At 40.6% G+C, this 72089-nt stretch overlaps 1 protein-coding gene across 1 annotated transcript; it reads right to left on the bottom strand.

The window, feature by feature from the left end:
* Positions 1–20670: 20670 nt before the first annotated feature.
* Positions 20671–26961, bottom strand: LOC147614562 (beta-glucosidase 25-like). The gene is made up of 13 exons (XM_086781113.1): positions 26597–26961; positions 25445–25511; positions 24991–25049; positions 24783–24858; positions 24150–24221; positions 23619–23712; positions 23064–23331; positions 22461–22579; positions 22105–22325; positions 21839–21876; positions 21589–21694; positions 21393–21489; positions 20671–21142 (listed from the first exon to the last, which is right to left on the bottom strand). The coding sequence occupies exons 1-13, from the start codon at positions 26867–26869 to the stop codon at positions 20887–20889; spliced, it is 1746 nt and encodes a 581-aa protein (XP_086637239.1). The 5' UTR covers positions 26870–26961; the 3' UTR covers positions 20671–20886.
* Positions 26962–72089: the final 45128 nt, after the last annotated feature.

Below are 72089 nucleotides of genomic sequence, written 5' to 3' on the forward strand. Positions count from 1 at the left end.
GAAGGATGATCGTCAGCGAGTAGCGACGCAAAGGCAGGCGACTGGAGACGTCGACGCCAGAAATGGCTAGAGTGGTGCTGCAAGTTGCAGAGAAGGCCGCCAGGGCGTCGCAGGTAGCCGCTTGTGGAGCGCAGCTGGTAGTTAGGCTGACGGGCTGCAGAGATGGTGGGGCCTCCCGTGTGAAGAGAAGAGTGCCGACGTGTGGGTTGACGGGCTGAAGCGCAAGGAAGGAAGGTGACTGGAGCCTTGGGTTTAGCAGGCTGGCAGGTGATGCTGCGGAGACAAGTGAAGAGGAGCCGCCTTGTGCGAGAATACCCTGGGGGGGGCACAGGTGAGGCTGGTTTTGTTTTGAAAACCCAGGCGTAAGAAGCGAGCCGCCTTGTGTGTGTGAAGTGCCGGGTAGAGAAAAGACACGCCAGTTGAGGCGCTCGAGAGACAGCAGTGTGCTGAGGCGCAGGCCTTGTGAGAAGGTGGCCTTGTTTGTAACCGTGGACTGGTGTAACCAGCGTGGTGAAGCTTTGGTGTGAAGGGCTGCAAGGGCTAGCGTTACAGGTAGCAGGCGTGGCTGGTGGGGCGACTGGAGTTGCCGACATGAAGACTGGCTGGAGTGGGTAGCTACTGCAGGCTTACAGGCTGGGGTAAGCGAGGTCGGGAGATGGCCACCTTGAGATGAAATGGATGGCGCTCTTGTGAGCAGGCAGAGCTGTGAAGGCTGGAGCGTGGACGGACTGAGGTGGTGTGGCCTTGGTTCGGTCAGTCAGAGTGGACACTGAAGACAGGTGGACAGCGTGTGGCTGCGGATATGGTAGAAGGCTGGTGGCTGGTGTGGGCCTCCTAGGAGACAGGGCTGTGGACAAGCAAAGTGCAACTGGTGGTGGGGCCGGTAGCATTGCAAAGGAAGTGTTCGAGTGTGAAGCTGGCAGAGGATCAGCACAGAGAGACAGAGAGAGAGAGATGTGTTTGGGTAGCTGCTGCTGGTGAGACGACACATGCAGAAGTGATGGGCTGCAGAGGAGTGGAGGGTTAGCTGGTGGGGCGCCCTCTAAAGAGAGAGTGGCCGGGTTCTTTCTGGTGTGATTGGCACAGCAGGCAGGCGAGAGGTTCATGGTGATGAGTATGTGGTGTATCCTCGGCAGCGATAGGTCTGAATGTTTGTGAGTTGTGTGAGTAAGGCTTCTGTGTCGGGAGAAGCTTGTATGAAGTGTTGTGGTGACTGGGAATATATTGTTGGGTGTTTGCTTGGTCTACGGTGCCCCTGTTTTATGCTGTCTGTCTGGCGTGGGTTGGGTGGTGGTGTGGAAAGCGTTCCAGCCGGTGGCTAGTGGTGCCTCCGTTATGATTGTTATTCCAAGTTTGGGGGGGTGAAGGGCTATAGAGGCAGTGTTCTTTCTTCTTTTTTTCACCTCACATCCTTCTGGGGCACCAGAAGAATGTGAGGTAAAAAAAAGAAGAAAGAACCACTGCCTCTATAGCTCTCCACCTCGCAAACTTGGAAACAACACACGAACGGAGGCACCACCAGCCACCGGCTGGAACACTCTCTCATGCTTCACCACCCACCCACACCATAAAGATAACTCAAAACCCCGATAAACAGTTGATTATCCAGCAAAAACATACAGAGCACCAAACACCATGTACAAACTCAGCAATTACACTAAACCAGGATTCTGGCCAGGATTTACTGCCAAGGGAATACACTCTTGCGTCTGACAACCAAGCCTGTGTCTCCCGGTCTCTGCACTCTCCAAAGGGTGCCCACACCAGCTAACCCTCCTTCACTTTCTGTAGCCCGGCTACTCTCTGTCCAGCTGCTACCTGCCAAGTGTCATAGGCGAGCCCCACTGTCTCCAGCCCACACATCAGCACCTCTGCAGCCAATGCACACAAAAAACCAAGGCTCTCTCTCTGGTCAGCATCCACTCTCTGCCTGCCAGTCGTCGCCCACACAAAACCAGCTACTCTCTTCAGAAGGCGCCCACACCAGCTAACCTTCAACTCAGCAGCTCCCACTCTCTGTGTGTCGTGACCAGCAGCTTCGGCAACCACCAGAACCTTGCAGCTTCCCAGCACCAACCAACACCAGCCCAAGCCACATCACCCAAGGCCTACACCAGCCTTCGCTTTGCCTGCATCCAGCTTTCTTCAGAATCACCAGAGCCGCCCTAGCACCTCTACTGCAAGGCAGCAACTCTCTTTATTTCTGTCTGCAGCTCACGAGAGCTCCTTCACCATGACGAGATGATCACTCTCTCACAAGGCCTCCACTCTGCCTGTCCCCGCAGCATCTCCTCTGTTGTGCCTCTGCAAGGCCGTTTTTCTATGGTGCGGCCCTGGCTCTGGCGACCTCCTTTACACTCCCGCGTCTGTTTTCACAAGCGCCCAGCCAGGCCTCTACTACCAGGTGGCCACTCCAGCGCTTCACACCTCTCCTCTGGTCTCACAATCACCGCCCGTCCTCTCACAGTTGCGCATCTCTCTTTGGCGCCTTCTGCCACCTTGTGCCCACAGAGGCCGTAACAAAACCGCCTCCCTCTCTTCTATCACCAGCTCTCTACCAGCTGTCAGCCACACCTCGACGCTCACCTGCCCAAACGAAGGTAACCTCCTTCGCATCCAACGGGCGGCCCTCTCTCTTCGTGCTCTCCCACCTTGGCTATATCACACCAGCCCATAATCAGCAAGGCGACCACTCCATCGCTTCTTCGTCTCTGTCTGCTCGTTGCCTAGTCACCGCTAAGGCCTCTTCAGTCGCCGTCAGCAGCCCGCTTCACACCACGGCCACTTCATCGTTGGCTCTCCTCACCTTTTGCTATCTGCAGCTACGCTCTCTCAGCACTCCAGAGCCGCCTTCTCGCTGCTCTTCACAAGGGAGGCTCCCAGTCTCTACACCAGCAGCTACACTATGCGCCCCAACTCTTCCCCTTGGCTCTGTCTTATAGCTGCGCCAGAGAGCCCGGAAGATCAACAGGGCGACACACCTTTTCTTCCTCTCCTCGCCAGCTTCCAGAATTCGCACGGTGGCAGCTCGTAAAGCTTCCACATGGCCATTCTTTTTAGTGGCCACGTTTATCATTAATTTTATTTTGTTCTAAGGCCTGCCACCTCAACATTCCTTTTCACACCATTGCTCAAGCTACATTGGCCACATCATCTTTAATTACTCCCCATGCTCCACATACTTCTCAATTGCAATCTTTAATTGCCCAGTTATATATTGAACACGCACACAATTCCAGAGCCAAACAGCTGATACTACCTCCAGCAGCTACGTTTCGGATAGGCCTGTAACAAACCCAACACAAAACCGTCCATGCTGAACACCTGCTGCCAATGCATTCTAGGACAAGGCCTTTATTCACACCATGCATCCATATGTACACGAGCCCAGAATACCTCTCAGAAAAACGCTTGACATACTTTGCCAACCCCCCCACCTGCTAGAGCATTCATGCTCAGCAGCAAAAGACAATATCCAGTAGCTATCCACCAGGATCAAAAGGAAACAGCAACTCACCATCCCATTCCCCAACATCTGTGAAAAACCATGGCTGCATCACTACATACCAAACATCAACCATAGCCACAAAATCTTTTCTGTCCACTTCACCCACAGCAAACCTCCTCGTCTTCAAAACCTATGGCATTGCAGCATTTAGCATCCCATTCATCCACACCAATGAAGGCCAGGTTCCAACATTTTGACCTTTATCCACACAAAAATCCACATCCTTTCTAACAGCAGTGTCCACAAGCACTTCCAGCTCTTGTAATTCAGGCATCTCTTCACAACCATACAGCTCAACTGGTTCAGAACCCTTGTCATCCAGGGACTTTGCTTTTAGCATCTCAGCAACCCACAAAGAAGCCTTTGTCACACTCTCAACCATATCTGCATCCATATCCATCTCTGGCTCCTGCTCATCAAGGCTAGCAACTTCCCACATATCATCCTCAAGCACAATACTCTCATCACAACACTCTTCATCAGCCAAATCTACATGCATACCTTCTTGAGTGTTGCCAACCCCCCTGGTATCATCGTCCAAAGACTTCCCAGCACACACAATGCATCCAATGGAACAACATCCACATCATCCATCATAGGTACCAAACCACCATCAAGCTATCCAAGAAAATCCATAATAATAGGATCTTCCTCCATGCTCTCCACATCTGCATCACAAACCCTCTTCACTTCATCAGAAGTCTCTACCCCATCCTCTTCCCTTGTAGAATCTGTCAAAGAATCGTCCTTTAAGCATCCTGTATCCAGCTCCTCTTCCTTCTTATCATCAGCCAATCCCAAGGCATTATCCTCTTTACTTCCCTGTGCATGCATATCATCCAGATCCAAATGCAAATGATCTTCAATAGAACCTTTCAAATCACTGTCCTGTACCGCTATGACATCCAAATCCAAAGAAGAATCCACTGACAACTCCTCACCTGCACTTTGCTGCTTCACCTGCTTCTCATCCACCTTCACCTGCTTCAAAGACTTTGGAAAAAAATCAGAAGGCATATAGAACATCCTCCTTTGCACCTGTATAGGCCTTTGAGGCTCCTGTTTAATCAAACTTTGCATAGAACTCTTATCCACCTCAACCAAATTTACCTGCATATCCCTTGCAGACACAACACCTTCATACGGATAAATACCCATCTCCATCTGCTTCAAAATATTGCCTTCCTTTTCCCTAGCAACCCTAACTGCATCATCAAATGACTTGGGACTCTTCAACTCAACCCTGACCTTCAAATGGGGTAGCAAACCATCAATAAACAAGCTCTTCTTCAAAAACATTGGAGGAACTTCCTGCTTCAATGTCATACACCACTTACTCCACAAACATATAAATACCTTCACAAAATACCAGTGATTGCCCATGGACCTGCTTCAAGATGCTCAGCTCGTGCCAAAGTACACTAGAATCCTCCGCTTGCTGAAAACGCTCCAAAAGGCCTTCCTTCAACCTGTCTAAGGTCAAAACACTAGCATCCTGTGCTTCAAAACCTTTAAGCCAGCTTCGGGCATCTTCCTTCAAGAAAATCTTTATCAGCTTCAGAACCTGCTCTTCATCTGTGACATGATTGCTAATGCATGCCAACTCCATTTGCTCCAAAAAGTCACACACATCTTCACCCTTCCTGCCATGAAACTCCGGATAAGACCACATCATGACAACCTGTACAATCCCTGAGCTCTCCTCAGTGAAACACACGCCCTTCTAGGCAAAGAACAACGCCAGAGCTATCCTCTGTGGAGGCACCAGAAGGATGTGAGGTGGAAAAAAGAAGAAAGAACACTGCCTCTATAGCCCTTCACCCCCCCAAACTTGGAATAACAATCACAACGGCACCACCAGCCACCACCGGCTGGAACGCTTTCCACACTTCACCACCCAACCCACGCCAGACAGACAGCATAAAACAGGGGCACCGTAGACCAAGCAAACACCCAGCAATATATTCCCAGTCACAACACTTCATACAAGCTTCTCCCGACACAGAAGCCTTACTCACACAACTCACAAACACTCAGACCTGTGGCTGCCGAGGATACACCACATCCTCATCACCATGAACCTCTCGCCTGCCTACTGTGCCAATCACACCAGAAAGAACCCAGCCACTCTCTCTTCAGAGGGCGCCCCACCAGCTAACCCTCCACTCCTCTGCAGCCCATCACTTCTACATGTGTCGTCACCAGCACCAGCTACCCAAACACATCTCTCTCTCTCTCTCTTTGTGTGTGCCGATCCTCTGCCAGCTTCACACTCGAACACTTCCTCTGCAATGCTACCGGCCCCACCACCAGTTGCACTTTGCTTGTCCACAGCCCTGTCTCCTAGGCGGCCCACACCAGCCACCAGCCTTCTACCATATCCACAGCCACACGCTGCCCACCTGTCTTCAGTGTCCACTCTGACTGACCGAACCAAGGCCACACCACCTCAGTCCGTCCACGCTCTAGCCTTCACAGCTCTGCCTGCTCACAAGAGCGCCATCCATTTCATCTCAAGGTGGCCATCTCCCGGCCTCGCTTACCCCAGCCTGTAAGCCTGCAGCAGCTACCCACTCCAGCCAGTCTTCATGTCGGCAACTCCAATCGCCCCACCAGCCACGCGTGCTACCTGTAACGCCAGCCCTTGCAGCCCTTCACACCAAGGCTTCACCACGCTGGTTACACCAGCCCACGGTTACAAACAAGGCCACCTTCTCACAAGGCCTGCGCCTCAGCACCTGCTGTCTCTCGAGCGCCTCAACTGGCGTGTCTTTTCTCTACCCGGCACTTCACACACACAAGGCGGCTCGCTTCTTACGCCTGGGTTTTCAAAACAAAACCAGCCTCACCTGTGCCCCCCCAGGGTATTCTCGCACAAGGCGGCTCCTCTTCACTTGTCTCCGTAGCATCACCCGCCAGCCTGCTAAACCCAGGGCTCCAGTCACCTTCCTTCCTTGCGCTTCAGCTCGTCAACCCACACGTCGACACTCTTCTCTTCACACGGGAGGCCCCACCACGTCTGCAGCCCGTCAGCCCGACTACGAGCTGCGCTCCATAAGCGACTACCTGCGACGCCCTGGCGGCCTTCTCTGCAACTTGCAAAAATAGCTACCCACTCCAGCCAGTCCTGGCGTCGACGTCTCTAGTCGCCTGTCTTTGCGTCTCTACTCGCTGACGATCATCCTTCGCCATAGCGCCTTGCGCCTACACGCTCAATGAGACCCCAAGAAACAACACAGCGGCCTCACCTCTTTCTTCTGCAGGCTGCGCCGACTCTCCATGCGAGCTTCTGGATTGCTTCCTTCACGTGCATCACCAACGCTGGCAGCAACTCTAGCCTCCACGCCAACCTTTTCCAGCTGGCCACGTTGATCCCTTTTTTTATTTTTCTTAAAGCAACCAATTATTCCTTTTCACACCAAATGCCCAAGGCAACACTAATCACTTTAATTTTCTAATTGCCCATGCCTTCATACACTTCAATGCAACCCACGATGCCCGCTCATTTTCTTTGACGCACACACATTTGAGCCATCGAACAGCTGGTAGCACCTCCAGCTGACCACGTTCCGGACAGGCTTGCAACAAGCCCAACACCAAACCGTTCACCCTGTACACCTGGCAACGCCCTCCAAGCCAACCTCTTCACACCTGCTATGCATCCATATGTACACAAGCCCAGAATACCTCTCAGAAAAATGCCTGACAACGTCCATCACATTCATTTACATCACATCCATTTACATTCATCACATCACATTCATTCATATCCACCATCACATTCATTCATTCATATCCATCACATTCATTCTCATCACCATCCCATCACATACATTCTATTCACATTATATCACATCCCTTCTATCCACATCCATCCAATCGTTCACATGTACAACTACCCACATCTATCCATACATTCATATCTATCACTTCACATCCACATATATTCATGTCACATCACATCTCTTTACATCACATCACATTATTTCACATACACATCCACATCCATTCTTTCACATACATCCACATCCATTCTTTCACATACTCATCCACATCCATTCTTCACATACACATCCACATCCATTCTTCACTTACACATCCACATCCATTCTTCACATACACATCCACATCCATTTTCACATACACATTCACATCCATTTTCATCACAAACACATCCACATCCATCCATTCATTCACATCTATCTGATTCACATCACATCTCATCAAATCTATTCACATCACATTACATCCATCTGATTCACATCGCATCTCATCACATCTATTCACATCACATATCATCACATCTATTCACATCACATCCCATCCATCCATTCATTCACATCTATCTAATTCACATTTATCTCATTCACATCGCATCTCATCACATCTATTCACATCACATCTATTCACATCTATTCACATCACATCCCATCCATCCATTCATTCACATCTATATTATTCACATCGCATCTATTCACATCATATCTCATCTCATATATTCACATCACATCCCATCCATCCATTCATTCACATCTATCTAATTCACATGACATCTCATCACATCTATTCACATTACATCTCATCACATCTATTCACATCACATCCCATCCATCCATTCATTCACATCTATCTGATTCACATGACATCTCATCAGATCTATTTACATTACATCTCATTTTTATGCAAGTTTTCACTTTGATTTTCTTTTGAATACAAGGAGTATTCTTGAATCAGTATCCCAAAACTTCTTGATCAAAATTCTGAATTTCGTACCAGAATTCTTTGAATTTTATAACCTTGATCCACAAATCAATTCGAAGGGTCTCAAACTTAGTTGTTGCAGATTTGGCGGGAGTTTTGAATGTATTTTTCTAAACTGGTCACACCTTATTTCCTCAAAACTAATAAAAGAGTTTGGTCTTGGTCATAGTCTGATTTAAGGTTCAAGTCGGATAAGATTTTTTGTGAACTATCTTTCTCAAAAAGGTTTGGTAATTCAGTTACTATTTTACTGAATTTCTTTCTTTGAATATTCACTTAAGCTGATTTTTAAAATAGTTACGAATTCCAATGAGAAATAAATTAATCATTTATTTGAATATTTTAATCTCGATAGATTTCTTGAATTTTCTTTTTACAATACGTGCGAATATAAAATGATAGAAATTTCTCTCTTAGAGTATTTAATTATTCATTTATCAAATACTCATAGAATTTAAACATGGAATTTGTAAGATTCCTCCTCAGCTTGAATAACAAATAAGCCTCTATATCAATCCCTTGTAATCATTCTATGTTTCTGAATACAAGAAAACATTATTTTTCCTTAGTTTACCTAGTGAGATAAATAATTCTAGAGAGTGGTAAATCAATATTGGGATATTTTTAGATAAATAAATTCTCCAAATATCAAAAAAATATTTCCCTGAATTAGAAAATCAAAGTAGATTTTCCAAGGTGCAATTGGAATTAATAAAAATTGATTTAGAAGACCTTAGCGCCTAAGGATTAAGACTTTTGACTGTGCATAATTTCCACCATGTTGTGCATAATTTCCACCATAATGACCACCACGTTGTGCTCTACCCCCTCTCAAATCATTCTGTTTGCCGAAACAATCTCTCGCCATATGTCCAAATTTGCCACAATAATGGCATTCCACATCTTGCATAGAATTTTGTTGGCCTTGCCATATCCACGACCACCTCGAGCACCATATGAAGGCTGAAAATTCTGTTGTGGAGACCTGTCCTGCCATCCACGACCATTACCACCACGTCCACGTGCATATCCACGACCACCTCGAGCACCATATGAAGGCTGAAAATTCTGTTGTGGAGACCTGTCCTGCCATCCACGACCATTACCACCACGTCCACGTGATGCAAATCTCCCCCTGCCTCTAAAGCCTCTCTGAGAATAGAAAGCCTGATTTCTGCCATTATCATCATGGCTAGTAGATGCATCCAGAAATGAATCACTGAGTTTGATTTCCTCAACCAGCAAGAGTGAAACCAACTCATCAAAGTCTGGTAATCCTGTACTCCTCACTGAGATAGATGTATCAAAAGATTTGTATTCCTTGCCAAGACCACGCAAGGTAATATCCACCAAATCATCATCAAGCATGGGGGCATTTATTGTGACCAATGCATCTGCAAACTTCTTGATTTCTTGCACATAATCATGTATGCTCCTTTTATTCCTTTTTACATTATGTATCTGCTGTCGCACAACTGAGACTTGCGAGCACGCATATCTGTATCAAACATCTTGACCAAAGTATCCCATGCATCTTTGGGATTTTCAGCATCCTGTATGTGTATGAGCATAGCATCAGAAATACATATAGACAGATAATGCAGCACTTTGAATGCTCTCTCTAACCATTGCTTATGAGCAATAAGCTGCTGCTGTGTAGGTTGTCGAGGTAGCTCAAGCTCAGGCTCAGCATTTGTAATGAGATTCCAAAATCCTTTTCCTTTCAAGAAACGTTTTATCCTGTACTTCCATGCCTGGAAGTTCTTCCTATCCAGCTTTTCACCAACAATCTGTACTCGATTATCCGACATGTTTGCTCAATGCATACACCTTTCGCACACTTAAAATCTGTAAATGAGCCTTCCTCAGCTCAACCACACTCCAACGAATGTTCTAGATACTCCAAAGTAACCACCAATCTTCAAATTTGATGTAGAAAATCAACCTGTATGCATCCAAGATGAACTGGCTCACGCAGTCCGAGATACCCTGAATTGACACGCCTTCCAAGGCTCCAAATCACAATGTAGTGGTGCAATCAAGTATGGAAAACTTGTATTGACACCTAAACAACCTCAATGTAAAGTATCAACACCATCTGACATGTGTACATATCAATTTTTGAGGAAAATCCCTTTCTCTGTTTTGGAAAAAACCAAAAAAACCAGTAGTAATTTGGCTCTAATTTCTTCAATATTTGTCCAAATTGAGAAACCAGGCATTCAACAGCTTAGCAATAGTGTCCATCAACTCTATGTAAGAGGAATTTGTCCAGTTGTTTAAGACCAAGGATTAATTGCTCAATTAAAATTGCTCTGTTTCTCTGCAACCAGTGGACAGCTTGTTTAATCAGCTCATTCCCAGCTCAATTAGGCATAATTCATCAATCCAATCACATATCCCTCTTCTCCAAAGTGTATAGCAACCAATTGCTAAAACAATTGTGAAATATACCAAGCAACCAATGAGTAATTGATCTCCTCGCTTCAAAATGTGCACTTTTCTGTCTTGTTTCTCTGTTGGAGCTGCGCCGCCTGCTGTAGAGGCCTTTGGGAGTGGTTGTAATGCTAAATGATGAGGTAATCAAGTCCCCAACACTCCTAGGTATGTGTGCAATCCATCAATGCTTGGATTTTTGCCAAAAATATGCTCCAAATGCATCAAATCTTCACCTCCTTTTCTCTGTTTTGTGAGAGCTCAAAAAACCAGTAATTTCACTCATTCAAATGCATGTAACTTGCTCCAAAATTTGTTTAAGGCTTGCGTAGGAGTTGCCAATACATCCCTCCTTGTCAAATACATATGTCTTTTGCCAGATTTACATGTATTTCCACCATACATCAATGCTTTCAAGCTTTAATGGAAAGCTTCCAAAAACCAGAATTTTGCTTTGCTTTGATTTGCTCTAACTTGCTTTGTTTTTGCCTGTATCACCTACAATCCACTCAAGGATGTTTAGAAGACCTTACCCGGTAGGCCAAGCTCTCAGATCTGATAGCATTTGGTGTGCTCCAAGCTTCACAGCTCCAATGGCAAGCTTCACAGCTTCTTCTCCCTCTTCACTCACTCACTCATAAACCCTAATAAACAGCTCAAGGCTCTGATACCATGTTGAAAGAACGGTAGAGGGGGAGAAGACACACACACAGGAGCAAACCCGAATGTATATTACAAACCCTAACCATAGAGGGAAGCCATCTCAACTCACACACAAAGCATAATGCTATAATCCATAATACACACAACACTATGAGTTGTGTCCACACACATCTAACCCTAGCTAATGTCCACACACTATGACCAGCTGGACACGCGGTCATTTATGTCTCACACATGTTCCTACCTAACATGCCAGCACATAGCATAGCTGGCTCACACTGACATCGAGCTTGAATCTCAACAAGCAGCATGTGTGTGACAATAAATGGCCGCATCCAGCTGGCCACAGTGTCTGGACATTAGATAGGGTTATTTGGTGTGTGAACACAGCACATTTAGTGTGTGGTTTGTAGCTCTCTTCTATTGTGCATTGTGTGAGTGTGGATATTGTTGAGATATCGAGCTCTAGTGAGGCGGTGGACACTGATGACCCGCCTGGGGGATAGGCCCCGCACTTACACCACTGGCATGGTTGGTGAGATCTTGGGTGATATGCGGCCAGTGGGATGACAGGCTGTGTGACAGCCACTCTAGAGACTGGCATAGTTATAGCGCCAGCTCATTTAGTCGGGTTCACACTATAGAGAACCCGTGTATGTATTTGGTTGAGTACCTTTCATATTGTGTGTACTCTTATTCTTGTATATGGTGTGTTGAGTGTTGAGTAGAGAAGAAGAAGATTTTCAGCCTCTCACCTTGTGTGTTCTCTATTAGGGTTATGTGAGTGTGTGTGTGTGCTTGCAAGAGCTCAAGCTCTCTTCCCCCCTGCATCTTTTCATGGTATCAGAGCCTGGTTCGTGCTAAGGGCTGAGCTGCAAGCAAGAGAACCACAGGAAGCGGTACGAGGGTAAGAGCTTCAACTACTCTTCCCTATTGTGTTGGTGACTACACCCTTGTCGGGAGCTCTACGGGAGGCACCGGCAAACGATCTCCGATTGAGGAGCTTTCTTCGCGGGAGTGAAGCTATAGGGCAACTATACAGTCCTACGGACTACAATTTTCGGGCCGAAAATGCGTTTCGGGCGCGTCTGGACCTCCGTTTTTCAGAAAGCAGGTGATTTCGAGCACTGCGGGTAAGTCATCGATTCTCTGCAGAACTCTGTTTTAAGCACTGCAGGAAGACAGATTGACTGTGCAGACACTGTGGGTGCTGCAAAGAGGTCTACAGTTGCCATTGGGTGTATGTATGCACATTGAAGTCACTGGTTGTGACATTTGAGAGTACAACAGTACCGCTGTGCAGAAAATACAGTTTGTGCAGGAAAAACCAGAGTGCAGTTTCTGGTAAAATTGTGTGTTTGGCAAGATGTCTAATGATGGCATAACACAGATTGTGGCTGAGAAGCTGGATAAGAATAACTTCCATGCTTGGAGGTTCAGGTTGACGAATTTCCTGATGGGAAAAGGCTATTGGGACTACATAGAAGGTGAGCATGAAGAGGTACCGGAGATACCGGATATAAATCCGACTGCTGCAGATGTGAAAGAGTTTAAAGACTGGAACCAAGGAGCCAGGAAGGTTATGTATTGGCTTTCCATTAGTATACAGGACACCATGATTGGGCAATGAACTTCATACTGTGGAGAAAAAGAGCATGTCTGTGAATGACTATGCGTTGAAGATAAAGGGTATTGTGGAATCCCTTGCATCTATTGGTGTGTCAGTAGATGATGATGACAAGGTGGAAGTCTGTCTACGTGGTCTCGGGCCACAATACAAGGCGTTTAAGACGTCTATTCAGACTCGGGAAAACATTCCCAACTTTACAGATTTGGTGTCTATGCTGATTATCGAAGAGAAGAACTTGGGTGAAGACCAACAGTCTTCACAAAGCAAAAACAGTTCAGAGCAACAGGCCTTCTACACGAGTTCAGGAAGAGGACGAGGTAGAGGAGGCCGTGGACGCGGTCAAGGAGGTGGCCGAACAGGTAATCAGAATTATGGCCAGCAGCAGCAACAACAACAACAGTCCCAGAATCAACAACAACAACAACACGCAGGTGGAAGAGGCAAATTCAGAGGCAGGGGGAGTCAAAGAGGCCGTGGAAATTCGCAAAGGCAATATAATGATGCACGTGAATGCTATTATTGTGGTAAGCCTGGACATGTGCAGTCAGAATGTTATAAGAAGCAGGCTGACATGCAAAATGGGAAAGTGCAGCAAAACAACTATGCATCCTCAAGCAGAAATAATGAGGATAATGAAAGGTTGTTTGTTATGCAGCATGTCGTGAATGCCATGTCTGAAAATGTTGACGCAGCACAAAAAGATAATGTATGGTATGTGGATTCAGGCGCTTCGAACCACATGACGAGTCATGGGGAGTGGTTCAAGGAGATGAAAAACCCGAAAAGACCAGGTTTTGTGGAAACAGGGGATGATACTGCTCATCCAATTGCCCACGTTGGAGATGTGCCATTGTCTATGCAGGATGGCAAAGTGAAGTACCTTGCAGATGTACTTCATGTACCGAACATAACAAAGAATCTGGTTTCAGTTGGCCAGATGATTGAGCAGGGTTTGCAGGTTAGGTTTAACCCTGATGGGTGTTATGTCGAAGACTTTAAAGACAAGTGCAGGTTGGTTGCAAAAGGCAACAGAGTGGGCAGAATGTTTACGTTGGATGTAGACATGCCTGAAATGAGTGCTGCGATGTTTGCAAATGGTTCAGGAGTTGTTGCAGACACAGACATATGGCATAAAAGAATTGGACATGTAAATGTGCAGATATTGAAGTCTATGCAGACGAAAGGAATTGTGACAGGGCTGCCAAAATTTAAAGTGGAAGGCATGCAGAAAATATGTGAAGCATGCCAATTTGGGAAGCAAACAAAGCATGTGTTTCCACGTAACAGATATGTGAGCAGAAATGCACTAGATGTTGTGCATTCAGATGTATGGGGTCCTACGAAGACCGTGTCTATGGGAAGCTGCAGGTACTATGTCACTTTCATTGATGACCACACAAGAAAAGTGTGGGTATATTTCATGAAGGAGAAGAGTGAGGTGTTCACTCACTTTCAGAATTTCAGAGTTTTGGTTGAAAAGCAAACAGGAAAATATGTCAAGTGCCTAAGGTCAGATGGAGGGGGAGAATACTTCTCTAATGAGTTCTCTGAATTTTTGAAGAAGAATGGTATTCGGAGACAGTTTACATGCAGATACACTCCGCAGCAAAATGGAGTTGCTGAGCGGAAAAACAGGCACATTGCTGAGATTGCACGAGCATTGATGGAAGAGAAGAATATGCCGCATTGCTATTGGGCTGAGGCTGTTTCTACAGCAGTATACATCATGAACAGGACTCCAACTGCAGCCATACATGATGTAACTCCAGAGGAGAGGTTTACTGGCAGAAAACCAGATTTGTCTCATCTGAAAGTCTTTGGATGCATTGCATATGTGCATGTGCCAGATGAGCTGAGAACTAAGCTGGATCCGAAAGCTAAAAAATGTGTGTTTATTGGATACTCCCTTGAGCAAAAGGGATACAGGTGTTATAACCCTGCTACACGTGAGTTGAGGGTAAGCAGGGATGTTGTCTTTGATGAGATGAGCAGCTGGTATGCTGCTGAAAAAGAAGCTGTTGGGGCTGATGTGAGTGGAAGTGTGGTTGCACAGAATGCAGGTCAGCAATCACAGTCTTTGAGTGGACCAGGAGAGTCCTCATCTAGTGGGTCTGTTGATAGACCATGGAGTGGCAGGCTGCGTCATAATACCAGTCCTGCAAATGTGATTACTACATCACGTAAAGGAAAAGAGAAAGTGGTTGAGCCCCTTGGTATGCCTGACATTTCTGCAGGGCATTCTCATGTTGATGGAGAGTCTAGTGGCTCAGATATGAGCCTTGATGAGGAGCTTGGGATCCCAGCTATGAGAACACCTGGTGTAAAGAAGGCTATGGAAGCCATGAATGAAAAGCTACGAAGATCACAGAGAGTGAAGAACCCTGTGCAGAGATTTACATATGATGGTTATGTGGCACATCACTATGCATATATGGCAAAGGTTGTGCAGGTTGTTGAGCCCACATGCATTGATGAGGCTGTTGGAAATGTGTGTTGGGAGAAAGCTATGGATGAGGAGATGGATGCACTATATGGAAATGAAACTTGGGATTTAGTGCAATTGCCTGAAGGCAAGAAAGCCATTGGATGCAAGTGGGTGTACAAAGTTAAACATAACAGTGATGGAAGCATAAACAGGTACAAGGCTAGATTGGTAGCCAAAGGATATGCGCAGACATATGGGATTGATTATGAGGAAACTTTCAGCCCAGTTGCCAAGATGGCAACGGTGAGAGTTGTGATAGCAGTGGCTGCGTCAAAGCAATGGTCTTTACATCAGATGGATGTAAAGAATGCATTCTTGCATGGGGATTTGCAAGAAGAGGTGTATATGTTGCAGCCACCTGGTTATGAGGATGTGGGTCACCCCGAGCATGTTTGCAGGTTGAAGAAAGCCTTGTATGGCTTAAAGCAAGCACCAAGAGCATGGTCTGACAAGATTTCTGAATATCTTGTCACTATTGGCTTTCATGTAGCCAATGCAGATTTCTCATTGTATGTGAGACATTGTGATAGAGGGGTTGTGCTTGTTGTCATCTATGTAGATGACTTGATCATTACGGGGGACCATGATGCAGAGATCTTTGATATAAAGATCTTGCTTAGACAGAAGTTTGAGATGAAGGATCTGGGGGAGCTCAGATATTTCTTGGGCATTGAGGTGATTAGGTCACCACATGGTATTGGATTACTGCAGAGACAGTATGGCTTGGACATGTTGTCCAAGTATGGTATGACAGGCTGTAAGCCTATTTCTGTGCCATTGGATCAGAATGGCAAGTTGAGTGCAGATTCAGGAGAGATCTTGGAGGATCCTACTATGTACAGGAGCATAGTAGGAAGTTTGATCTACATGATGATCACCAGACCAGATTTGAGCTATGCTGTTGGGTTGGTGAGTCAGTTTATGCAGGTTCCACGGAAACTGCATTTGGATGCAGTGAGACGCATACTGAGGTATGTGAAGTCTACTTTACATTGTGGACTATTCTATGAGACTGGGACAGAGATATGTGTACATGGGTACATAGATGCTGATTGGGCTGGTAGTATCTCAGATAGAAGATCTACCAGTGGATTCATGTTTTCTTTGGGGAGTGCTGCTATGACTTGGAGCAGCAAGAAGCAGCCTACGGTTGCTCTATCGAGTACAGAGGCCGAGTACAGAGGAGCTGCTATGGCAGCATGTGAGGTAGCTTGGTTGAGAAAGCTACTAGGAGATTTGGGTCTATCAGTGGATAGACAAGTTGTCATTTTCTGTGACAACATTAGCAGTATACAGTTGGCCAGGAACCCAGTCTTTCATGCTCGTACGAAGCACATAGAGTTCCACTACCACTTCGTCAGAGAGAAGGTCTTGGCAGGAGACCTTGACCTTGTTTATGTCAGCACAGAGGATCAGGTAGCTGACATCTTCACCAAAGCATTGGGTACAGAGAAGCTCCGCAGATTCAGGGCTTCGCTTGGTGTACATGAGATGGAGTTGAGCTCGAGGGGGAGTGTTGAGATATCGAGCTCTAGTGAGGCGATGGACACTGATGACCCGCCTGGGGGATAGGCCCCGCACTTACACCACTGGCATGGTTGGTGAGATCTTGGGTGATATGCGGCCAGTGGGATGACAGGCTGTGTGACAGCCACTCTAGAGACTGGCATAGTTATAGCGCCAGCTCATTTAGTCGGGTTCACACTATAGAGAACCCGTGTATGTATTTGGTTGAGTACCTTTCATATTGTGTGTACTCTTATTCTTGTATATGGTGTGTTGAGTGTTGAGTAGAGAAGAAGAAGATTTTCAGCCTCTCACCTTGTGTGTTCTCTATTAGGGTTATGTGAGTGTGTGTGTGTGCTTGCAAGAGCTCAAGCTCTCTTCCCCCCTGCATCTTTTCAGATATGGCTTCCCTCTTTGGTTAGGGTTACACTAATGGATTAGGGTTTGCTCTCTTTGTGTGTGCTCTCTCTTTATCAGTCTTTTATCAAATTCTATCTTCACATTGTAGGAGTTATTCTTCTTTTACACTAGGAAGGGGTTTTGGGCATTCAAAAACCAAGTGCCAAGCACTATCACAAATATCTTATAAAGGAATTGATAATGGATTGATGCCCCAATCACTCCATCCATAAACCTAACAAAATTCCCTCACCATCCTAAAAAACTTCCATTTCACACTTGGGTGCACCATAGGTAAGTCAACCTATCGAGAAGGCATACTATGTTTCGTCTCGTCTTGTCTTGTTTACTACCAAGAAGGGAGGAGAAGATAGGTAGGCAGGTTGAGAAGAATGGAAGGAAGCATGTAGGAAAAAGTGCATAGTTGCCTAGGAAGTTACCAAAAGAAGAAATGGGCAAAATGGTAGCTTTAGATGGCAAGGTAATGAGAGTAAAAAAATGCATGCATATTTAATTGTAATACTAATTCAAATGAGTGAGGTACAAGATGGGTGACGTGGAGAACATCTATTATTTTTTAAAACCCTAGCTGTTAAAAGTCATGATCACTAAAAGATAAGAATCTATTATTTTTGAAATGCAAGGGATGGGTTTTACCCTCTTCTTCAACAAAACAACATGCTATGAAATGTGCTATAAAGTTGTATTTAACACTATTTTAGTAACTTAACATGATATAAATATGTCTTTTCAAGGGTTTGCTAAAAAATTCATATCTTGTGAATGGAAGCAATACTTTTAACATTTCTCTTCTAAGGCATGTCTTTATGAATGTGAAAAACTTTAGAGAATTATTAAAATGATTAAAATCACCTTAAATATAATTGATAAATCACCATAAGTAGAGGTATATCCAGCACTATAATCCAAATAGATTACGAATTTACAAAGTAGGTTTCTACATGCAAGAAAAAAATGATCTTGACTCATTACAAATTTCTCCTAAACCTTACATAGTATTTAAGAGATAAGAGAGATTTTTCATGGCAAAAAAAATTTATTACATCAATAATTAATTCACTCAAATTTCTTTCTTAGAATCTCTTTTTAGTTATTGAGTCTTTGACACCCAAAATATGACAATAGTGTGAGCTTATATGGTGATTTAGTTTAGTTATACCAATAAATCAATGTCTCCACTAAAGTAATCGGTTAAGAATACATATATAAACATTTCCATTTATTTAGAAAACAAAGTGATGGTCTCAAATTTCAAAACTACATTGATAACAAAACTGCGTATATGAAATCTTGCTTATATTTGGATCATCTAGTAAGAAACTTATGAAAATTATATTTATTATTATATAAAATTTCTATATATTCCACCTAACACTATGCTTGTAATTAGCCATAAATGTGACTTAAGCCACTAAAGTGACTAAATAGGATTCGAGAGAATTTGTTTATTCTAGATGTAACTTTCACATATGATGTGAGAAACTTATGAAATGAATCAATGTGAAATCAATAAGTAATAAGAAAAATTTGGATAGTAGTCATCTTGCATGAAGCCTACCACATTTTAAAACAAGGTATTACCACAAATAGCCACAAATAGCCACAAAAGTGGCTTAAATTCACTGCACAACCTCCATTTCAAGGGGTTAAAATAGTTGACAGCTTTTACTCAATGGGCAACATAACTATATGGATGGATTCCATATATTTAGAAGAATTTTTTGTATGCTCTATGTTATGCTTAAAAAAAATAGTAACAAATTTAAGGACAAAAAACTCCACTTGAATGGTTTTTTCAGTAAACCACTTTGCGGATGACATTCTAAAAATATACATTTTAAGTAATTTTTGTTTCTACTATTTTTTTCCAACTAGTATTAGGTGTTGGGTACAAATCCATAAAATGATTTGGTAAGATTCATTATTATTTGGGAGAAATAGATTTTAGAAAATGTGTACAAAAAGCCACAAAAATGGCTTTTTTACAAGACTAGTGTTAAAGCCTTATGAGAAGTTTAAAAATGCGTGAGGCAGTCTCTTATTCTATAGTAATGAATATGGTTCAAAATTTGTAAACTTTTGTCTAAAACAAAGAGCCTAAAAGGATAGGTCTATATGTGATTAGCTCTCACAAAATACACCAGTAAAGCATAACATTGTACAGAACATGTATGCAAGATTTCGTCCTAGTAGTCTATGATTGTTTCATTAGCTATAAAAATCCTCAAAGTTAAATTTTTTTGAGACAACTAAATACCTTATATTTTTCATTAAGAACTAAATTTTGGAGTTCTAATTGATGTTTGAACCTAAAATAGATTGTACTACACCATATATATGTTTGTGAAGTAATGCACGTCCAAAAAATTTGGAAAACAAATAGAAATTGGCTAATTAAAGACCGATCTAAATATATTCCAAACAACTCTATATTACGATTGTAATTTATCCTATGAATACTTATGAAATTGAAAAGCGTAGATGTGATCCAAAAAAATCCCAATTTTTTTTTTCACTATATACTTGGTGATATGAAAAAAAGAAACCTTTGATTTTCACTATGCATGTGTTCCAACTAATTCCATAAAGTTGGCTAATAATGAGTATATAAATATGTCCACAAGATTTTGTTGTCCTATTACCATGCTTCCACCCAACTAGCTCATGCTTGGACAATACAATATAAGCATTGATATCCACTCATGTCCTCAAATATGTCTTGGATGTCTCGGCTGTAGATTATTTTCTTGTCTAGATCATCCATTAAATTGGTTGTAATGATATTTTAAGATTTGGTTTTAGAGAGTATCTCTACCTCTCCTAAGGCATAAAGCTTCCAAAACAATACTTGGTAAGATTATATAAATTAAAGAGGTTACTTGAGTAATTGATATCCACATATACCAAATGAACTAATTTAGTACCAAATTATGTTAGTTATTATAAGATTAAGAGAATAAAGAGAGTTGGGAAGCTTGTGTATATTGGTGTTTATATGTCTCACAATAATCCTCTCTATATATACCCTACTATAATCCTCATAATTTTTAGGTAACTATATTTTTCTAAACTTGGACTATCTTTTGAGAAAATGTCAGCTATCTAATTTCCTCATGATTGGAGTAAGCGCTTGTGGGTGGTGTCTTTCTCTTCATTTGGTTTTTTCAATTAATGTTCCTTTTTTTATAGAAAAAATAGAGGAATAAGCTACACTGATAAGATAACATTTTTTCATGTTAAGTGCCTATTTAGAAAGATCTATTTAAGAAAACACTCATCCAAACAATGTATTTCCAATTTTTCTATAGGACTAGAAAAATAATTAGTATTTTTATTGTACTAGCAAACATGGCACGATTTATTCCTAGAGAAACAAAGGTGTGCCTATATAATAATAAGGGTAGGGTCATGACAACAACAATGCGATGAATGTAAACAAACATCACATTTAAAAAGAGTGCTTTGTAGCTTTCTTATTTAGGTGGAAGCGGTGAGGACGGGAAGCACTTCTGTAGGTGATGTGGGTACGATAGCTCCATTTGAAGTAACAGGTGCTGGAACCGTTGGTGCACAAAGGAACTTTGCATATGATTTCGCAGAAGATTTTAGCTTACGCTTGCCATCTTGGTAGTCAACGTAAATCAAGCCAAATCGATGATTGAAACCAATATTCCATTCAAAGTTGTCCATCACTGCCCAATGATAATAACCCTTTACGTTTCGATTGTCCTCACTAAAACTCAACAAAAAACACACTAGCATTGTTAATGCTATTAATAACTTACAAATCTCTTTACATGAAGAACATATTTATTTTAATGGCCTTCAACACTTTAAACACAAAAGTTGATAATTCAAACATATCTGCAAATTACTACATCCATATAAGGCTAGAAAAATATGTGTGAGTACCCTAGTTTCTTATGCTAATGAGAAAGCATGTCTAGATAATGGTACCTTGTTTTTAGAAGCACATTAATTACCTTATAGCCCTATGAAGAGCCTTGAGGTGCTCTTCAAGGTACTTTATGCGTTGCTCATCGTGAAGTAAAGGTGCATTGGCTTCAGGATCCATTACACCTGCACAACATGTGCATTTACAATAATTTAGCTAAGCCAATAATAATTATGTCGGTTGATGCTTAGTAATGTTAAAATTATCCAACAATGTACCCGTACCATTTTCTGTTATGTATAAGGGTATTATGCCATAATTTTCCTCAACCCAAGCAAGAAGCTTACGTAAGCCAAAGGGGCAGTTATAGATCCATGAACTAGATGGTCCCTATGATCATATATAACACAAAGATTTAAAAATGTTAATGGTGGACCCTATGATACATGGCAAAGGATACACGTGTTAATGACGAATGTGGATTAATCAAGTATTAATTATGAATAAACAAAGTTGAAGTCTATGTGGACTTGCCATTTTCTCTCCTATGGGATTCCCATTCACATCCACAACTGCATAAAAATTGAAATGAAAACATGGTTAGAAGGACATGGGAGAATTCAAATGAAACAATTGACTCAAGAAATGGGAAAATTCAAAGGGAAAGTTTGAAATTAATTCATAGTAGAAAATATATTATATATCATGAAATTGCTAAAGCTAGCAGTTAGTGTGCAATTGCATGCATGATGATGAGAAAGAATAAAGGTGAGAGCTCAAATAAATATACTATTTACAACCTGATGGAGTGGCTGCCATGTCATTTCCCCACCACCTCTTCTTGGGGTTCGTTATGACTTTGGCGTTTTTTATGAAATTAGCGGTGTAGTAGTTGAGGCCTAGATAATCAACACTTTCTTTGAGGTCTTCGGATTCCTCCTTTGTGAATTGAGGCAACCTTGAACCAACTCTCTCTCTCATGACTGGCGGATAATCTCCAAGTATGAGTGGTTCTATTTGCCTACACGGAAATCATTCCGCATGGGTTGAAAATTTAACCATGAGATCCACATTGATGGTCCCGATTGCTTATTATAAAAATTTTATATATGTTGAAACCGTTGATCCTAGACTAATTAATAACAACTTATCTCACCAGCCAGAGAGAAACATCATATACCGCTCTGCTGCATCTATGTCTTCTTTGCTATTAGGATCATAGGGCTCACACCACATGTTGTAAGGATTGCACCCTATAAATCCTCTTTGATCTTTCTGTTTCACAGGTTAAACAAAACTGTGTTAAAAGATACTTCTTGTTGTGATGTTAACTACACGTGGAACAATTGCCCCTCTATGTTAATTAGTTTGCCAAAAAGACCATATTAGAGAGTTTGCAAAAATCCCCATACTTTGGGATCTCCAAATGGTGGTATTTTTGAATCTTGTTATTAGATTATCTTGAGCGATAACAATCCCAAATTTATCAGAGATTATATATTTAGAGCCTACATGTCAAGAGCTTTCCCACGATGATATGTCACATGAGGGGTTATTGATAGGGTTCACAATGCTCTCGAGAGTAGAGGGAGATTCATGCGGATCATGGGTGGAATATAGTGTGTGTGCAACTCATGTTGTGTGCTCCAGTAATATATGAAGCGTAAGTTCATTAAAATGCTAAAGATAATCAAACCAATGCATCGAATTATTATACCAAAAGTGCACTTAGTGAGTGAGAGTTATTCGGAGGAGGTACCTTGTATGTGTTCTTGTACAACTTGAACACTTTCGAGTGAGAGATCAACGCATGGTGAGCCACGAGGTAGGGCTCATTGCTGGCATCCCCCGCTTGGCATGTTTTCCCACTCTCTTCATGGCTAGCCTCGGAGCACCGCCCAGGAGCCATGATTCCAAGGCCATAACCTCGAGTTACAAAGCTGTACAACTCATTGAGGGTAGACCAGTACTTAACCCGATCCCCAAAATACCTGAAGCAAGTGTCTGCAAACCTCACAAAATGTTCCCTACAAGAAAAACCATCACCTACAATTAATAGAGATAGTACACGTTATCTCAGAGAAAAATCAGCTGCACTTGCAATGCTCGATCATAGTACCCTTCTTGTACATCCTTAGAAGAAAAACCCTAGAGCTCTAATGAATGCAATAAATTTGATGCCATGCACAATCACATGGCACTAGAGCAAACAAATTGAGGACTGTGTCTGGTAAGTTTTTTCCAATCCTCGAAATAGAATATACTGCTACATGTTATCAAGCAAAGAGGAGATAAGGTGATGCAAAATACTCACACTATGCTCTTCTTTCTCCAACCGAGCACCTCGGGATCGTTCTCTAAGTATAAAGGCATGTCCCAATGAAATAGAGTAACACAAGGAGTCATCCCTACACATGATTCAATCAAAGCTTGAATATAGAGTGTTGATTCTATTAGTCTTTGTATGTATTTGCAACTAAGAATGATGTACACATGTGTATATACATACATAAATTCTCACCTTGCGTTCACACACATATATATAGATATGATGCTCCCTGTGTTTTACTATGAGCATTCATACACATGCGCACACATATACAAATATATATGCAAATGAATATGTGTATGTATGTACATATCAAGGTATGTCTCTATATGTATGTATGTATATGCATGCATATGTGTATGTGTATGTATGTATGCATGCATGCATACATATACATACTAGCATAAAGTTTGGCATGCTTAGTTCAAGGTGCTAAAATTACATGCTGTATTACTCATCTTTCTCAAAAAGTAAAAAATCTCATAGATATGGTGTTGTTCTAGAAAGCTTATTTACCTTCCCTAATAAGTGCATTGATGATGTCATTGTAGTACTGAATGCCTTCTGTTGAAATCTCTCCAGTTGCATCTGCATGTAGAGAATTAAAGATGTTCATTTTCTTTCTTAAAAAAAGAAAGATTATAGGGGCAATTGTAAATACATAAAATAGTGTACTTATGAGTGCAAATATTTCACTTGAAAATGAATAATTAGATCCATATCTCCCCCTCCCCCCAAGAGCTAAAATTTGAAAGCCTATCCTAACCTTCAATTTGAGGTCATAAAAGAGGTTGGCCTTCAAAATATATATGTTTATGTTTAAAGTTTAGAAATTTTTTTAAAATAGTTGCCTTATGTGGTCTTCTTTTGCAACCCTATGTTCCAAGAGGTGGCCTTCTTTAGATGGTTTAAAGGGCATTGAAGCCCTCCTCTTAAGGCTTCCAACACTACCTCCCTCTCTAAGTTAGAGTTTATATACACCCACTCGCACACGTATAATACAAACAAGTGTTCGCTTGCTTTGCACTAATTACGAGAAAGTATCGCAATGTAAGTTCTGCTTGTGAGACATGACTATATAGGTACATGTTCACTTTAAATAAAGGATGAAGAGGGTTGATCTATTTTTCTTAGGCTAGTAGAACTTACAAGGAAATATTCGTGACCAAGAGATGGAGAAGCGAAAAGAGTTGCATCCCAAAGACTTCAAAGTCGCAATGTCTTCCTGTACTTTCGCGATTAAAAGAAAGCTTATGTAAGTGGTTAATAGAATTATAATATGATGATCCGTATAATCAATGTAAGCCTCATGCATTGAATAACAAAGTGAATGGTGGATTAGCCAATTCATATCTACCAGATAACGGTTATAGAAGTCGCAACCTGGATCGGGCATATCACCATTTTGAATATTTCCTAAAAATATATATAAAGAAAAAGATTAACTGTCAAAAAAATCACTTGTATTCACAAAGATATATCAAATAATTTATATACACTAGCCTAGCAGCAAAGTCTTCGAATTTTACTATGTACATTACAAGCTGTGTAATTAAAAGAAATGAATCTCCATTGTGTGATTAAAAGAAATGAAAAGAGTGTCTTTTAAAAAACAACTTTTCATGTCCTTCTTTCGTTGTGGAGAGTAATGTTAATCCTTTCCTTCTATATTTAGGGATAAACCCCCTTGGAATGGCACCAATTTCTCTCCTTACAAGCTACATATTCATCAATTTTTTCGTGTCATACTAACTCTACTCACATTACCCGATCTCATTAACTAATAAAGATCTAGAATTTAGAGTGTCAACCTCGGACTTGAACAAAAGCATCCCAAATGCTCATTCCCTTGCCACTTGCAGAAGATCCACCCTCCACCTACACGTTATTATTTCAAACACAATTAATCACCTTCTTTACAATTGAATTAGATATAATAATATGTGGTACCAGTGTTTTGATTACCTTCTTTTATTAACTTAGTTTAGATAACTATTGTAAGGCCTTGGTTAACCAACGCTTTTGAAAAAAACAAGACTTAAAAATATGAGAAAGAAAAGGAAAAAGAAGTATACTCAAAACAAAAAGGTCAATTGAACATAAAAGATGATAGTTATATAAAGATACTAAGTAGCCGCTCTTCGGGATCCTCATGGTTCTGTTCTCGTCAACAAGGGTTGGTAGCAATGTCAGTAAGTGACATAGAAAATTACTAAGTTAATCATCAATATGTAGAATTAAAAAAAGACAACAGCAATAACTGAATAGAGTGAAAAATTGTGGTATTGGGTGTATCTAAATAAACAATAATGAAACGTGTGTACAATTCCAATATATATTTACTGAGGACAAATGTATTAGCGTGTAGTAGTGCAGTAAGTATATATATGTGTGTATGTTTTGGATCTAGGCAATTAATTGGTGTACATATTTCATGGACACCCTATACTGAGACCTGAAACTTGAAGGGTGCAACGGGTATTAAAGCCATTTGAGCCTTAAAGACTAAGGCTACCAAAAAAAAAAAGCTTGCACATAAAAGTCATAAAAGTAAATTTCCTTTTGAAATGAAGGCCAAGATAGCACCTAGGTCTTCAAGTTTGAAAATCTTGAAGTCTAGGATAGGGTTGGGCCTGCCTATACTATCCGGAACACATTCGAGAGCTATGATTGTTGGAATCTGCAACCATACACGTTGCAAGCAAGGGGTAAACCAACTTTAAGAGCAATATGCAGCCCACTATCCAAGAGGGGATGTTAATACAATCTGCTGCTGAGTGCTTATAGCTGGCGTGATATACCAAACTTTTAGTGCATGCAGCCCATCAAGGGGTGCAGAGTGCTAATACCAGTGGCAGCCAAGCTGCCGTAATTAACACCAGCTCATTAGTGATGGTTGTAATGTGCTGATATTCATTTTTAGTGCTAAGACATGATTAGTGGTGTGGTTAGATCATTTTTACTTGGAATGCACTGCTGCCCACTCCGAAGAGAAAGTCAGAAGGGAAATCCTTGCAAGAGAGGGGTGGATGAATAGGCTGCAGGTCCGAGGTGACGGCGGGGGCTACTCCGCGGGAAGCATTCACCCGGAGACGGCGGCCCGAGGGTGGACAAAACACCGGCCGGACGTGAGAAGAAGGTGGCCAGAATATTGACGGCCGCCCACAGAACTGGGCGCAGTGGGAAGGAGGAGGAGGAGTGAGAGCACAAGGAGCAATAAGGGCAGCAGCCGCCATAGTATATACTACTAGGGTTGAGGCCTCCACACACACACACACAGACAGAGCAGGCTTCCAGCTAGTAGAAGTATAGCAAGTGAAGTCATGCAGGGTGGTACCAGCTCTCGTATATATATATAGGCCCGATCACGAGAGTAGATGACGATAGAATCGACACGGGATCGGCCGGTAGAATTCCCCCATTGGCCTTCAAACGACGTCGTTTTCACCTTTCCGTGAGAGAGACACACACCCCCCTCTCTATATAGATGCAATATGTGGTTGGTACATACACACCTCTGTATATAGATGCAACATGTGCACCAAGTGGCGCACCAAGTGGCCCGGATAGACAGCACCAGGCGCACCAAGTGGCCCGGATAGAAAGCACCAAGTGGCCCGGATAGAAATCCCAAACGGGAGGGCCACCACAATTCCCCCATGCGCCTCGTTTTCACCTTTCGGTGACACACACATTCTCGCCTCTCACTGTTCGAGCCCCTTATCACCTTTCGGTGACACACACACTCTCGCCTCTCACTGTTCGAGCCCCTTAATCACGCATGGGCGCTACCAGAGTGAGAAATCAACTTTTTCTAACCGCGCGCGAGAGAGAGAGAGGGGGAGAGAGAGAGAGAGAAATAGAGGACGCGTCGCCTTCAAGGCTCAAGTTCCCATTCACGGCTAGGCTAGTAGGCAGAACGGTGAAAATTCAGGACTGCACGGGCCAAAATTTGATGCTTGGTTACAAGGCAAGGATAGGTATTAGGAGGGCAACGAAGGCAAGGATAGTAGGGCAATGTTACTAGAGTGATTTGTTCTCTAAAGACACACAACTAGCAAGTGGATTCTACTAGGGTGTTTGGGTCCATTTTGGTGCGTTAGGCATGTTAGGCATGTAGGACAGATGGTTGGGCGGGCATGGTTGGAAATCTGGTGAGTTAGGCACGTAGGACATGCATGGTTGGAAATGTGGTGAGCTAGGCACGTAGGACAGACGGTTGGGTAGGCAATTTTGTACTTTAAAAAAGAAGCTTTTCATTTTGATAAATTATATGCTAGTTGAATGTATGAATTTGGAGTTTCATGTCATATGGAAAGTAGCCTGAAAAACTGCTTGTTACTTGAAATTTTAAAGACCCCGTCAAATTTTGGCCCTACTTGCAACTAGCTAGGATGATAAGTCCGCAATTGGAGTTTTTAATTGTACAAAAAAGTGGCATAGTCATCAGAAATGTCTTGGAGAACTTGGCTACACGAACCCACACTTAAACGTGGGATCACAACACGAACGAAAAAAAGTTTATACTCTCTGCATGCCGCAGAGGGATGAAATTTGAAGGTCTACCCTAACCTTCAATTTGAAGGCTATAAACTAGGTTGACCTTCAAAATATATATGTTTATGTGTAGAAGTTTTAAATAGTGGCCTTCTTTTGCAACCCTAATTTGATGCCCTATGAAGGCCCAATGCTATGCAAAAAAATAAAATAAAATCTTTTTGCATGGAAATCCCATACGACATTATGATCGTGGTATGGGTAAGCCCATGTTTGAGGATTATAGGATAATAAGTGTGTAATTAATCCCCTGAGATATTAATGCCATGATTATAGGTAGGCAATCCATGTGCCAACTATGCAAATAACTTTTCTAAATGAAACATGTGAAACCTTCATTGTAAATTAGAGATATTATTATCAAAAAAGAGATTTAAAAAATTTAAGGATTTTCCTTATGTAACCTCTTAATTTTTTTCAGCTTTTTAAGTTAACACTCAAATTGAATCCCGATCACACTAAGGGAAATTCACAACCCAATGTACATGTCATATTTGTCCGTAGAGCATGCATGTCTTGTTATCTTTTTTTTCCCCCTTTTAACGCTAAGAAGAGATAATAAGTAAGAAAAATTATTTATATGTACATCACATATGGCTACTAGTGGCCTATGTAATACTACATGTAGGAAGGTTACATGAGGTTGGAAGCTCTTACCACAAGTGATCCTTGGTGCATTTGGCTGTTGCATTGTTTTACAAGACACCTCTACTGGCCTCCTCAAAATTCTAATGTTTACTTTCTCACAACAATAAGCTATGAGGTGCTTTTGGTAAAAATAAAATTATTTCTAGCTTCTTAGATCAACAATAGCTCTAATTAATTGCTAGGTCTCAATTAGTGCTAGGTTGGGCTTCCTTGTGGTGTCCCACAAGTGTGAATTTCTTGATTTCAAATGTGATATTCCCTAGGTACCTCCTACTAAACCACTACTTGTTGATGTAACACCCCTTGTGGCCTCCTCAAATTTCTACTGTAGAGTTTATCACAATGAGGTGCTTAGTAAAAATCAAACTATTTCTAGCTTCTTAACTATTCTCAATAACAATCGCTTTATTTCATTACAAGATTTCATTTAGTGATTGGTTGAACTTCCTAGCGTCACCCAAGTGTGCATTTTTCAAACAGAATATTTCGTGGATGGGTATTTTCCCTATTAAACTATTTCTAGCTTCTTATATATTACCAATAATAGTAGCTTTAATTCATTGCCATACTTCATGTAGTGCTTGGTTTAACTTCCTAGTGCCACCGAAGTGTGCATTTTTCAAATAGAATATTACGTGGATGGGTATATACTCTATTGACCACTTCTCTGCTCTTTATCTTTACTAGGGGTTTACCTTGGGAGATGGTCTAGGAGAGCCATTTTCTATTGGAGAAAAGATCGCTTTTTATGAGGGTGAGGGTGAGGGTGAGTTCTCCAGTACCACATCAGCAGTGGTGTCTCTTAAGGAAGCATATTATTCTTCTAAGCTAATGTTGTATCTACAACTAAACTCCTCATCCATCTGTGGAGTTGATCATCCCATGTTGAGATATCCAGCTCAACTACTAGTGCTACGGCGGACATTGCTGACCCGCCTGGGTGTGATAGCTTATGCGTCTACACCACTGGCATGGTTGGTGAGATTATGGGTGATATGCGGCCAGTGGGATAATAGACTGTGTGACAGCCATTTTGGATTACTAGCGGCTGGCATAGTTATAGCACCAACTCAATTAGTTGGGTTCACATTATGGACCGGCCCTTGTATGTTGTAATAGTTGAGTACTAACCCATATAGTGTATACTCTTATCTTTATGTTATGTTGGTTGAGTAGAGAAGAAGAAGATAGAAGAAAATTTAGCTATCCATATCTCTCTTGTGTCTTGCTCTCTCTTGTGTGTGTGTGTTTGCTTGCTAGGGTTTGAAGCTCTCCCTCTCCCCCACATTCTCTTTTTGGTATCAAAGCCTGGTTCATGGGAGAGCTAAGGAGGCAAGCAAGAGGCAAGAACAAGCAATGAAGGAAGCGGTACTACACGGGTAAGAGCACCATCATCTCTTTCCCCTTCTTGGTTTAGGTACAACACCCCCTCAGTAGCTCTGGGAGCTATACATCTTCGATTGAGGAGCTGTCTTCACACGTTATGGGCCCCGTTTTGTCACTGTAGCATATTAGAAGTTCTAGTAAAGAACTTTTTCTGCTCGAAATCTGATTATTGCAGTGCAGCAGTGTATTTTGGAAGTGCACACAAGGTTTGCACATGTATTGTTGATACTGGGTGTATGTACATGTACTCTGTTCACGTTTGGTGACACACAGGCTGTGTTGAAGTACCACTACTGCAACAATTACAGGAGATACTGATGTATCATAGGTTGCATACAGAAGTTGTTTATTTGCAGGTTATTTAATTGCTGTAGGAAAACATGTCTGACGGAATTAATCATATTGTTAGTGAGAAGCTGGATAAGAATAACTTTCATGCCTGGAAGTTCAGAATGACCAATTTCCTAGTGGATAAAGGATTTTGGGATTATGTAGAAGGAGACAATGAGGAGCCTCTAGAGTTACCTGAGGAGAATGCCACTCCTGCAAATATAAAGGCATTCAAGGATTGGAATCAGGGTGCAAGAAAATTCATGTGGTGGCTTTCATTAGTGTCACAGACACTATGATAGAAAACATACAGGATGTAAACACTCCAGCCAGTTGCATGATGGCAGAATCTGGTTCAGATATTCAAGACTAACACAATGGCAAGGAAGTTGCACTTAAAGAAAGAGTTATATACCGTGGAAAAGAAAAGCATGTCCATCAATGAATATGTATTAAAGATCAAGGGCATTATTGAATCCCTTGGGTCCATCAATGTATCAGTGAAGGATGATGATTTGGTGAGTGTCTATCTCAATGGGCTTGGCAAAGAGTACAAGACATTCAAGACCTCCATTGCAGTTAAGGAGAATATTCCCAACTTTCGGGACTTGATATCTATGCTGATCATAGAAGAAAAGGCTTTAGGTGAGGATTCTTCTTCACAAAGCAAGAACACATTGGAACATGCCTTCTACTCTAATTCAAGTAGAGGCAAAGGTAGAGGCCGTGGTCGAGGCTGAGGTGGGGATGCCAAGGAAATCAAAATTCTGGACAACAACAATCCAATGATTCATAGCATCAATCATACACAGGTGAAAGAGGCTAGTCTAGAGGTAGGGGGAGCCAAAGAGGCCGAGGTGGTTGGCAAAGAAATAGAAATGCAAATAGCATAGAGTGCTATTATTGTGACAAACTAGGACACATGGAAAAGGACTGCTACAAAAAGCAGAACGACATTAAAAGTGGGAAGTTGCAGTAAGGCAACTATGCATCATCTAGCAAACATGGAGGTGATGATGACAGAAGTGAGCAGGTCTGTTTGTGATGCAACACATGCTTAGTTCCATAAGAGGGGATGTCAAGATCTCAAGATATATGGTATGTAAATTCTGGCACCTCTAACCACATGACCAGTCATGCGCGCTGAGTGGTTTAGAGATATGTAAAAAATGGAAAAACCAAGTTATGTAGAAACAGGTGATGATACTATATGCATCCCATTGTGCATGTTGGTAAAGTGCCATTGGATACACCGCGCAGGATGGCAAAATGAAGTACTTGGCTGATGTACTTCATGTTCTGAATATTACAAAGAACCTGGTTTCTGTTGGACAGATGTCCTCAGGTTTAATCCTCAAGGATGTTTTGTGGAAGACTTCAAAAATAAGTGTCGCTTGGTTGCAAAGGGTAACATAAATGGCAGGATGTTTACTTTGGATGTGAACATGCTTGAGATAAAGGCAGCCATGTTTGCACATGAAATAGGTGTCATTTTGCATATATTGAAATATGGCACAAGCGCATTGGTCATGTGAATGTACAACGATTGAAGTCTATGCATACCCAAAATAGATTTGCCAAAGTTTAAGGTCAACACTATGCATAAGGTATGTGAAGCATGCCAACTTGGTAAGCAGGCCAAAGATGCTTTCCCACATGAAAAGCATGTCAGTGCAAGGCCATTGGATGTCATACATTTAGATGTATGGGGACCAACCAAGACTGCAACAATTGCAGGTTGCAGGTACTATGTTACATTCATTGATGACCACACTAGGAAAGTGTGGGTTTATTTCACGAAAGAGAAAAGTTAGGTGTTTTCTCACTTTCAAAGATTTAAAGCCTTGGTCGAGAAGGAAAAAGGCATGCAAGTAAGATGCCTAAGATTAGATGGTGGGGGAGAATATTTCTCCAATAAGTTCAGCGATTTCTTGAGAAAGTAAGGAATCAAGAGGCAGTTTACTTGCAAGTACATTCCACAAAACAGAATGGAGAAAGGAAAAACAGACACATTGCAGAAGTGGCACGTGCCTTGATGGCTTAAAAGAATATGCCACATTACTTTTGGGCAGAATGGAGAAAGGAAAAACAGACACATTGCAGAAGTGGCACGTGCCTTGATGGCTTAAAAGAATATGCCACATTACTTTTGGGCAGAAGCAGTAGCAATTGATGTGTACATTATGAACAGGACACCCACTGTAGTTGTTCATGGTATGACTCCTGGAACAGAAGTTTACAAGTATAAGACCGGATGTGTCTCACTTGAAAGTGTTTGGGTGTACTGCATATGTACATGTTCCTAATGAAGTGAAAACAAAGTTGGATCCAAAGGTAGAGAAATGCATCTTCATTGGTTATGCTATGGAGCAAAAAGGTTATAGATGCTACAACCCTACCACTCGTGAGATGCGAGTAAGTAGAGATGTTGTCTTCGTTGAGATGAGTAGCTAGTATGCACCAGTAGTGAAGGCAATAGAAGATGCAGATGTAAGAGTGCTAATGGTGCACCAAATTTAAAGCAGCAATCACACAGGTGCTAAGTGGACCTGGGGAGTGCTCAAGTAGTGAATCCAATGTTAGCTAATGGTCAGGCAAGTTGAGGAATGATGCAGGTACACATGTATCACCAGAAAGGGAAGGAAAAGGTAGATCAACTTTTTGTGCCTGATCTGTGAGCAGGTCACTCTTATGTGGATGGTAACTCTAGTGGTTCTAAGCAGAGTCTTGATTAGGAGCTTGGCATTCCATCTGTGGTTACTCTTGGTGTAAGGAGAACCAGGGCTATTTTCAAGACACTTGACAGTGATCCAGGTGTACGCCCTATTGATGAGACAGGTTGCGATATGATTGATATATAGCCCATCATTATGCTTACATGGTAAAAGCAATACACATTAGGAATTTTTCGGGCCCAAAGAGGGCCTCTTGGATTAACTTTTGATTAGGAATGGAATAGGAGGAGGGCTGGGTGCACATTTTTTACTTCTTTGACCCTAGGGGGCCTAGGCTTTAGTTTGCTAATGGGGCCTAATTACTACTCTTGTCCCCCTACCTCTTGGGCCCAAACTTAGAGGTCCCCCCACCTAGAATCGCGCACATTAAAAACCCTAAAAATTTAAAAAAAATTTCCAAAAGTGTGTTTTCCCTCTCAAACTTTCCCCCAACATACTGTAGGTTTGGAAAGCTCATTTTGAACCTCTTTCTTCCTCTTCTAAGCTCTCCATTGTTGTAGAAACTCCATACCTCTCAAGCTCTCCCTCCTTTTCGAGCTCCCTCAGTCTCAAGCCCTTCCTCCTTTTTGAGCTCCCTCAGTCTCAAGCCCCCTCTCCCTCTTTCTTTCTTTTCTAAGCTCTCCATTGCTCAGAAACTCCATCCCTCTGAAGCTCTCCCTCCTTCTCAAGCTCCCTCCCTCTCAATCTCCCTCTCAATCTCCCTCTCTCTCTCTCTCAAGCTTCCTCCCTCTCCATTGCTGCAGAAACTCTATCCCTCTTTAGTTTACTCTAGGTTCAGGAAGCCTATTCTCAAACTCTTACGCTCTTTTAAGCTTTCCATTGCTGCATTGAAAACCCTGAACTTTCTCTCCTCTCCACTCCTGTGTTGTAAAAAAAGCTTTTCTTTTCCCTTCTTCTCTTTTCTTACCACCATGGCCTCTTCTAGTAATGTGAGAAGACCTAGGGAGAACGTGGAAGAGCTTGTGCTGCATAACACAAGAGATGAGAATGGAGTTTGGGCTCCAATAGGATTCAGGGTTGGGGCTTGGGTCTATATGCACCAAAGCTCTAAGGGACCACATCGACGAGTGGGGAATATGCTACATCATTGGAAGGGGCGGCTACAAGGCTTCAAGCATACTAAGAAGGAAGGACTAGTTGCCATAGTGCAACATGTGTATACCCTTCGAGACCTGTACATTCAAGGCCAACGACCAAGGTTTCCTTCAAATTGTCAATGTAACATAAACACAGCTTTAACAACATGCTAATATTGGATTTTTTGTTTCAAATTTTCTTATGATCCTCCATTTTCTTATGTCTCTCTTCTGCAGATACTTCTAATTATGAACAACCACTCCTCCAAAGCCTCACTGGAGTTTTCTATGCTATGCATGCATCCATTGGAGAGGCAATGTTTGTATCTCAAAGCCCAAGTGATCTTGTACAGAACAATATCTTTTTCTTTTCTCACTCATATTTTGTAGATAAAAACCAAGGTTTATTTGGCAAGCTAGCAGAGATCCCCAACCCCCCTCTTAACAATCCCGAATGGCCCAAACCAGATGCTTGGACCATCTATGCTTAAAGTTTAAGATGGTAAGTGATATCAAGACATCACTCAAGTTTTCAAAGGCATCTAGGTCAGTAGGGGTAAATTGGTTTTGTCCTTTATATGTTTTTGTGCACATGTTCAATTCCATGCCAATGCACCAAACAAAAACAATGTATATTTGTAAGGAGGTACAGTCTGACCAAATTCAAGGATTACTAGGAGAGGGTTGGGAGGTTAATGAGGGGTCACATCAAGGTGATGTGTACAAGTGCAATGTAGTAGATTCTACAGTGTCTTACAGGTTCTTGAAGGCACGCTCTATTTTATACATGCGTCTGCACTACCAAAGATGGATGCAAAAGCACGGGACATGGATCCCACTTCAAGCCTCAGAAGAAGAAATTATGCTTATTGAGGTAGCTGTGATGATGCAAAATAGATGGATTGAGCGAGTGGCAGCAAGCAAGCATTGGATCCTAACAGACCTGCATCAACACTTTAGCATCATGGGCTTTGACAATGTGGAAGAGTCAAGTTTCAAATTGATGAGAAGAAAGGTATATCTGATTCCACTACATGTCTAGAATTAACCCTTACACTTTCTGGTTATTGTGCCACTTTCTATATTTTAACAGATTGGGAAGCGTAAGAAGGGGACAACCATGGGAATTATGTATAGGAAAATATTTTAATTTTTCTTTTAATTGCAGAGGGTGGTTGAAATTGACGCATTTGCAGGGAGAGGCGACGGCAGTAGCAGAGACCAGGCCGCCAAGGTCCATGGACATGATGCTGTGTTGGCACACTATCTTGGTTGGCTTCTTGTGGATGGCATCGCCATTATCCACAGGGACTACACCCCTCAATCTGCCTTCACTCTCTTCTTTTTGAAAGCCCTCTCTAAGGTGCTGTGTGTAGCCTCTATGGCACATAGCACCAAATGTATAGTTGTGATTAAAAAATCCCTTGCCTTCGATGTTTTTGGTTCTGGATTTAGGGGTAAGCTTCTTGCTCATATAGGTATAGCCAAAAGCATAGGCATAGAGGATCCTCAATAAATAGCCCAATCACTCCTTGAGCACACTCTGCCCAATAACAAGAGAAGGAAGCTCAATATTGTAAGAAAGCTTTTGTAAAGATGATGTATCACTTCTTATTATGAATACAATACAATTTTTGCAAACTTATTTTCATCAAGTATATCATTGTTTTTTCTAGTTTGTACCATCAATGTTTTTGTGAATGCATCAAAAATGACCCTGGGAGCAGCCTAGGGGAGAGTGCGAGAACGATGCGAATTTTGACCTTCACCGCTACTGTAGAGCCCAAATTCGCACTGTTTTGGCACAACTTCCTCAGCCTTTCAGGAGCAATTCTGATGCATTGGATGACAAATAATGTATTTTTACACATGATTAAAGGTATTTTTATCTTGTAAATTATTGCTTTTCATAATCAATGTACTCAACTTCATGCATCAGAAATGATTTTGAGTGGCTGGGGGAGCAGTGCAAAACAGTAAGAATTTTGAGCCTGCACCGCTGTTGTAGAGCCCAAATTTGCACTGTTCTGGCATAGCTTTCCCAGCCCTCCAGGAGCAATTCTGATACATTGGATGATAAATAATGTATTTTTACACATAATTAAAGGTATTTTTATCTTGTAAATTACTATTTTTTATAATTAATATACTTAACTTCATTATAAATGCATCAGAAATGATCCTGATGAGTGGCTAACGAAGTAGTGCCAGGAACAGTGCGAATTTTGAGCCTGCAGTGCCGCTCTGAAAAGCTTGAATTCGCTCTGTTCTGGCATAGCTCCCTCAGTCACTCAGGATCATTTCTGATGCATTTATAATAAAGTTGAGTCCATTAATGCAATTTTGATGCGTTGGATGACAAATAATGCAATTTTACACATGATTAAAGCTGTTTTTATCTTATAAACTATTGTTTCTAACAATTAGTGTATTCAACTTCATTATAAATGCATCAAAAATGATTCAGAGTGGCTGGGGGAGCAGTGCCAAAACAGTGCGAATTTTGAGCCTGCAATGCTGCTGTAGAGCCCAAATTTGCACTGTTGTGGCATAGCTTCCCCAGCCCTCCAGGAGCAATTCTGATGCATTGGATGACAAATAATGTATTTTTACACATGATTAAAGATATTTTTATCTTATAAATTACTATTTTTCATAATTAATGTACTCAAATTCATTATAAATGCATCAGAAGTGATCCTGAGTGGCTGGGGGAGCAGTGCCAGAACAGTGCGAATTTTGAGCCTACAGCGTCGCCTGCTCTGCAGAGCCTAAATTCGCACTGTTCTGGCATAGCTTCCCAGTCCTCCAGGAGCAATTCTGATGCATTGGATGACAAATAATGTAATTTTACACAAGACTAAAGCTGTTTTTATCTTATAAACTATTGTTTCTCACAATTAGTGTACTCAACTTCATTATAAATGCATAAAAAATGATCCTGAGTGGCTAGGGGAGCAGTGCCAGAACAGTGCGAATTTTGAGCCTACATCGCCGCTGCAGAGCCTAAATTTGCACTGTTCTGGCATAGCTTCCCCAGTCCTCCAGGAGCAATTTTGATGCATTAGATGATAAACACTGTATTTTCACACATGATTAAAGGTGTTTTTGGAGAGACGGAAAACTCTCTCACTTGTAGCAAGAGTAGCATGATCCACGTGTAGCTCAATCCAATGGGATTTGCATCCCTTTCGGAGCTAGGGATTCAACCCGTACCGGTGCACAAAAGCTTATCCACAAATGGAGAGAATGCTTATGGCTACCATCACATGACACTAGACTAAGCACACACACAAGCTCAACTTGCCCTCATTCCTACACACCCATTCATTCACAATTACAAGCAAGAGGAACACAATCACTATGTACACAAGCAAAGAGAAAGACCTCACTCCACTCCTATCTTCCTACAAGCATGCACACACTCAAGCATCAAGCTTCCATGAAAGCTTCAAATCAGCCCACATACACAAAAACGAAATACTAAAAGCATGCATAAGAGTAAAATGATTAGAGAAGAGGATGAGAAAGACCTCACTCCACTCCTATCTTCCTACAAGCATGCACACACTCAAGCATCAAGCTTCCATGAAAGCTTCAAATCAGCCCACATACACAAAAACGAAATACTAAAAGCATGCATAAGAGTAAAATGATTAGAGAAGAGGATGAGAAAAACTCATGACATTGCTATTGATTCAATGAAGAGATTTATCTCATACAAAGATGTAGATGGGGTGAGAGAAGAGTCTTCACCTCTATGGAGAAGAGGGAGAGTAGTTCTCTCAAAGGAGCTCTTGCATGAACTTAGCCCAAAGTGTACCTAAGCTCTCAAATGAGCCACTTTTTATACTAAAACTCCTAAAACTCCCAAAACTTCCCATGTGGGATTATTCTTAAGCCCACTCCCACACTCATCTACAACTTGGAACTCTTTACAAGAGCCCTAAATAAGAATGTCACTTGTTTTCCTGCTTGCATCTTTGTGTTGCATCCTTGCATTGATCACCACTCGTCACGCAACACTCCCCCCTTCCTATTTTACGCACGTCCTCGAGCGCGGTAGAAGCAAAAGCTGCAAAAAATAATGGATACAAGTAAAGCCTTTTATTGAAAAAAAAAACAGCAATGACAATCTCACACGTGAGCATACAAGTGAAAGGTTGATTAGAGTTTTAAAGAGTGCTAAAAGAGGTGAGTAAAGACTAGTCAATGTGAGACTAAGTGGTAGATAGTGCTATGCAAAGGCAAGTGTGCTTGCACACCACAGGTTATGACCGCAGTCTCAATGTCCTAAAAGTATTTAAGTTATTCCTAAGTGGCAAACCTACTCCTAAATATGAGCAATGGTGATTGGACCTCTTCTTCTTCTTCTTCTTTTTGGGTGTGTGTGTGTAAAAGTTGAATAACGAGGAAGGTTCCATCCCAATGAGACCCAAGCCAAGAGACCTCCGCCAAGAGAATCTAAAGACCGATAAGTATCTCAAGGGCGACAGACCCTTTTCTTTCTTTTTGACATAAGGAGTATCCCATGAAGATGAGGGCATCGGTCTCAAGGGCCCATAATGTACCCCAGAGTCCTACTAGCATCTATCAAGGCGATAGAGTCCTTGAAGGTTTTTTCTTAATCTTTTAGACGTCAGTGTTCACCCCATGGAAACCAAGGCATTGGCCCTCAGGTGCTAAGACAACCCAAGGTCCTACCAAGCATTCCACATGGTAGACACGTCATGTCTTGATTCACCTGTATATATTTTTTAGGGCATGATTTTTGTAAAAAAAAATTATTAATTCTAGCACCTAGCCCATACCTAAGAGGTAGCTACCACTAGGGATAACTAATATACTTCGAGAGCATAAGAACTTGGCATACTCCGTTGGTATATATCCTACACCGTCTTCAAATAGAAATACCTTCTACTAAGTCCTCTAAGAATCTAGAAATCACTCACTACCTTTTAACTAATTTAAAACTAAAACCAGCCAACTGTGTGTGAACATGCAAACAATATATCCAAAAGTTAAAAGCACATAAAGAACAAAAGATTATGATTTGAATACACCTGTTGTAGTACTCGTTGATGTTGTGCAGATTGCTTCTCTTTGCTCTTTGTAGGCATTGCATGTCTCCCCCCTTCCTAATTTGTATGCACGGTAGGTGGACTATTGGGGCGTATTCGTATGCTCTTGTTTAGCTGAGATCTCTGCAAAATGTTTATTAACAAACAAGAAAAGAAAAGAAAGGAATAAAATTTGTTATTGGTGCCAATCACCGAATATAGCCGAGGGAAATAACCCAGTGGGAGAAAAGTGCCCTGGCTTGTTGATCTTATTGTGTTACAATCCCAATCAAAAACATTGTAGATAAGATCATCTCAAAAAGAACACAATCCTCTAAAGGCATAAGGAACCACATTAGTAAATGTGAGACTATTCAAACACTGATCTACCAAAGAGCTTCAATTGTAGTGTTAATGCCTTACCTTTGGTTTTGGGTATGTCCTTCTTAAGAGGTGGGAAGGTTAGCAATTGTCGAGGAATTTGAGCAAGATAAGAGGATTTAGGCATTGAAGTGCTAGAATCTATGCTCAAAGGAGACTCATGTAAAGTTGGATTTGTCTTAGGTGGTACAGAAGTTGATGGTGGAACTGCGTAACAAGGAGAAATTGAGACAACTGGTGATTCAGTACATGTTTTGGGAAGGTCAACACAAGGAGATTTGTAGGTGCTATCACAACCACCTATCCTATCTTGAAGAGGTTGTGTTGATTTCCTTTGCACCCACTGATATGGAAAACCAAGGGTGGCTTTTGGAATCTTATTGATACACTCTTTTACCCCTAGTAAACCATGGCATTTGGGAAGCCAAAGTGCTGTTGCACCCTCATAATAGCCTTGTGCTTTAAGAACATGCTTTGGGACCCAATGAGTAACAATCTGAGGTTTACGCTTGGAAAAGATGTGCGTTTTAGGAGGCTTAGCAACTGGGCTAGATGGTACAAGTTTGTATGCATCTTTGGGTAGGCAAATTGATAATTCCTTCTTGCCTGGCCTTCTTTGAACAGTGACTAGAGTAGTTGGAACATGCCAGCCATGGCCCTCACTTGAGGACTCATCGATTATCCACATCATTTGTGTTGGAGCTTCAAGAGCAGATTTTGAAAGTGGGTTGTGTAAGGTAGAAACAGCACCCTTTTGACATGATAAAGCTCGTGGAGTAGCAGATCCCAAGATTCAATCAAAATCAATTTGCAATTTGTATTGTCTATTCTTCCAATCTAATGAACAATTGGTAGCACTTAACCATGATCGACCGAGAACAGCCTCTACCACTGCCTTGGACTTACTTGCCACATAAAAAGGAACTGACATCTGGTGATCCTGAATGGACATCATAATGACACATTTTCCCTCTATAGGGTTATCTTCACCTGAGAAGCTTCGTAAGTCAATAGGAATGTGCACAAGTGTTGGTTGTCCCAAGGCTATCCATGTGTCAAACGAGAGAACATTATAATCTGCACCAGAGTCAATTAAGGCAAAGACAAAGTAGGTAGTCTCATGAAGATGAAGACACACTTGAATATTGAAAGGATTGACATATTGTCATCAGTAGCCAACTGTAAGGCCAACATAGAAGCCTTGCGATGCTCCTTGGCTTTTGCAACTCTAGCTTTAGCCTCTTCTTGAGCCTGACGTTTAAGTAGGTCATGTGCTTCTTTCCGCGTGTGTGCAACATGCATTTGTTGAAGCATGGCTTCAGTTAATGGTTCATTGTATTTCTTGAGACGACTTCCATTAATGAAGTTAGGCATTTGCTCACCTTCTAGTGTCTCTAAACGCACTGCACCACTTGGAGTAAGCTCATTAATCACAAACGGTCCTAGGCCACGTTTCTTGAGCTTTCTCTTATGCTTCTTAAGTGTGTACAAAATAAATAAAATAAAAAAATCCCTTCCTCTCAAGAGCAGGCGTGCCTTTCCTAACTCTTCCTCAGGGATTATCACATCATTATCAAAATCAGAGTCCCATCCATCTTCCTTATCAGCATCATTAGCAGATTCGAGTATTAAATCCTCCACTGAGACTTCCTCTACATGCAGTGCTGTTGTGGATGCATCCCCATAGTACAAAACATCTAGAAGGTCACGTGGTTGTACCATTTGTATAGGAATAATGTCATATCCATCTGAGTCACAAAATTGAATTGGCTTAGGTAAAGCACATGTCGATAATGTTGCAAGGACATGACTCCATTCTAGTGGATCAATTAAGTGCTCCGGGAAGGGTTGTGGAATGTATGCCTCATCTGATACACTTCGATTACCCTTAAGTCTCTCAGTGTTGAAATCCCTACATGAGGCTCCACACATCCACAGATCTTCTCGCCCATCTGACAATGTAACTCTTGAGATGAAGCAGAATCAAACTCATCTATTGGAGACCTTGTTACATCACAATATGAGTGATTCTTTAAGTTGACCCTTGTGATGACAGAATCATGTCGGTGGTACAAATAATTGTATCCCCAATCTTGAATCATTTGAAATTGTCGCATGAATGGTCTACCCAATATCACTTCATAGTTTGGATGTTTTCCAAAATCCACTACTGCAAAGGTGTGCTCATATTCAATCCCACATGTGGTGACCAATATGTTCTCAAGCAGCCCAAGGGGATGTTCTAAGGTTCCATCTGCTAGCTGCAAGCGCATCCTGGTACTCCTAATAGCTGGTTTGCCCCACTTTTCCCAAATGGACCTTGTCACAATGCCCACTCCTGCACCACTATCAAGTATTGCAGTTGAGGCTACTTTTCACACTTCTAATGGAAGGGTAGCATTTCCCTGATCGTCCTCACAAAATTTTCCTACTTTATTGATAGGAACTGGCATAACATGCTTTGTCTCAGGGTGTATAGTACAATGATGGTGACCCTTTTGTAGCAATACCTGCTCTGACAAACATGTGGCAATATCATTCCACAACTCAAGTCGAAGCTTTATCAAATCAAGCAAAGGTAAGGTACAAGCCACTGGTGCTGACAAAATAGCTTGCACGATACCCATATCCATCTCCTTTGTCAACCTTCTATGCATGGAGGGTATCCTCAAGGTTTGACAACAGTTCTCATATTCTCCCAAATATGAGGGTGAGGTTTTCATTGTATGCTTACTTCTAGGAGAAACAATTGTTTGAACTTCCTCCTGGATGCTTGGGCGTCTAAAGTTGTTTTCTGTGCTCCTGGTAAAATCCACCTCAGAGAATGGAGGTGAAATAATAGAGGACATATTCTCATTAACTTTCTCATGAACTGCTGCCCACATCTCATTTGCCATGTCCTCGTTAGCATCAATAACTTCATCATTGCATGGGAAGGCAAGGCTAGGTGGTGGCAGAATACCTTCTTTCAATGGGGTGGCAATTGGTGCAGACTTCTCACTATGAGATTGTGAGATGAGCTCACTTTTCATTTCCCAACTTGATGACACTTCTGGTATGGTTTCTAATGTTGGCTTAAGAGAGGTTGGGCCCCAAGGAGGTGGTCCCTCAAGTATTGATTGAGCTTCCCTAATGAGTTGCTGATGTACAGCTAGATTGATCTTCTCCTCACGAGGGTTTGGGTATTCTTGAAGCTTCTTGGGTAGCTCAGATAAAGCTGCAATGCGACTTCTATGAGCATCAATGATGGCATCTAGAGTCTCATTCACCTTATCCACAAAAAAAAAACCCCCAGAACTATCCTCGGTCGTACTAGTGGTTCTTTTTGTTTCTAGTGGTCCTTTTTCTATTGGAATGTAGGGTCTTGTCCACTAGATTTGCCTTTGCATCCCTAGTTCGAGGTGTCTCATCAGTTTGCATTTTGTCATTTCGTGTCTGTGATCTAGTCATGACTCTAAGTGGCATGACATCCTCATTCTCTGATGAAGGTGGCGATGGAACTACCCCTACCAGGTTGAGTCAGACCTTTGGTTGAGAGGTGCCTTCCTCATGTGGTTTCAGCAAACAATCCTTTGGGAAGTGTTCTACACAACACCCTAGACAATATCTTTCAATTGGTGGAAACTATGGTACTATTGTACTGGATCGAGCTGCTTGCCTTGGGCGATGTGGACAATCACAAGCCCAATGGGGTTCTTTGCACTCATAACAGGGGCCCATTAGTTTGGCTTCTACTTTCCTTTGCTGCCATTGACCTGAGGGGCCTGGAGTCCTAGGTTGGTAGCCGCCTAGCAATATCAAAGAATTTTGTTCCACTGGTTGAGCCTCCAGTGCTTGGCTTGGATATGCGGGACTTTCAAAGAGATTTTCCTTGGATGAATATGATGCATATTCCTCCTCCACATAGCCTGGGTTTACCAAGTCTCTACACATATTTGAATTGTCGTAGTTGTTGAGACTCAAGCTCGATGTCAATGTGAGCCAGCTATGCTATGTGCTGGGTAGGAACATGTGTGAGACATAAATGACCGCATGTCCAGCTGGTCATAGTGTGGACATTAGCTAGGGTTAGTAGAGTGTGGACACAACTCATTTGTGTGTTGTGTGGATTATGGATTAGTGCATTATGCTTTGTGTGAGAGTGGAGATGGCTTCCCTCTATGGTTAGGGTTTGCAATATACATTAGGGTTTGCTCCTGTGTGTGTGTCTCCTCCCCCTCTACCGTTCTTTCAACATGGTATCAGAGCCTTGTGCTGTTTATTAGGGTTTATGAGTGAGTGAAGAGAAGAGGGAAAAGAAGCTATGAAGAGAAGCTGTAAAGCTTGCCATTGGAGCTGTGAAGCTTGGAGCACACCAAATACTATCAGATCTGAAATCTTGGCCTACCAGGTAAGGTCTTCTAAACATCCTTGAGCGGATTGCAGGTGATACAGGCAAAAACAAAGCAAGTTAGAGCAAATCAAAGCAAAGCAAATTTTTGGTTTTTGAAAGCTTTCCATTAAAGCTTGGCAACATTGATGTATGATGGAAATACATGTAAATCTAGCAAAGCAAACATGTATCTGACAATGAGGGATGTACTGGCAACTTCTATGCAAGCCCTACTATGATTTTGGATCATTTTGGAAGCATCTGGATGTATGAAAATCTCTGATTTTTGAGCTCTCACAAATCAGAGAGAAGGAAGCCCAAAATTGAAGCATTTGGAGTGTGATTTTGGCTAAAATCCAACCATTGGTGGATTGCACATGTACCTAGATGTCTTGGGGACTTATTATCATCATCAATTATCAACACAAACTCTCCTAAACCCCCCTACAGCAGGCGGCGCTGAATTTACAGAGAAATAGAGCAGATTTTGTTCATTTTGGCTATGAGGAGATCCATTACTCATTGGTTGCTTGGTTCCTTTCACAATTGCTTTAGCAATTGGTTGCTTTATACTTTGGAGAAGAGGGCTATGTGATTTGTTTGGTCAAATATGCCTAATTGAGTTGGGAATGAGCTGATTAAAACAGGCTGTCCACTAGTTGCAGAGAAACAGGGTCATTTTAATTGAGCAATTAATCCTTGGTCTTATACAATTGGACAAATTCCTCTTACATGGAGTTGATGGAAACTATTGCTAAGCTAATGAATGCCTGGTTGCTCAATTTAGTCAAATATTGAAGAAATTAGAGCCATTTTCCTACTGGTTTTTTCTAGTTTTTCTAGTTTTTCCCAAAACAGAGAAAGGGGTTTTCAAAAATTGATATGTACACATGTGAGATGGTGTTGATACTCTACATTGAGGTTGTTTAGGTGTCAATGCAAGTTTCACATACTTGATTGCACCACTACATTGTGATTTGGAGCCGTGGAAGCGCATCAAAATAGGCTATCTCGGACTGCGTGAGACAGTTCATCTTGGATGCATACAGGTTGATTTTCTACATCAAATTTGGAGTTTGTTGGCTACCTTGGAGTATCTGGAACATTCATTGGAGTGTGGTTGAGCTGAGGAAGGCTCATTTACAGATTTGAAGTGTGCGGAAGGTGTATGCATTGAGCAAACATGTCGGATAATCCAGTTCAGATTGTTGGTGAAAAGCTGGATAAAAAGAACTTCCAGGCATGGAAGTACAGGATAAAGAGTTTCTTGAAAGGAAAAGGATTTTGGAATCTCATTACAGGTGCTGAGCCAGAGCCTAAGCTATCTCGACAACCTACACAGCAGCAGCTTATTGCTCATAAGCAATGGTCAGAGAGAGCATTCACAGTGCTGCATTATTTGTCTATATGTATTTCTGATGCTATGCTCATACACATACAGGATGCTGAGAATCCCAAAGATGCATGGGATACTTTGGTCAAGATGTTTGATACAGATACGAGTGCTCGCAAGTTTCAGTTGCGACAGCAGATACACAATGTGAAAAGGAATAAAAGGAGCATACATGATTATGTGCAAGAAATCAAGAAGTTTGCAGATGCATTGGCCACAATAAATGCCCCCATGCCTGATGATGATTTGGTGGATATTACCTTGCGTGGTCTTGGCAAGGAATACAAATCTTTTGATACATTTATCTCAGTGAGGAGTACAGGTTTACCGGACTTCGATGAGTTGGTTTCCCTCTTGCTTGTTGAGGAAATCAAGCTCAGTGATTCATTTCTGGATGCATCTACTAGCCATGATGATGGCAGAAATCAGGCCTTCTATTCTCAGAGAGGCTTTAGAGGCAGGGGGAGATTCACATCACGTGGACGTGGTGGTAATGGTCGTGGATGGCAGGATAGGCCTCCACAACAAAATTTTCAGCCTTCATATGGTGCACGAGGTGGTCCTGGATATGCACCTCAAAGAGGCAGAGGTAACCCCCATGGTCGAGGACGTTGGCAAGGCCAACAAACATCTATGCAGGATGTTGAATGCCATTATTGTGGAAAATATGGTCATATGGCGAGAGATTGTTTCTGCAAACAGAATGATTTGAGAGGGGGAAGAGCACAACGTGGTGGTCATTATAGTGGAAATTATGCACAACATGGTGGTGGAAATTATGCATCAAGCAGCAATGATGGCACTGCAAATCATTTGTTTGCCATGAAACATGTTGTTGGATCGATGATGACAAATGCTGAGAATGATGATACTTGGTATATGGATTCTGGAGCATCAAACCATATGACATGTCATGGAGAATGGTTTGAGCATATGAAGCCTATGGATGTAAAAGGCTATGTGGAAACAGGTGATGATACTCAACATGCCATTACACATGTTGGTAGTGTACCATTGGTCATGCACAATGGTCAAACAAAGTCTATGTCTGATGTGTTGTACATGCCTTCTATCAAATGGTGGAACAGGGATTACAGGTTTGCTTCAACGAGCATGGTTGCTTCGTTGAGGACTTCAAACATGGATGTAGAGTTATTGCTAAAGGAAAGAAAGAAGGCAGATTGTTTAAGCTGGATGCTGGAATTCCTGAGCTAAAATCAGTCATGTTCTCAAAGAGCAGGAATGTGGTACAGGACATTGATATGTGGCATAAGAGGATTGGACATATCAATATTCAGAGATTAAAGAACATGCAAACAAGAGGCATTGTCAGTGGATTGCCTAGGTTCAAATATGATGGACATATGCATGTTTGTGAAGCCTGTCAGTTTGGAAAGCAGGCAAGGTTGAGGTTTCCTAGAGAAGGAAATATGAGTAGCAGGCCACTTGAGATCGTACATAGTGATGTATGGGGTCCTGCACAAAACCCATCTATCAAAGGCAGTTTATACTATGTGACATTTATAGATGATTTCAGCAGGATGACATGGATATACTTTCTGAGAGAGAAGAGTGAAGTGTTGGAAAAGTTCATGGATTTCAAAGCTTTTGCAGAAAAGCAATATGGCTGTTGGATTAAATGTTTGAGAACAGATGGAGGTGGTGAATACACCTCAAAGGCCTTTGAGCATTTCTTGAGGAAGCATGGAATAAGAAGACAGTTGACCTGCACGTATACACCTCAGTAGAATGGTGTGGCTGAGAGAAAGAATAGAGTCATATGTGAAGTGGCAAGGGCAATGCTCAATGAAAAGAGCATGCCAGATTACTATTGGGCAGAAGCATGTGTTACTGCAGTGTATATACTGAACAAAACACCTACAGCAGCCATTCATGGAAGCATGCCACAGATGCGGCTTACAGGTTACAGGCCAGACATTGGACATCTCAAAGTATTTGGATGTATAGCTTATGTACATGTGCCTGATGAAAGAAGAAGGAAGTTGGATCCTAAAGCAGAGAAATGTGTATTTGTTGGATATGCACAGGATCAAAAGGCATACAAATGTTATAACCCTCAAACTAGACAAGTGGTCATCTCACGAGATGTGGTGTTTGATGAGCTTGCTAGTTGGTACAAAGCAAAAGATGAGGGAGTCATTGAGTCACTTGAGGCTGATGTGCATGTGAACTTGCCACCACAAGCAAGTTCTAGTTCTACTACTATGTCTGGGCCAGCAGCAGCAGAAGCTGAGAGTAGCAGTGTACATCCATGATCAGGACGTTTGAGGCATGAGAGTGTGAGCACTGGGAGTAGTGCTATGGATAAAGGAAAGAAGAAGGTCGAAGGAATTGGAATCATAGGTTATGAGTCATCTAGTTTAGAGAGTTTGGATGAGGAGCTTGGCATACCTGTTTTACGCACACCTGGTGCTAGGTAGGACAGATATGTGCCACCACATGCTAGAGTTACAGGTGTACAGAGTGACCCGCATGCATTGCGGAGATCCCAGAGAGTCAGATATCCTATTGACAGGTTGACATATAGAGATTTTGCTATGCACTATGCATATATGACATCTATGGTGAAGCATGTCGAACCTACATGCTATACAGAGGCTATTGGAGAGCATGTATGGGAGAAAGCAATGGATGTTGAGATGGATGCATTGGTCCATAATGATACATGGGACTTAGTTGCATTACCAAAGGACAAGAATGTTATTGGATGTAAATGGGTTTACAAAGTGAAGTGCAAATCTGATGGTTCTATTGAAAGACATAAAGCAAGATTGGTAGCAAAGGGTTATGCACAGACCCAAGGTTTGGACTATGATGAAACCTTTAGTCCAGTGGCTAAGATGGGCACAGTGAGAGCAGTCATTGCTATGGCTGCAGCTAATGGCTGGGAAATGCATCAGATGGATGTCAAGAATGCATTTCTTAATGGAGATCTACAAGAGGAAGTGTACATGGCATAGCCAGAAGGGTATGTACACCCAAGATATCCCACTCACGTATGCAGATTGAAAAAGGCATTGTATGGTCTGAAGCAAGCACCTTGTGCTTAGAGTGATAAGATGAGCAGATATCTTATCTCACTTGGTTTTCAGATTTCTACAGCAGATTCTTCACTCTATGTGAAGAAGACAGAGCATGGGATTGTTTTACTCGTCATCTATGTGGATGACTTGATTATTACAGGTGATCATGGTGCAGATGTGATGCAGGTCAAGAAAGCTTTGAGTGGGCAATTTGACATGAAAGATCTTGGTGAGTTGAGGTACTTCCTTGGAATTGAAGTGGTGAAAGATCATGCAGGTACATGGTTAGTACAGCGCCAATATGCATTGGATATGTTGGCAAGGTATGGCATGATAGGGTGTAAGCCTATGAGTACACCTTTGGAGAAAAATGTGAAGTTTCGGGCTGATTATGGCGAGGAATTGGATGATCCTTCTATGTACAGGAAGATGGTTGGTAGTCTCATATATATGACTATCACACGCCCGGATTTGAGTTATGCTGTGGGGCTAGTTAGCCAGTTTATGCAGAGCCCCAGGAAACCACATTTGGATGCAGTGAGACGCATCATGAGATATGTGAAGACCACAGCACATTATGGTCTACTTTATGAGAGTGGTAAAAGCTTGGACATACATGGCTACACAGATGCTGATTAGGCAGGTAGTTCATATGACAGGAGGTCTACTAGTGGTTATGCTTTTACACTTGGAAGTGCTGTGGTGAGTTGGAGTAGCAAGAAGCAACCTACAGTTGCTTTATCCAGTACAGAGGCTGAGTATAGAGGTGCAGCCATTGCTACTTTTGAGGCTATATGGTTAAAGAGTCTCTTGACAGATTTATGTGAGCCTATTGATGGCAAAGTTGTCATTCATTGTGACAACATGAGCAGTATACAGTTGGCAAAGAATCTAGTGTTTCATGCGAGGACCAAACACATAGAGGTCCAGATTTATGTGAGCCTATTGATGGCAAAGTTGTCATTCATTGTGACAACATGAGCAGTATACAGTTGGCAAAGAATCCAGTGTTTCATGCGAGGACCAAACACATAGAGGTCCATTATCACTTTGTCAGAGAGAAGGTGCTGGATGGTACAGTTGATCTTCAGTATGTGAAGACTGATGATATCTTTACGAAGCCACTTAGCAGGGAGAAGTTTGAGTACTCCCGGACTATGTTGGGAGTACATGGGATGAGCTTGAGGGGGAGTGTTGAGAGTCTTGATATCCCAAGCTTATCTACATCTTCATCGGCAGTACATCATGAGCTTGAGAGGGGCTGTTGAGATTCAAGCTCGATGTCAGTGTGAGCCAGCTATACTATGTGCTAGCAGATTAGGTAGGAACATGTGTGAGACATAAATGACCGCGTGTCCAGCTGGTGTCATAGTGTGTGGACATTAGCTAGGGTTAGTAGAGTGTGGACACAACTCATTTGTGTGTTGTGTGGATTATGGATTAGTGCATTATGCTTTGTGTGAGAGTGGAGATGGCTTCCCTCTATGGTTAGGGTTTGCAATATACATTAGGGTTTGCTCCTGTGTGTGTGTCTCCTCCCCCTCTACCGTACTTTCAACAGTAGTCAACAACCCTCACAGGAGTAGTCCCAGGAGCAGGAGGTTGAGCTCCAAGAACAAGTCGTGCTTGCTCTTGTGCCATCGGTGGCTTACATTCAAAATTAGTATACTGTTGATGCATTTGTGGAGTCACTCCACCCCTTTTCTGCTCACGCTCCTGTCTCATTCTTGCAATGCGAGTACATTCCTGTGTGGTGTGGGTAAAGTTCCAAGCACAGGCCTGGCACCACTTCTTTGTGGGTGGGTTTGTGAAAAGGTATTACATTCTTCGGTTTTATGGTTACCGCCACATGCTCCACAAAGATGACCTGTAGGTAGTACACTCCTCATTCGCTGTGCTGCTGCTGTTGTTATGGCTGCATGGGTGGGCGATAGGTTTGTCCCAATCTCCTTAGTACTAGGTTATCTATCTGGTCTGGATTTACTAGCGCACTAGACCCTGAACTTTGGTCATCACCCCACTGATCCCTAGGTTGCACCTCAGGGCCAGAACCATCTTGGAATTTGAAGTTATCTGTGAAATCCATAGCATCATGGCAACACTCATTGAAATTTGTATGCTTCTTTGCATAGAGATGTGTATGCAGTGTTGAATTTTTGAGTCCTTTTAAGAAGAGAGAAATTAATCGACTATGGGTGGGCTTCTCATCTTCTGGGCAACGATTAATGTACTGCTTCATCCTATTTACACAATCTCTAACACTCTCAGTCTCGCCTTGCTTGAAAGAGTAGATGTTTGCTACCGTGTCATGTTGAATCCCCATCAAGGAAAAAGCAGCAATGAATCTCTCTTCCAGAACTCGTAAAGAAGATTTGTCTGAAGCCTCTAGTGCCTGAAACCAAGCAAGGGCCTTTCCCTCAAGAGTGAGCCCAAATCCTTCAATTTGCGTATGCTTGTCAATCACTTGCTCAGCTTGAACTGCTTGCCTAAATGCTGCTACATGGTCATATGGATCTCCCGACCCTTCGTACTTCTTTACCAGTTTCTGAAGAGTTGATGGCCTTACTTGTCTTGAATACTCATCATAGGGCCTACGGCCTCTCACTCTCAGTGGGAATTGTTCCTCTCTTTGGTAAGATGGTCCACATGCATCCCAGATTGGTGTGGGTCCCCTATTACCTGCCTCACCAACCCCCTCCAAAGATCTTGTTACCTGCATTATTTCAGGAGGTGCATTTATGGGAGGCCGAGTTGGCTCCCCTACCCTCCGATTGTCATAGTGAGAGAAACATTGTTGTGGTGTGATCTGTGGTTGCACTTTTGGTGTAGGATAATATCTTGGTGCTAGAGTTGGGCTACTTGCAGTGGTCCACTTTGATGTTGAGGGTCCCTCTCTAGTAAACTCTCTTAGTGGAGGAGCAGCAGTTTCTCCAAGAAAGGCTGTCTCTCCTGGTTTAGCTGTATTTGTTGAGAACGCTTCCATGAATAATGGTTGTCCTTTCCACGTGAGCTCTCGAATCTCCTTCCAATCTAAGGTTCGGTATTCATTGGCCCATTTATCAACGATTCAGTTCTTGTATTCTGCAAGCTTCTCAACTACCACCACAAGTGCTAGAGGAAGATCTAGCTCTGGCAATCTAGTTGTGGCATAATATCCTTCTAAAGAGTCCTTATAGACCTCTTGTGGGTCATCCTGTAAGACCTTTGTCACTGGAATTTGTCATACAAACTCCCATTGGTTCTCAGCCCCCTGATCCATTTTGCTCTTGCCTTTCCTATCCCTTTCCAAATTTAGATCTACAAGAAGTAAATCATCTATGGATGGCTTTGAGGACTGGGCATTGGATGGTCCAAGCATGTCCGGCTCAATGAGCCAATCATCTCTAGACTCCCTTGCTCTGGAAAGCTTTGATAAGTCTAAGAACTCGCTTTTAGAGAGCTCCCCTAATTTGTCTACATTCTCTGGATGATAGGTGACTTCGTAGTCCACCCATGTACATGTTACCCTGGTCATTGACTAGAGGTGCTCTATCAAGTTCTGAGAAAAAGTCTGCGATCTTAACAAGATACCGTTGTTGTGGATCCCTAAAGATCTCAACTCCTTGAGCATTCGTGTAGACATATTGAAGTCTCACATTGAGTGGTAACCCCATGGTGTCGGCTTCAAATGGATTAAAAGATCTTGTGGGTGTCCTATTTGGGGCTAAGGGATGACTATTTGATGGCCCTAGATTGTCCATGGACAATGAGCTAGTTGTTCTGGAAAGGGTATCAAATTGGGATTCGAAAAAGGTTTCAGCAATATCTGCCAAATTTCCTACCGATTGGGTCCCACTTTCCTGCGTAGGTACTCTAGAAGGTGCCCTAGGCCCTATGGCAGTGTCTATATGACGCCCCGACCGCAAGTGCATAAGGTCAAATTTTAAGGTTTTTTTTCTTTTATATATATATATATATATTTATGTATATATATATATATATATATATATATTTAAACCCTACCTAACCACTAAATGCAACTAACATGAATATGTGTGTAACTCTCTATTTTTTATTTATTTATTTTTTTCTATTTTTTAACTAATTACACAAAAATACTAATTATGCACAAAATTATAAAAATTTAAAAAAAATGCAAGTTACAATAATTATGCAAAAAAATTATAGAAATTTTAAAAAATAAAAAATTACAGAATATGCAAAAAATGTGGACTCCTAAAAAAAATGTGGACTCCTAAAATTACAGAATTTTTTTTTCTTTCTTTTCTTTTCTCTTTTTTTTTTTAATTATTTTTATTGTTTTTTTTATTTTTATTTTTATTTTAAAAATGCAATAAACATGAAAATTAACAAAAAAATTTAAAAAAAATACTAACCTTATCTTTCTTATCGGTTCGGATCGTGCGCCGGTCGCCTCCTCTGCTGACGCGTCAACCTTATCGCCTCTCCTCCAAGCGCTTCCTCACCTTCTGCTATAGCCGCCTTTCACAGCTGCACCTCCGTCTCCTCGTGGCCAGTCAACTTCGCCGGTCACCTGACTTCCCTTCAGCGGTTACCTAACCACCATCGCCTTCGCCTTCACTCTCGGCTTCTCTGGCCTTCGCCCGTGCCCAGCTCTCCGTCGCCTTCACTCTGCTGCAGTCACCTTAGCACCGGCTCTCGCCGCCTTTGCAACCGCCGCCTGTCAGCGCTGTAGTCGCTTGCTCACCCCAAGTTACAATGCCTTCGCCTCCTTCAGATGCAGCCTTCAACGGCCACCACTGCTTTGCCTCCCTCTATGCCTGCTACGTTCAGCGGCCTGCCTCTCACCGGCCACCTTCTTGCCTTCTCCGTTCAGCGGCCTGCCTCTCGCCGGCCACCTCACCGTCTCTTTCGGCCAGCCCTTCGCTTTTATGCTTTTGGCCTTCAGCGGCCACCTAACCAACTGACCCCGCCAACCGCCGCCTTGGCTTCTTCACCGGCCACTCTGCAGGGCTTCCGCCTTCTCTTCCTGTTTTTCAACCCTTGGAGCTCTTTTTGTTACCAACATTGGTGATGCCTAGCTACTGTGCAGCAGGCCGTGTGCCTCTAGATTCGGTGCTTGGATGTGTGTGCAAGCCTAAGGCGTGGGTTGTTGACTGTGGGAGCCGGCTAGGAAGCCTAGGATTGTGTGTGTATGTGTATGGTAGAAACTAAGATTTTGAGACTCTAATCATGCCTTATTTGAGCTCTGCTTAATGCATTATTGCATAAGCTTTATCCTTATTACATTATGCATTCATGCTTTCAGCTTATGCCATAACGCAATAATACATTAAGCACAAGTTTAATGCATAATAAATAAGCTCACACATAATGCATTGAGCTTAATGTATTATGCAAATTTCGTTTCTAATCTATGAACAAAACATGAACACAACAATGAAAACAACCATGGAAAGCATAAACATGAATGAGAAAACATTAGCGGGAGTAGATCTCAACTGCACAAGTAAGTACTAATCTATTTTTTTCTCTTCTAATCACTAGCTCCGAGATTCCACACTCATGCTAACCCTAAACCGAAAAACAAAAAGAAATAGTGGTAGTAATGCAAGCTTCTCAACCGGTTTTGAGTCTTTTCACCGCGGCAGAACAGCGGTGCCAATGGAGAGACAGAAAACTCTCTCACTTGTAGCAAGAGTAGCATCATCCACGTGTAGCTCAATCCAATGGGATTTGCATCCCTTTCGGAGCTAGGGATTCAACCCGTACCGGTGCACAAAAGCTTATCCACAAATGGAGAGAATGCTTACCATCACATGACACTAGACTAAGCTTATCCACAAATGGAGAGAATGCTTATGGCTACCATCACATGACACTAGACTAAGCACACACACAAGCTCAACTTGCCCTCATTCCTACACACCCATTCATTCACAAATACAAGCAAGAGGAACACAATCACTATGCACACAAGCAAAGAGAAAGACCTCACTCCACTCCTATCTTCCTACAAGCATGCACACACTCAAGCATCAAGCTTTCATGAAAGCTTCAAATCAGCCCACATACACAAAAACGAAATACTAAAAGCATGCATAAGAGTAAAATGATTAGAGAGGAGGATGAGAAAGACTCATGACATTGCTATTGATTCAATGAAGAGATTTATCTCATACAAAGATGTAGATGGGGTGAGAGAAGAGTCTTCACCTCTATGGAGAAGAGGGAGAGTAGTTCTCTCAAAGGAGCTCTTGCATGAACTTAGCCCAAAGTGTACCTAAGCTCTCAAATGAGTCACTTTTTATACTAAAACTTCTAAAACTCCCAAAACTTCCCATGTGGGATTATTCTTAAGCCCACTCCCACACTCATCTACAACTTGGAACTCTTTACAAGAGCCCTAAATAAGAATGTCACTTGTTTTCCTGCTTGCATCTTTGTGTTGCATCCTTGCATTGATCACCACTCGTCATGCAACAGTTTTTATCTTGTAAACTACTGTTTCTCACAATTAGTGTACTCAACTTCATTGTTGCATCAGAAATGATCCTGAGTGGCTAGGGGAGAAGTGCCAGAACAGTGCAAATTTTGAGCCTACATCATCGTTGTAGAGGTCAAATTCGCACTGTTCTGGCACAACTTCCTCAGTCCTCCAGGAGCATTTCTGATGCCTTGGGTGACAAACTGGCACATAATAGACACTCCATGTTAAACAAACATGATGACACCGAGACATTGTAAGAGAAACTTAAAATTTTAATTATCAGAAGGTTACAAATGAAAGCCAGGCTTGTTACAAAGGGGGGTTTGAAACAAAAGAGTTGCTTCAAAAAGAAGGTTAACATCTAAGATCTCTAGATCATGTCTCGCTCACCTTGAATGCGTCGAGATAGTTACATGTCCTTGTAGATATGGTAATTATCTTTGCATGTATTGCAAGGAGATTGGTGTCTTCAAAAAGCCTAACAAGATAAGCCTCGGAGGCTTTGCAATGCTTCAAGGGAAGTCCCCTGCACACGGAACTCTGTTCTATATCGTTGGAGAATCTCCTTTACTGTGCAAGCGAAAGGGGCTCTTCTTATCAGCAACTCAGTGTTCCTCTAATAAAACTTGATTTCTTGATTTATTGTGATTCTTGCAATTGAGATTGGAGAATATGGTTTTGCCAAGCTCCACTTGTAGTCAATCTTCTGCAGTATCCTAACAAGCCAAGCTCTCCTTCACCAATAAATTGCATAAAAGATGATAAATCGTGGAAAGGAGGGTTTGCTCTCTTAATGGAGGGTCAATTGGGTAGAGATGTCCATCAATCCAAAGATCTACATTTTTCTCCTTAGCTATCCTACGAGCTTGGATAGATTCTGCATCAGTAGGATGGGTTTTTTTAGAGCTGTCATACTCTTCAGGAATACGAATGTGTAAATCAACCTTCTGTTTTCTAGCTTCACAAGGGGCTACACACACAGCTTGCAAAGGCTCCATAGCTAAGCAAAGGAAGAAGCTAAAGCAGAGAGATCCTCAGAGGGAGAGGGAGAGAGAGAGAGAGAGACCGTTAAAACTTTGCTGTTGGAAGTTTAACACAAATTCGTTTTTCTAAGTAGAAAATGATATTTTTTATATACAAATATACTAACATGGAGTTTCTCATCAATAAATTACATTTATGAGAAAATTTAAAAATAATAATTTTTGGGGTCCCCACAATTTAGGGATCTCATGGATGTAGTGGTTCCTGATAGTTAGTTATGTTTATGGGGTTGTGGGGACGTGACATTTAGTTATGGATGTACTGGCTCCTGACAGGCTTCTGACGTGACCCTTGAATTACAAGCTTTTTGGAGGGAAAAATTTATTTTCATCATACATATTGGTTGGGTGGTGTTTTTTCCACCTCAAAATGGTAAAAAATAAAAAATAAAAAATTGTCACTTTTTGGGGCCCACCTAAATACGCGAATGTTTTGCTGATGTGGAAGGGAGATATGGTGGGAGTTAATGAGAAAGGAAATTTCAAACTGACAAGAAAGATTCAATTTGTAGAGAGTGAAGATAAAAAATTCATACATATTGGTTGGGTGGTGTTTTTCCACCTCAAAATATAAAAAAATAAAAAAATAAAAATTTTCACTTTTTGGGGCCCACCTAAATACGAGAATGTTTTGCTGATGTGGAATGGAGATATGGTGGGAATTAATGAGAAAGGATATTTCAAACTGACAAGAAAGATTCAATTTGTAGAGAGTGAAGATAAAAAATTCAAAAAGTAAGAGAGAAAGTATGAGAAAAGTCAAAAAGTAAGAGAGAGAGTATGAGAATATTCCCTTTAAAAAGTGAAACTAGGGGGGTATGGCTGATGTGGCAAGGCAAAAAATAGGGGTCATCATAGCCTTTGTCTCCCTTAAGCCCAACTTTTTAAGCTCTAATCCCTTAAAATTAGGAATCCTTAGGAGGCCCTTTTTGGGTCTAAAAAATTTCTAATGAGGAGGTTGAGCCCACTTGCTTTGAGTCGGAAAATTTGAAAATAAGAAGTGGGAAGATGCCATGGGGATGAGGAGATGGCAACATTGGATGCAAATGCTTTTTTCTATGCTTTTAGTTTATGTATATTGATGATTCAATCCATTATAGATTAATGATCCAATTAGAGATCATTTTAATTATTTCCTTAATAATAAGCTTTATCCCTTAGAAAAATTGAGATTTATCAGTCATAGCAGCGGAGCTATGGCAAAATTTTTATAAAAATTATGCATAAAATAATTTCATTCAAAGCATAAAAAGAGGACTTCCTACCATATTCTAGGAATTATCATCCTAGATTAATTGAAAGAATTTCATTATAATCATGGAGAAATTGAATTTTAATATCATGCATAAAGGATAAGTTTTTATATCAAAAGTGTTATTTTTACCATTTTTAATTCATGCATAGAAGTATGCATAATGGATAAATTTTTATATCAAAAGTGTTATTTTTACCATTTTTATTTTCATGCCTAGAAGTATGCATCATGGATAAATTTTTATATCAAAAGTGTTACTTTTATTATTTTATTTTCATGCATAGAAGTATGCATAATGGATAAATTTTTATATCAAAAGTGTTACTTTTACCATTTTTATTTTCATGCATAGAAGTATGCATAATGAATAAATTTTTATATCAAAAGTGTTATTTTTATCAATTTTTATTTTCATGCATAGAAGTATGCATAAAGGATAAATTTTTATATCAAAAGTGTTATTTTTATCATTTTTATTTTCATGCATAGAAGTATGCATAAAGGATAAATTTTTATATCAAAAGTGTTACTTTTATCATTTTTATTTCATGCATAGAAGTATACATAATGGATAAATTTTTATATCCAAAGTGTTACTTTTATCATATTTGAATTTCATGCATAAAGGTATGCATAAAAGTTGATTATTTTATTATAAAAGTGTGTCTTTTATCATATTTGAATTTCATGCATAGAGCTATGCATAAAGGTTGATTATTTTATTATAAAAGTGTGACTTTTATCATAATTAAATTTCATGCATAGAGGTATGCATAAAAGTTGATTATTTTATTGTAAGAGTGTTACTTTTATCATATTGGATTTCATGCATAAAGGTATGCATAAAAGATATTCTTTTTATACTAAAAGTGTGATTTTCCTCATAAATGGATTTTATGCATAACTTAGATGCATAAGAGAAATTCTTTTATTCTAAAAGTGTAATTCCTACCAAATTGAATTTATGCATAAGAAGATGCATAAAAGATTGATTTTTACTTCGAAAGTATTAATCTCCTTAAATAGAATTTATGCATAAATAAATGTGTAAAGAAATCTTATATCAAATATAAGAATTCTCTTGTATTCTATAAATAGATATGAGATGTGATAGGATGTGATAAGAGGTGTATAAGATGTGACAAGAGGTGATAAGATGCTTATGAAATAAGTTATGAGGTGATAAGATGAATTAAGATTTGATAAGATGTGTATGGGATGAGGTAAGAAGTGTATGTGATAGGATAAGATGTATATGGGTTGTGATAGGACGAGAATGGATGTGATGTAAAAGATTAGATGTGAAGGCATATGGGGTTATATGAATGGGAATGTGGAAATGGATGTATGTATGTGGATGTGTGGATGTGGAGATGGGAGTGTGGATGTGTGGATGTGGAGATGGGAGTGTGGATGTATGAATGTGGAAAGGGATGTATGCATGAAGATGTTTATGCATAGATGTGAATGTGGATGTAGATGTGGCTGTATAGATGTGAATGTGGAATGTGGATGTGGATGTATGTATGTATGTGGATGTAGATGTGGATGTATAGATGTGAATGGGAAGGTGGATGTGGATGTGGATGTATGTGAATGTGGATCTAGATGTGGATGTATAGATGTGAATGTGGATGTAGATGTGGCTGTATAGATGTGAATGTGGAATGTGGATGTGGATGTAGATGTGCAGATGTGGATGTGGATGTATGGATGTGGATATGGATGTGTATGTACGAATGTGGATGTATAAATTAGGATGTGAAAATGGAGGTAAGCATGTAGATGTGGATGTATGGATGTGAATGTGGATGTGGATGTGTATGTATAAATGTGGATATGGGATGTGGATGTATAAATGAGGATGTGAAAATGGAGGTAAGCATGTAGATGTGGATGTATGGATGTGAATGTGGATGTGGATGTGGATGTATGGATGTGAATGTGGATGTGGATGTGGATGTATGGATGTGGATATGGATGTATGGATGTGAATGTGGATGTGGATGTGGATGTGGATGTGGATGTATGGATGTGAATGTGGATGTGGATGTGGATGTATGGATGTGGATATGGATGTATGGATGTGAATGTGGATGTGGATGTGGATGTGGATGTGGATGTATGGATGTGAATGTGGATGTGGATGTGGATGTATGGATGTGAATGTGGATGTGGATGTGGATGTATGGATGTGGATATGGATGTGAATATATGATATGTGATGTGAAGGAATCTGAAGTGAAGAGATGGAAAATGATGTGATTGGATGAGTACACATATAAATGGAATGTGGAATAAGTAATGTGGATTAATGAGGGATAATGTGGAAAAATGAGAGTTAATATAGAAATTGTATTTGTAAACTGTTTGTAAATGCTGTTTGTAAATGGCTGTTTTATGTCAAGAATGCTGGGGAAGCATTTTGATCGTCTTGTGATTAAGGTCGTGGAGACCTAACTGATAAAGTTGCAACTGCTGCTGACGGAGAGTCAATGGAGGACGTCTCGCGTAGCAAGGTCGACCGAGGTCTTGACCAGCCTCGGTTCGATTAAAATGGTGAGCTTCCGGTACGGTGGATGAGGGACCAAGGAAGCGGCCTATGAGTGAAGCGCTAGGTCACCCTGCGAAGGATCCTAGAGGGTGCTGACCATACGGTGCTCGGGCTCTCGGTCGCCTAGGATACCCACGCGTGCGTCGAGGAAGATATTGGAACAAGGAGTAAGAGTTGTTTTGTGAAACCGGGCATGGATCTGGTTGATTGACCTTGCTGGTCTTCAATGGATGAGTCCATGGCTCTTTATGTGGATCTGTTGGTTGATCTTGCTGATCTTCAACGAGAGTCCATCTTGATTTTTATAAGTGATTATATTGCCGAGTATTATGGGCTAGGAACTATTGAAAAGGCCCCTGTGTGGACAGGTGGTGAGCGTTCTAGTTGCCAATGATGCCATAGATACTCTGATGAAGGAATGATGGGAAATTATGAATCAACCGGATAAATTGGAAGATTGTGATCAGTGGTACTATGGTTTCATTAAAGGATTGTTTTAAAGTTAGCTGATGCTAAGAAAAAGGCAATTTCATATTGGGTGTGTAAGTGGTGTGGCTAGTTTTATGTTTGCATGAACTTCCGGCTAGGGGGCCTTGGAACTCTTTTCCTTGGTACCCGGGACAAAACCTAACCAAATTTCAAATTGGATCCCATCACTACAGTGGTTGGGCGGTTGGCTAACCCATGGGATCGGATGGGGTTAGGCTGGACTGATGGATCCATAAATCGAGACTCAACTTTTGTTATTACGATAGATAAAGTAAATCCCAGATAGTAATTATTCTATGGATAGGAATCAACGGCTGTGCCTCTTGAATGGGGAAAAAAGCGTTGATCCAAATGATCCAAGTGCAAGTTTCTTCCTTGATCCGACCAAATATCTTATAGATGCAATTGGATCAGTTTGATCAGAAATGATCTTGACTACGTTAGAGTAAAAAGTTATCCTGGAGGAATCGTCCGTGCTTTTCGGTAAAGGAAGTTTTTCCGGGTTCGGTTTTGGAACAACCGACGGATTAGTCTCTTATCCGGATATCCGTGGGTGAGGCCCCGAGTGTGGGACCCCTGTCCCGCGCGAGAAGTGCTACTTCCGCTGCTAGTATCCCGAATCCGTTGCTCGGTGGGAACAGGGATCTCACAGTTGGTATCAGAGCATTTGGCTAATAAAGATCAACTGAGAAACCAAATATGTCAAAAATTTATCAAGAAGCACAAAAAGGTTATAATTCTGTGATATAATTCATACAATTTGATATTCAAACTGCAATTCGTAAATTGGTAATTGGGTCTTCAGATGGAAATATCGTAATTATATAGAATCGCTGACTTGCTTGAGGCCTAGATATGATGGTATTTACCTTATAATTCCAAGGGCCGTGACTACCCGTATATACCGAGAGTATACTGCAGCTCTTTACTGACAGTATATACGAGTAAATCTAAGACTTGAAATTATAAGCGTTAATGCTATCCAGATGATGAATTCGAATGTGGTTGATATGATTTTTAATTCTGTTTGGGAACTGATGAAATTGATTTGGATTCTGATTGAAAATGATGATTTCTGAAATTTAGTTAAAATGTAATAAGCTGAGCGAAACCACAATGAGGATGAATGGGACGAGTCCCAGTGATGATATTCATAACTGGATTGATGATAATGATTTCAACAAATCACTATGAGATTAGTGGGTTGTGCTGTCAGATTGCTACTGTTAACACTTGACCGGTAGATCAAGTTAAGGGAGGACAAATTGAGAACTTGCTTAACTAAAATTTCCGGGGAGGAATGTTCAGAAGGTATTCTGTTGGGTTGACCAGAATATAAGGAACCCCAGAATAAAATTGATCTTAAGAAAAGGAGTTGTTCTCTTCCTACGAGATGAGGACATCTCGCGCTTTTTTTTAAGTGGGGTAGAATGTAAGAATTCTCCCCAGTTTTTGAGGTATTCAAAAATAAGAATCTCCTCTCTAATCTTATAACTATTCTCTCTCTAATATATAAATTTTTGACAGAATCATGAGACGAGGAAACCGTAGCCGTCAGCAGCCAGACCCTGTCTCACTGAAGATAACGAACTTGATCCTGATGTTCGCAAGGCTCTTCATAGGACTCAGCCAGGACCCTTCAAAGGAGAAGGGGAGAACCTAGGTGAGACTGTGGAGAAATGGGTGGAAGCCATGGAAGAGTATTTTGACGTCACAGGTTATAATGAGCTGAGCAAAATAGCTCTTGGCCGGTTGAAAATAGTGGAAACAGCCAGGGTAGCATGGAGGAACCACTGTGACACCAACCGTCTAAATAGAAATACTCAATCTTGGAATGACCTAAAAACCTATTTGAGAAAGAGATTTTGTCCCCCTGGATTTTTGGAAACCAAAATGAACGAATTTTTAGAACTAAAGCAGGAGAACAAAACCATTGAAGAATATCACCAGGCCTTTGCTCTTCTACTCAAATACTCACCACCTCTAGATGAAGAACAGCTCATGGCCAGGTTCATTCGGGCAATGAACGAACCTTTGGACACACTGGTCAAAAATGCCAAACCCATGTCCATGGCTGAAGCAGTAAAAATGGCAAAGGATTTTGCCAAAGCCTTTGTAGTAAAGGTCCCACCAAAGCCTGCACCCTCTAACTTTAAAAGATTCCAAGCCCAGGAAGGTACTTCAAACTTTCCACCCCCAAAGAGACAGCAAGGACCGATTCAGAATCAAGGTGCAGGAAGATTCCAAAGTGAAGGAAGATCCTTCCCCCAGAATACTTTCTCAGGAGGACCATCTATTTTAAGGATGCAGAACAATGAGCCCAGAAGTGAGAACCGGTGTTTTGGATGCCAAGGTTTTGGTCATCAGTTAAAAGACTGCCCAACACCTGCCATGTCAAGGGAACAGGGAAGTCTAGGACCCCGAATTCAGAGACCAATTCCTTCATACCAGTCTAATCAGGGTCCGTCTCGCCCAAGCCAGGGTAACCCCAGAAGAACTCCAAATCAACCATCTGCCTCTACCCAGAGTAACCTCAGAACTCCTTTCCAGAACAGGGGCAACCAAAGAGAAAGAATTCCACCTCAGACTGCAGCAGCTAGGGCAGTCACAATTTCAGAAAAAGTAGAAGAGGAAAGAAGGGCAGATCTTTACTGCAATTGAAAAACCAAGGGCTTAACCGACAGTTCTCAAGTCATCCATACTCCAGCAGAATACCAGGGAAAAATCGACCGTCCACTTCCAAGGCGTAACGTTGAATGTGATTGAAGAAGAAGAAGATGATGAAAGAGATCATACTCCACCTGCGAGATGAGGACATCTCGCGTTTTTTAAGTGGGGTAGAATGTAAGATTCCTCTCCCAACCCCTTTTTGATGTCTAGTATCTTCCCCTGTAATCAATCCCTCTTCAGAAATATAAAGACCTTGTTTCTAATTGTTTTAACCTAGAGAGAGAAAATATTCTAGAGAGAGAATATTCAAATTTTTAATATTTTTGGATAGAAAATTATCTCATCTTATTAAAATAAGTTCCCCTCAAACAGAAATTCAAAAAGAACTTTCCAATGTGCAATTGGAATTAATTAAAAATGGGTATAAAGGACCTTAGCCTAAGGGTCTAGATTTTCAGAATTTTTTGGATTATGGTCCAATTAAGGTTCCTATGGACCAATAGCATCAATCCATGTGTAGGGAGGAGATAAATCCAATTTGTAAAAGAAGATACCCAAAAATGAGTAAATGCTCACATAAGATGAAGAGTTGAAAATGTAGAAGGTTTATTAGTAAAAAACTATGAGCAATATTAAAATGATTCCATTATGACACATATGTAAGGAAGGGGAGTTCTTTAAAGGAGGTGCATATTTCACATAAGATGAAGAGTTGAAAATGTACAAGGTTTATTAGTAAAAAAACTATGAGCAATATTAAAATGATTTCATTATGACACATATGTAAGGAAGGGGAGTTCTTTAAAGGAGGTGCATATTTCACATAAGATGAAGAGTTGAAAATGTACAAGGTTTATTAGTAAAAAACTATGAGCAATATTAAAATGATTCCATTATGACACATATGTAAGGAAGGGGAGTTCTTTAAAGGAGGTGCATATTTCACATAAGATGAAGAGTTGAAAATGTACAAGGTTTATTAGTAAAAAACTATGAGCAATATTAAAATAATTCCATTATGACACATATGTAAGGAAGGGGAGTTCTTTAAAGGAGGTGCATATTTCACATGCTTGAATGAGTTTTAAACTCATAAAAATTGAGATATTTCGTCTCTCCTCTCTCCTCATTCAAGTCTAGTTCCAAAAAGTTAGCTTAACTGACCTAAAAATGATCAAATATTGACCAAACTGATTTAGAAAATTCTAGAATCAGTTTGTTTGGTTAGGAGCTCAATTTTTCCTATAAATAGAAGCCTCCCCCTTGTTGAAAAATATATAGTAGTTATGCATCGTTACTCTACTCCACCTAAGCCAAGAACTATGAATTCATTAATAATTCACTAGTTTTTGGAGCTTCCCTCTTTCTTCAATCCCCATTGGTGGCTCCATCAACATACTTAACCAATTGATTGGTTGGGGGCCTCTACCGTGAACAAAGAATCAAGCAATTTGTAAGGTAACTAGTGAATATTGATCTTTTCTATAATATCTCAAAGTTTCTCTCTTCTCAACCCCTATCAAGCTTGAGAAGCTTAATTGGTATGGTTTTTTAAATGCTATTGAAGTTAATTGGTGAATAGTAGTGAAGAGTTACATAATTTAATAAATGCTATTGAAGTTAATTTCCATTTATGTTTTAAATTCTAATGTTTTTTATGTAATTTCTCTCTCTCACTCAAGAAATGGTCATACTCATGACCCATTCTCAATCCAAATCAAGCTTTTCATAAAGCTTTTCCTTAACCCAAGATTAAGCTATGCTTGAGGCCAAATTAATGGCTTTTTTCTATGCTTTTAGTTTATGTATATTGATGATTCAATCCATTATAGATTAATGATCCAATTAGAGATCATTTTAATTATTTCCTTAATAATAAGCTTTATCCCTTAGAAAAATTGAGATTTATCAGTCATAGCAGCGGAGCTATGGCAAAATTTTTATAAAAATTATGCATAAAATAATTTCATTCAAAGCATAAAAAGAGGACTTCCTACCATATTCTATGAATTATCATCCTAGATTAATTGAAATAATTTTATTATAATCATGGAGAAATTGAATTTTAATATCATGCATAAAGGATAAGTTTTTATATCAAAAGTGTTATTTTTACCATTTTTAATTCATGCATAGAAGTATGCATAATGGATAATTTTTTATATCAAAAGTGTTATTTTTACCATTTTTATTTTCATGCCTAGAAGTATGCATAATGGATAAATTTTTATATCAAAAGTGTTACTTTTATTATTTTATTTTCATGCATAGAAGTATGCATAATGGATAAATTTTTATATCAAAAGTGTTACTTTTACCATTTTTATTTTCATGCATAGAAGTATGCATAATGGATAAATTTTTATATCAAAAGTGTTATTTTTATCAATTTTTATTTTCATGCATAGAAGTATGCATAAAGGATAAATTTTTATATCAAAAGTGTTATTTTTATCATTTTTATTTTCATGCATAGAAGTATGCATAAAGGATAAATTTTTATATCAAAAGTGTTACTTTTATCATTTTTATTTCATGCATAGAAGTATACATAATGGATAAATTTTTATATCCAAAGTGTTACTTTTATCATATTTGAATTTCATGCATAAAGGTATGCATAAAAGTTGATTATTTTATTATAAAAGTGTGTCTTTTATCATATTTGAATTTCATGCATAGAGCTATGCATAAAGGTTGATTATTTTATTATAAAAGTGTGACTTTTATCATAATTAAATTTCATGCATAGAGGTATGCATAAAAGTTGATTATTTTATTATAAGAGTGTTACTTTTATTATATTGGATTTCATGCATAGAGGTATGCATAAAAGATATTCTTTTTATACTAAAAGTGTGATTTTCCTCATAAATGGATTTTATGCATAACTTAGATGCATAAGAGAAATTCTTTTATTCTAAAAGTGTAATTCCTACCAAATTGAATTTATGCATAAGAAGATGCATAAAAGATTGATTTTTACTTCGAAAGTATTAATCTCCTTAAATAGAATTTATGCATAAATAAATGTGTAAAGAAATCTTATATCAAATATAAGAATTCTCTTGTATTCTATAAATAGATATGAGATGTGATAGGATGTGATAAGAGGTGTATAAGATGTGACAAGAGGTGATAAGATGCTTATGAAATAAGTTATGAGGTGATAAGATGAATTAAGATTTGATAAGATGTGTATGGGATGAGGTAAGAAGTGTATGTGATAGGATAAGATGTATATGGGTTGTGATAGGGCCAGAATGGATGTGATGTAAAAGATTAGATGTGAAGGCATATGGGGTTATATGAATGGGAATGTGAAAATGGATGTATGTATGTGGATGTGTGGATGTGGAGATGGGAGTGTGGATGTGTGGATGTGGAGATGGGAGTGTGGATGTATGAATGTGGAAAGGGATGTATGCATGAAGATGTTTATGCATAGATGTGAATGTGGATGTAGATGTGGCTGTATAGATGTGAATGTGGAATGTGGATGTGGATGTATGTATGTATGTGGATGTAGATGTGGATGTATAGATGTGAATGGGAAGGTGGATGTGGATGTATGTGAATGTGGATGTAGATGTGGATGTATAGATGTGAATGTGGATGTAGATGTGGCTGTATAGATGTGAATGTGGAATGTGGATGTGGATGTATGTATGTATGTGGATGTAGATGTGCAGATGTGGATGTATGTATGTATGTGGATGTGGATGTATGAATGAGGACGTGATAGTAGATGTATGCATGTGGATGCGGATATGGATGTGTATGTATGAATGTGGATGTATAAATGAGGATGTGAAAATGGAGGTAAGCATGTAGATGTGGATGTATGGATGTGAATGTGGATGTGGATGTGTATGTATAAATGTGGATATGGGATGTGGATGTATAAATGAGGATGTGAAAATTAAGGTAAGCATGTAGATGTGGATGTATGGATGTGAATGTGGATGTGAATGTGGATGTATGGATGTGAATGTGGATGTGGATGTGGATGTATGGATGTGGATATGGATGTATGGATGTGAATGTGGATGTGGATGTGGATGTGGATGTGGATGTATGGATGTGAATGTGGATGTGGATGTGGATGTATGGATGTGAATGTGGATGTGGATGTGGATGTATGGATGTGGATATGGATGTGAATATATGATATGTGATGTGAAGGAATCTGAAGTGAAGAGATGGAAAATGATGTGATTGGATGAGTACACATATAAATGGAATGTGGAATAAGTAATGTGGATTAATGAGGGATAATGTGGAAAAATGAGAGTTAATATAGAAATTGTATTTGTAAACTGTTTGTAAATGCTGTTTGTAAATGGCTGTTTTATGTCAAGAATGCTGGGGAAGCATTTTGACCGTCTTGTGATTAAGGTCGTGGAGACCTAACTGATAAAGTTGCAACTGCTGCTGACGGAGAGTCAATGGAGGACGTCTCGCATAGCAAGGTCGACCCAGGTCTTGACCAGCCTCGGTTCGATTAAAATGGTGAGCTTCCGGTACGGTGGATGAGGGACCAAGGAAGCAACCTATGAGTGAAGCGCTAGGTCACCCTGCGAAGGATCCTAGAGGGTGCTGACCATATGGTGCTCGGGCTCTCGGTCGCCTAGGATACCCACGCGTGCGTCGAGGAAGATATTGGAACAAGGAGTAAGAGTTGTTTTGTGAAACCGGGCATGGATCTGGTTGATTGACCTTGCTGGTCTTCAATGGATGAGTCCATGGCTCTTTATATGGATCTGTTGGTTGATCTTGCTGATCTTCAACGAGAGTCCATCTTGATTTTTATAAGTGATTATATTGCCGAGTAGTATGGACTAGGAACTATTGAAAAGGCCCCTGTGTGGACAGGTGGTGAGCGTTCTAGTTGCCAATGATGCCATAGATACTCTGATGAAGGAATGATGGGAAATTATGAATCAACCGGATAAATTGGAAGATTGTGATCAGTGGTACTATGGTTTCATTAAAGGATTGTTTTAAAGTTAGCTGATGCTAAGAAAAAGGCAATTTCATATTGGGTGTGTAAGTGGTGTGGCTAGTTTTATGTTTGCATGAACTTCCGGCTAGGGGGCCTTGGAACTCTTTTCCTTGGTACCCAGGACAAAACCTAACCAAATTCCAAATTGGATCCCATCACTACAGTGGTTGGCTAACCCATGGGATCGGATGGGGTTAGGCTGGACTGATGGATCCATAAATTGAGACTCAACTTTTGTTATTACGATAGATAAAGTAAATCCCGGACAGTAATTGTTCTATGGATAGGAATCAACGGCTGTGCCTCTTGAATGGGGGAAAAAGCGTTGATCCAAATGATCCAAGTGCAAGTTTCTTCCTTGATCCGACCAAATATCTTATAGATGCAATTGGATCAGTTTGATCAGAAATGATCTTGACTACGTTAGAGTAAAAAGTTATCCTGGAGGAATCGCCCGTGCTTTTCGGTAAAGGAAGTTTTTCCGGGTTCGGTTTTGGAACAACCGACGGATTAGTCTCTTATCCGGATATCCGTGGGTGAGGCCCCGAGTGTGGGACCCCTGTCCCGCGCGAGAAGTGCTACTTCTGTTGCTAGTACCCCGAATCCGTTGCTCGATGGGAACAGGGATCTCACAACATTCATATCTACATGCATACATCCACATCCACATTCACAACTCCATGCATACATCCATATCCATATTCACATTCACATCCATACATCTACATCTACATGCATACATCCACCTCCACATTCACATCCACATCTATACATCTACATCTACATGCATACATCCACAACTCCATTCACATCCACATCTATACATCTACATCTACATGCATACATCCACATCTCCATTCACCTCCACATCTATACATCTACATGTATACATCCACATCTCCATTCACATCCCCATCTATACATCTACATGCATACATCCACATCTCCATTCACATCCCCATCTATACATCTACATCTACATGCATACATCAACATCTCCATTCACATCCACATCTATACATCTACATGCATACATCCACATCTCCATTCACATCCACATCTATACATCTACATCTACATGCATACATCCACATCTCCATTCACCTCCACATCTATACATCTACATGCATACATCCACATCTCCATTCTTCACATCCCCATCTATACATCTACATGCATACATCCACATCTCCATTCATATCCCCATCTATACATCTACATGCATACATCCACATCTCCATTCACATCCCCATCTATACATCTACATCTACATGCATACGTCCAGATCTCCATTCACATCCATATCTATACATCTACATCTACATGCATACCTCCACACCTCCATGATTACAATAAAATTCTTTTAATTAATCTAGGATGTAAATTCCTAGAATATGGTAGGAAGTCCTCTTTTCATGCTTTGAATGAAATTATTTTATGTGTAAATTTTTATAAAAATTTGCCATAGCTTCGCTACTATAACTGATAAATCATCAATTATTTTAAAGATAAGGCTTATCTTTAAGGGAATGATTAGAATGATCCCTAATTGGATCATTAACCCTTAATGGATTAAATAAAAATAATCATAAACTAAAAGCATAGATAAAAAACTATTAATTTATTCTCAAGCATAGATTAATCTTGGATTAAGAAAAAGCTTTATGAAAAGCTTCATTTGGATTGAGAATGGGTCATGAGTATGACCATTTCTTAAGTGAGAGAGAGAGAGAAAAACCATTAGAATTAAACATAAATGGAAATTTATGTAATTCTTTACTATCATTAATTAATTAACTTCAATAGCATTTCAAAAACTATACCAATTAAGCTTCTCAAGCTTGAGAGGGGTTGAGAAGAGAGAATCATTGAGAAATTATAGAAAAGATCAAAATTCACTATACTTATCTTATAATTTGCTTGATTCTTTGTTCACGGTAGAGGCCCCCAACCAATCAATTGGTTTAGTATGTTGATGGAGCCACCAATGGGGATTGAAGAAAGGGAGAAGTATCAAAAACTAGTGAATTATTAAAGAATTCACAGTTCTTGGCTTAGGTGGAGTAGAGTAACAATGCATAAGACACTATATTTTTTTCAACAAGGGAAGGCTTCTATTTATAGGAAAAATTGAGCTCCTAACCAAACAAACTGATTCTAGAATTTTCCAAGTCAGTTTGGTTAAATTTGGACTAGATTTGGACCTAGTTTGGTTACTTTTTGATTCAGTTTGGTTCCATTTTGATTTGGTTTGGTTCAAGAGATATGAGAGATAAGAATATCACATTATTTTTGAGTTTAAAACTCATTCAAGCATGTGAAATATGCACCTCCTTTAAAGAATTCCCCTTCCTTATATATGTGTCAAAATGGAATGATTATACCCAAAATATCTCATATTTTTAATATTGCTCATAGTTTTTAACTAATAAACCTTGTACATTTTCAACTCTTCATCTTATGTGAAATATGCACCTCCTTTAAAGAACTCCCCTTCCTTACATATGTGTTTTTTTACTAATAAACCTTGTACATTTTCAACTCTTCATCTTATGTGAGCATTTACTCATTTTTGGATACCCAAAATATCTCATATTTTTAATATTGCTCATAGTTTTTTACTAATAAACCTTGTACATTTTCAACTCTTCATCTTATGTGAGCATTTACTCATTTTTGGATACCCAAAATATCTCATATTTTTAATATTGCTCATAGTTTTTTACTAATAAACCTTGTACATTTTCAACTCTTCATCTTATGTAAGCATTTACTCATTTTTGGGTATCTTCTTTTACAAATTGGATTTATCTCCTCCCTACACATGGATTGATGCTATTGGCCCATAGGAACCTTAATTGGACCATAATCCAAAGATTTCTGAAAATCTAGACCCTTAGACTAAGGTTCTCTATACCTATTTCTAACTAATTCCAATTGCACATTGGAAAATTCTTTTTGAATTTCAGTTTCAGGAGAACTTATTTTAATAAGATGAGATAATTTTCTATCCAAAAATATTAAAAATTTGAATATTCTCTCTGTAGAATATTTTCTCTCTCTAGGTTAAAACAGTTATAAACAAGGTCTTTATATTTCTGAAGAGGGATTGATTACAGGGGAAGATACTAGACATAAAAAAGGGGTTGGGAGAGGAATCTTACAGATTAGATGCTTGGATGTAAACTCTATAAATTGAGGAATTGGCCTAATGAGAATTTGATAGTTTTTTATTATCCATGCCTACATTAAGCTATCAATTAATTGCTCACTAATCTCGTCTTAATCATCCTCTAATATCTTTATTAATGATGTCGATTCTAGCATTTGATCCACCATAGCTCATCACATTGCTGTAAATTTAACATGATATTAGAGCCTAGCTTAGAATCCATCAAATTTATGAGCCCATTATCTTGCTAATCACCTAATTAGTTAGGATTAGAAAAAAATCAAAATTTTAGCTCTTTTTCAGTTAACCTCTGTATCCCCAACTGGTGGAGGAGCTCTCTCTCCCTTCACACATAACATTGGCCCAAAACCTCTTAGCCACATGTAGCCATACTCCTTGTGCTTCAGCCTATCTAATCAAATCACCAAACCGCCAGCGCATCCTCTTGATTTTTCGCGTTTTTTGAAGCACCTATTTTTGGAAGAAAACTGCAGATCTACTCCTCCATAGAAGACATTGGTCTAATTCCTCTTGGCCCCAGGGGTTTTTAAGGGTGCTCTACAAGCTGGTGAGAAGACAGTTTTTGATTTCATCAAATCTACAATGAGATCCAAGCTCTACATCAAATCTACAAATGACTTTGGTAAAATAGATTAAGCATTCAATATTTGGTTTAATCTTGTGTTTCTTGGCTTAATCCTCTACTAGACTAACTACTGTTGATGGCTTTGAAAGGAGTTAGCGCATTTGAACTCTAAGGTCCCATATCTGGACTCCCCGCATACTCTGTTTTCTGCACACAAAACAGAGGATTATGTTGCTAATCAAATTAATC

The sequence above is a fragment of the Cibotium barometz genome, chromosome 42 (assembly GCF_041138505.1).
Source record: "Cibotium barometz isolate CiBa-2024 chromosome 42, ASM4113850v1, whole genome shotgun sequence".
Classification (NCBI taxonomy): Eukaryota; Viridiplantae; Streptophyta; class Polypodiopsida; order Cyatheales; family Cibotiaceae; genus Cibotium; species Cibotium barometz.

What these genes read in the sequence shown, in the direction of transcription:
- LOC147614562 (XM_086781113.1), bottom strand. Translation starts at nt 26,869, where the DNA reads ATGGCGGCTGCTGCCCTTATTGCTCCTTGTGCTCTCACTCCTCCTCCT. An exon ending in TTGGTCACGAATATTTCCTT is followed by an intron (nt 24,222 to 24,782) that starts GTAAGTTCTACT and finishes CTCTACATGCAG; the next exon opens with ATGCAACTGGAGAGATTTCA. An exon ending in CATGGCAGCCACTCCATCAG is followed by an intron (nt 21,877 to 22,104) that starts GTTGTAAATAGT and finishes ATTTTTATGCAG; the next exon opens with TTGTGGATGTGAATGGGAAT.